This window comes from Ptychodera flava, chromosome 9 (genome assembly GCF_041260155.1).
Source record: "Ptychodera flava strain L36383 chromosome 9, AS_Pfla_20210202, whole genome shotgun sequence".
Lineage (NCBI taxonomy): Eukaryota > Metazoa > Hemichordata > Enteropneusta > Ptychoderidae > Ptychodera > Ptychodera flava.
In genome coordinates this window covers 31,544,178-31,605,466 of record NC_091936.1, presented here as the reverse complement: position 1 = coordinate 31,605,466, position 61,289 = coordinate 31,544,178, and the positions used below count along the sequence as shown (strand labels likewise).

General features: G+C 37.4%; 4 protein-coding genes across 6 annotated transcripts in view; 1 reads left to right on the top strand and 3 right to left on the bottom strand.

Annotated features, from left to right (window-relative positions):
* Positions 1-3,187: 3,187 nt before the first annotated feature.
* LOC139140666 (probable ubiquitin carboxyl-terminal hydrolase MINDY-4) lies at positions 3,188-23,340 on the top strand. Of its 2 annotated transcripts, none has more exons than XM_070710044.1 (15): positions 3,188-3,385; positions 7,749-7,868; positions 8,437-8,638; positions 10,332-10,615; positions 10,920-11,203; positions 12,635-12,809; positions 13,489-13,605; positions 14,089-14,276; positions 14,527-14,590; positions 14,970-15,106; positions 15,978-16,041; positions 16,973-17,134; positions 18,908-19,088; positions 20,110-20,182; positions 20,635-23,340. In XM_070710044.1, the coding sequence occupies exons 1-15, from the start codon at positions 3,323-3,325 to the stop codon at positions 20,681-20,683; spliced, it is 2,163 nt and encodes a 720-aa protein (XP_070566145.1). In that variant the 5' UTR covers positions 3,188-3,322; the 3' UTR covers positions 20,684-23,340. The 2 variants fall into 2 exon arrangements, with proteins under 2 accessions (XP_070566145.1, XP_070566144.1); XM_070710043.1 differs by having other exon boundaries at positions 12,632-12,809.
* Positions 23,341-24,011: 671 nt separating this feature from the next.
* On the bottom strand, positions 24,012-35,429 carry LOC139140667 (polyunsaturated fatty acid 5-lipoxygenase-like). Its single transcript, XM_070710045.1, has 12 exons — positions 34,667-35,429; positions 33,979-34,023; positions 33,242-33,367; positions 32,655-32,752; positions 31,861-31,993; positions 31,419-31,514; positions 30,410-30,624; positions 29,506-29,765; positions 26,941-27,029; positions 26,421-26,594; positions 25,240-25,403; positions 24,012-24,522 (listed from the first exon to the last, which is right to left on the bottom strand). The coding sequence occupies exons 1-12, from the start codon at positions 35,159-35,161 to the stop codon at positions 24,408-24,410; spliced, it is 2,010 nt and encodes a 669-aa protein (XP_070566146.1). The 5' UTR covers positions 35,162-35,429; the 3' UTR covers positions 24,012-24,407.
* A 1,954-nt stretch (positions 35,430-37,383) lies between these two features.
* On the bottom strand, positions 37,384-46,118 carry LOC139140665 (uncharacterized). Of its 2 annotated transcripts, XM_070710041.1 has the most exons (6): positions 45,983-46,118; positions 45,391-45,527; positions 41,602-42,239; positions 40,181-40,355; positions 39,671-39,812; positions 37,384-38,583 (listed from the first exon to the last, which is right to left on the bottom strand). In XM_070710041.1, the coding sequence occupies exons 1-6, from the start codon at positions 46,032-46,034 to the stop codon at positions 38,444-38,446; spliced, it is 1,284 nt and encodes a 427-aa protein (XP_070566142.1). In that variant the 5' UTR covers positions 46,035-46,118; the 3' UTR covers positions 37,384-38,443. The 2 variants fall into 2 exon arrangements, with proteins under 2 accessions (XP_070566142.1, XP_070566141.1); XM_070710040.1 differs by having other exon boundaries at positions 45,391-46,071.
* Positions 46,119-55,165: 9,047 nt separating this feature from the next.
* LOC139141274 (uncharacterized protein YqhO-like) overlaps positions 55,166-61,289 on the bottom strand; it is a 7,805-nt gene continuing 1,681 nt past the window's right edge. Inside the window, exons 2-9 of the mRNA XM_070710900.1 lie at positions 61,273-61,289; positions 60,443-60,590; positions 59,682-59,824; positions 58,550-58,685; positions 57,098-57,181; positions 56,396-56,526; positions 55,652-55,740; positions 55,166-55,232 (exon numbers count right to left, since the gene is read on the bottom strand). The exon at positions 61,273-61,289 is cut by the window's right edge and continues 143 nt beyond it. Of these exons, the coding sequence (XP_070567001.1) occupies positions 55,166-55,232; positions 55,652-55,740; positions 56,396-56,526; positions 57,098-57,181; positions 58,550-58,685; positions 59,682-59,824; positions 60,443-60,590; positions 61,273-61,289 (815 nt within the window). The remainder of the gene's footprint in view (positions 55,233-55,651; positions 55,741-56,395; positions 56,527-57,097; positions 57,182-58,549; positions 58,686-59,681; positions 59,825-60,442; positions 60,591-61,272) is intronic.

The window sequence follows — 61,289 nt, the reverse complement described above, 5'->3', positions numbered from 1 at the left end:
ACGGTTACTTACACAACTGTCTATTCTCACTGTCACTCTAAGAATACGCATCTACTTTAAAGCGGTCGGTCGGCAAATCGGTTTCTTCGAAACGAGATTATAAATTTAGAGACTTTGAATTTCACTCAAGGAAGCCGTCCGTTTGATGGAAAATTGTCGACGTACATGCTTGAGGTAAGATGACATATCGCTCGATGGGTGTTAAACGTGAAAAGGTTCATGTTGTACATCATATAGAAAAACTACGCACATTGTAAACCTCGACGTAAACTGATCACTTTATGAAAATAAAAGTTAAAAATACGGATTTCACCTCAATGCCGGACGCAAATTACAGTTTTTGTGAGACAGTGGTTATAACGGCATTTATGATGACAACGCCTGTACAACGAAGCAAAGTCAAAGTCATGACAGTACCTATCGTTTTCTCTCCTGCACTTTTTCTTCAGGGAAAGTCTGTCGAATTTGGTTGCTTCAACATGTTCCCTAGGCAATGGAATTTACCACAGCAATTCAACAAAAACTGGCAAAAGCAATGTAACTTTACTTGTAAAGTTAATCCTTTAATGTACCATCGTTCACGCTATATGAACGGCTTCTGCAATAGTGTTTTGTCTAGGGGACACCGCATACGCACCCCGCAGTGTTTTCGATAAACAAACTGCAAGATGATCTGGTGCACTAGCAATACTGTTGGCTAATTAATTTGCGATATAGGGATATTCGCAGCGGTTTCCTTAAGTATATTGGGGCTTGGGTGTACCAACAATTATCGCGATGGCAATAATTATTGTCAGTGTTTTGTTCGTCTAGCAAGGAGGCTAGAATACTTATGTTTGGGTCAGTTTGTTGTGTTTCATTGTGTTCGGTCGTTCTCTAAGATTGTGTACTTGTGCATTTATGAGTGTGTCGCCAATTTTTGGATTTCTTTTGTAAGGGATGATCGGTTTCATCGTGAATAAATTATTTAGTGTTTGGTCTTTTTCTATTTCTTCCCAGTTCTTCAGGAGTGCTTGTTTGATGTCTTTTGTTTTGATGTGTGGACTATATTTGGTAGCAAATATCAATTTATTTGTGTTGTTGTTGTGCGTTTGTTTGTGATTTAAATGTGTTCTTCGTGTAGCGTAATTTGTTTCCGCATTGATGTTTGATATTTCTTGTTGTGGATATTCTCGCAGTAATAGCTTTTCATTAAATGTTTTGACTTTGTTGTTGAAGTCTTCTTCATTGTTACATGTCCTCATGTACCTTATGTTTCGCCTTTCGGATTAGGCCCTTGAAGGTTGATTTTGGATGACATGATTTTCTATGAAGGAACTGGAATGTATCTGATGAATGTATTTTGACCTGTATAAGGTCAACGGTCGGCTAGCCACTACCAAATGATCTAGGCTAGGACAGCGTTGAACGTAATGTGAACGCGGACAAAAGATTAGCTTATCTTCTCACATTCTGCCGGATTAGTTCTGGCCGGCCCTGGGCCTAGATGTGAACCCCATAAATGAAAAAGTAACCATTCCTATCTTTCGCAATGTTGACCAACCTGTAAAAATCCCTGATAAGTCCACGGATTAGCATAATTAGTTGTGTTGACTAATTAATTACAGCATGTGTGTATGAGAGATATACGTCCTTGTAATGGAGTGTAAAACAAATAAAGAGTCACAGAGGCTAGGTTAGGTTATATAACCATTTATTTTATTTACTCCGATCAGTCAGAGCATGAAGAAAGGAGAGAAAATGATAGAGAAAACAGTGTGAAAATCTCAGTAATACTTTTTGGGTCGCCTGTGATGAGAGTTAACCCTTTGAATGCTGTGATTTTTCCCACCAAGATTTAAATGCAATATTTTGCCAATTTTTATGAAGTTTTGTTAGTTTGATAATTTTGGACCAAATGAACATCACATTTCATTGGCTACAGTTTTTTATCAACATTGTGGCAAAAACTTGAAAAATTTGACAAGGGTATATTTTATAAGAAGGTGACTAAAACTGACTTTGGTGCTAAGAGGGTTCATAGAAGAGAGATCGGTCTTGGTCTTCTTGAAATTTGAAACTAGACTGTCAGCAAAGACTTACATGTGGTCAGAGTTGGAGTAAAATCCCTAGGATAAACAACATTACATCGTGTATGTACAATACCCAGTCTATTATATGCTGACGTGGTGTATTAATTGTACATGTATGATCATTTATTGGCCATAGGTATTGCTCAGTATAACCGATACTACATGCAGACTTTATTATTATACATTGTAATAAAAGTAAACGCTTATCGATGACAATTTCATCGCTTTCATCAACACTATTGTGATGAAAATAATCAGAGTCATTGACTATCTGAAAATAATTGGTGCATTTGGCAGGCATTGATATGATTTCTGTGCCATTTAAGAGAACATGTTTGTTTACCAACTGATTGACAGAGAATCTAAGGAGGTAAATAGAAACAAAGACAGCACTAACTGGAAAGGGGATTTGCTCTGTTTATAATGGATGTAGTTTAATTTTATAAAATCTGATATAGAGATGGCGAAGTTTTTCACATTTGTGAGATACAGTGCTGTTCTTGTTCTGTGACTGCTATCAGCTAACGAGAACGGCAAAACACAAGTAAACATGGAAACATCACCATCTCTTTATCTGATTTAATACTTTGAAGGTAATCATTTGATTTTTGGTTGGAGGAGGAGTTTTGACAAAAAGAGTTTATCGGCAGGTGAAGGATAAAAAAAAATAATTTGATCCTGTTTTGGCTTGAGAAAAAAAATATTCTTGCAGATGTACATTGCTTCTGCATACGGAAACAGTAATTTGATGCAAGACTTACAACAGAAAAAATTGCCTACATGGTGCCGGAAGTGATTGCTGCTAGACCCGTTTCCTCCGTCCTACGTCCACCCCCGAAATCAAATGGTTCTCCCCTTATGCCCCTTATCCTGTGTCCTCGCCGTTAGTACGCCCTCAACGACAACTAGCTCACTTTTTCTTCGAAATAGCTTTATTGCTAGTATTTCAATCATCCACCTCCTTCTTATCCACCAAATACTCATCGAAATAACTGGGGTAACTAGCAGTCAATTTAAATACCAAGAACAGGTAAAGGATTGAGTAAAACGATCAACTTGAGCAGTGATAAAACACTGTCAAGTTAAGGTCATTGAACCTTGTAGTTTCCCACAATGCCCTTCGCTTTGCAATATGGCGGCGTCCACATTTTTGCGGAGCGTCTGTTGACATGACAGCCGTTGTTTTAAAATTGATGAAACCTACGTTGAAGAAGAAGTGTCGTGAAGAAGGGTAATACGGCAAAAGAAAGATGGATCCAACATACATAGAGAGTCTGACGGCGTCACTTGTCCGGGAGTACTTAGCGAGGAAGGTAAAATTGCTGCTTTCCAAAACATGTCAGTCAGTGGTGTCACTCACTCAGCATCAGCGACTCCTGATCACGCTGAAAGATAATACAGTGTCTGTAGATATTCCCGTTTCTGGCCATCGTCGTCATTTCAAATAATATTAGCAAGAGGATAACGACGGGTGTCTACACCTTTCACAGCCAAGACGTCACTACACAAAACACTAAAATTAAAAATTCACACAAGACGCACATGATGATGAACATTACTTTAGGTAGGGTGACCGGACAATTTTTAAAACTGAATTTTTTGCCAAAATCTTGATGGCACCTGTTGAAAGTGTTGGTACAAAGTCCAAATCTGTAAAAATAATTTGGCTTATTAGCATGATCACAATTTGGCAGCCTCTGGAAAATCAAAGTTTCCAAATTCTTTCCCTGAGAATATTGTAATGAGGAATAATGAGACAATATGACCAAAAATCGGATCAAGTATTGTTAAAATGGCTCAAAGATGACTAACTGTACAATAATGAGTCTCGTGAAAGGTGCATTGATAGTTTCCAAATTATTTCTGTGAGAATATTGTATGGGTTGATGAGTCTCAGTGAAAGAAAATGGAAAATTGTCCTCACGCTGACCTTTGTGTTTACAGTATCATGGATACAAGCCATTGTTTCTGGTCAGAGACAGGTGCGCACTGGTGAAAAAGCATGTTGTTCAAGTACGGCACTATTGCGAACTTTACTTCCTGCTTTGGAAAACCCGTGGGCGCTAATTTGCGCTGCATAGCTGAGCTATTTTAGGGCACAAAACAAGTAGAAAAATATCTAAGGTACAATTTGCCCGCATGGCCATACCTTCCCTCCTGGAAAATTATGCCAAAAGTCATAGCCGTTTCAAAGTAAAAATTTCGTCAGCAGTTTGTCGGAAGAAAAAAAACCTTTTTAGGAAATTTTTGCACTCATCTTGACTTCCTAGTCTTCACAACATTCACTGTGAAATGCAATTGTTTCCGTTCACGCGATCTCTCATAGTGACCATTCGCGTGCGAGTAGACGACTTCCAAGATGGCGTCCTCTCTGACGTTTGTTGACAAAATGTGTTCATAAACTTCAAGATTTTCACGTCATTACCTTGTTCATAGACGTAAATGTGCACAACTGCTGCATACTTATGGTGAATTTGTACAATTTATCACTACCTGGGTCCCCCTTTATGCCTTCGATTTCGAGCATTCACTCTCAGAAAACTTGTGTCAGCCCCATTGTAGGGAATAGGAGGGCCTCTCGTCCGGTCACCCTACTTTAGGCCGCGTTCAAAAAAAATGGTGAGGGGGGGGGGGCTGGAGGAATCGCGATTGAAATCTTATTTTTTTTCAGATCCCCCCCCCCCTCAATACCCTCAAAAATTTTCAAGTCCCCCCCCTCAATACCCTCAAAAATTTTCAAGTCCCCCCCCCAATTACCATATAGCCGCTTATTTATTAGGAATGCACGCAGAGTAAAAAAAACATGTAATGTGCGGTTCTGCACGCAAATGTTCAACACTACCTCTTATCAGCAGGTTGTAGAGCCATATACCTAGGGCAAGTTCTCAAATTGATTCATTTTTAAATGCATCAGTGAACTTTTTGGATTTCTCAGTCTAATCCGACTTGAGTTTATCCAACTGTGGCCAGTTCAATGGCACCAGCTGAAAAGCACACAAAATGACAATCATGAGAGAGTATGAAAATTGTGTATTCCTAGCTACGTTTAACCAATTGTGAAAATATGAGCACAGTGACCTACCCACATTTTTCCATTTAAATTAGAGTCTTTACTGTTCAAAGTTGTACTTTTGTGTTATCGGTACAATGAGATGTGAAAATTTCATTCACTGCATGAACTTGAAATGAATGGTTTTATATATTGATTTTAAGTGATTTTAGAAAAACGGACTTTTCATCGTACATTTGTATAAGATCAAGGATGGTGACCCCATCTTTTTTCTCTAATATTTGATTGTTCTCATATGCCAGAATTCAAAAATCCATGGTAACTGTTAGTTCCCTAGTCTTCTATGTGTTGCTCTCTGGCTGAATCCTGTGTACAAGTAGATGTATGTTTCACTGTCGATTGAGTGTACTATGACCGAAACTCTTCTTAAACTACATCAGAGTCAGAGCTACATGTATCACTGTCACTGCCAGTATGTAGTAGCAGGGCAGTAGTTGTATTAACTTATTATTTTAACAATATTTTTGTTCAGTTTATACAATTGTGTTCTTGCCCAGCTATCCAGTATTCATCTTGCCAACACAGCCTACGTGTACCGTGCATTTGCATCATTCAATTATCACCAATATTTAGACAAACGGGCTTTGTTGACAAACTGAACATTGTCTTTTTCAGCAGCATGCTGTAGAGAGACACCAAGAAACTGTGTTTGATACATTGCATAGAAATATTGAAAAATTATCAACAGTTGTAGCTCCTGCCCCATTACAAGGCCAACTTGTTCTACGAAAATTTAATGGCATTCATACATTTTTAGACTTTTTCGAGATTAAAGACATAAAATATGACAAAACGGTTCTAGATTTTGTTTAATTATTACTAACATTAGAACCATTGGACAACATCCAAATGTTGGGAGTCAAAATATTTTTAGGTCCCCCCCCTATAGGCAGAGCAAAACTTTCAAGTCCCCCCCCTCGACTACCCCAAAAATTTTCGAATCCCCCCCTGAATTCCTCCACCCCCCCCCCCCCCCTCACCACTTTTTTTGAACGCGGCCTTAGATGGAACTTTGCAGTCCTACTATTACTAATTACTTCCCGTGACTACCCGTAGCTGCCTGAGGACTGCCCGAGAACTGCCCGATGAAAAAGTGGGCCAAATTTCGCCCATTTTAACACTAGGCCAATAGGTTCAGTTTATATCATGCCCAGCCAACCAAAAATATCATTGATTTCGCGTTAAGCTGATGTTTTCTCCGGCGGATTTGGAATACGGAATCCAGAAGACACCGGGCTTCAAGGACGTCGCCAGCTTGATATTGAGATCATACCATTCAGTCCGAGAGATGGTACAATAACCTCGCGGAGCCCGTGCAGTTTGACAGCCTACAACCCCATGCACCGAATGGTATGATCCCACAATCAAGATGGGGACGTCTTTCTAGTCGAAAGCCTGGCGTCTTTCGGGTTCTAAAACCATTACAGAAAAACACCAAATCAATGATATTTTTGGTTAGCCAGGCATAATATAAGTTCAAGCTATTATCTTAGTGTTAAAATTGGCGAAAATTTGGCCTACTTGCTCCTCGGGCAGTCCTCAGGCAGCTACAGTCGCGGGCAGTAAAGTAGGACCTGAAATTTGGAGTGGATTTCTCAAAGCAATTTGTTCACATCTCTAGTTTGAATAACCACTTTATCTGACGCAGATTCAGTGGCCTGCCCCGCTTATATTAAATGGTACGATCTTATATTCTAGATTATGGTGACAACCTCATGCAAGAAACTTAGCATCTTCTTGGCATATTGGTTTTGAAAACACAGCTGTTGAACTGAAATAAAAACTTTACAATATATATATATATATACATATATATATATATATATATATATATATATATATATATATATATATATATATATATATATATATATATATATATATATAATATATATATATAATATATGATGTGGTGATGCTGTTTTTGTTGAATTTCCTTGACAAATGATGTGGTGATGCTGTTTTTGTTGAATTTTTTAGCTCAGAATATCCAACTAACTTCTATGACATGAATAAAGAGCAAAATGTAACTTCCAACTCATTGTAGGTCAGGAAGACCTTACTCTTTCTTTTCAGCTTTCTTGAATAGCCACTCAGGATTTGTAGTCGGTGTTGCCACAAGGCTGAGTTGTGGTCAACTTCACCATGAAGTACTGCAGCCAGCTATATGATAATCACCCATGTTAACCACATATACAGGTGTATACTACAATCACAAGTCAAAGTCCAGTTGGCTAGGTATCCTGTTGATTGGTTTCCCTAAATTGACTACATGTAGAGTTTATTTGTCCAGTCAGGAAGGGGTACTATTGATTAGATTCTGAATGTGAAATTACCCAATGGTACTACCATCATCCAGTGTCAACCATCACTGAACAGGTATCACAAGTTACTATCTACATGTACGTGACAACTATTTTTGACAGCACTTTATTCAGCATGTCACAGTATGTTGATATGTTTGTCCATTCATGCTCGTATAGCTCCACAAAGACTCCCAGTGAACATGTGTAGAACACATTCAATAATTTCTAATACTAGAACCTACCATTCTAACTTTTCAATCACAGAGTTAACAGAGCTCAAATTTTCTGATCCCCCCCCAGGGTTTCAAGAGTACACTTGAGACTATGGACACAGAGTTTCCCCGCACAAAGGCCAGCATCAGCAACAGGGTACAGCTGGCGAAAGAACTCAACATTGAAAAACTTTTGAAAAGAAACAAAGTGAGTATACACACATCAACTACTTCAGTGTATCAAGTCAACCAGTAAAGAGTGTATTAGCATTGTCAAGTTTTGCAAAAGGAAAGGAGACATACATGTGTTTAACAACAGTGTACATGTGTATGTAGCATGTTCATAAATTAGTGCAGAAATGCTTGAAACATAGGAAGGTGATCAAATAAATGAAATAAAGTGCAAAAGCAACCATATATTACAATCACTTTTTTCAGTTTTGTTTTTTTGTAGGTACATAAAATAATTTTGTCAAAGTGAAGTGGAAAACAAAATGCAATACCAAGCAAAATGAAAAATTTTGAAAATTAATTGAAATGAAAATAATATTGCATTGAATTGATAGAGACACCAACACTGATTAAGTTGTCAGAGTGTGTCCAGTTTTACCTAGTGTGAACATGGTAAGAGTGCATGTGTATGCTAATAGAAAAGGCACTGAAATTAAATTTATCTCGCATCATACAGTACTCATCAAAATTTTACATCACTAACACATTTGTACTGTCTTGTATGTGAAAGAAAAAAAGTGACCAAATTTTTCGTTTTTACAAAGGAACATGAAACACCATTCAGAACCATGTTGGAAGTCATCACTAAATACCTCCTTGACAAACTGGCAAACAAGAATGCCAGTTTATCAAGTGCATCAGAAACTTCTCTGACAAAGGAGAGGCCTTCCACAAGCAAGAGTAACAGGCAAGAGAAAGCAAGCAGGACAGGGACTTGGGACTTGGAAGCTGACATGGAAGTTGTTGGTAAGTTCCAATGAACTCCGATGCATTTTGCATGTTAGGTGTTTTGTCCCCTAGTTTTCCCCTGCATCGGTACAGGCTTATTGTTGGTAACAATGGATTCCATCACTACAAATGGATGGAAAGGGGCAGCCAATCTTCTTATGAATCTGAAAGACATGAAAACAAGCTCACCATTGCGGCAGTCCTCTGTTCATTGCTAATGTTTCACTAAATGTATTGTACCAAGGTGAATTGTGCTAAAATTGACAAATTTTGCATGAAAAGATTGACGTTCTCTCAGACTTTTTTTCTGCCATAATAACACTTGCATTTAAAGATGAAAATTAAAAAAGAAAGGAAGGATGTTGCCTTCTGTCTGAAAATTAATCCCTTACCCTATCAGACAGTATCACTTCTCCAACTGCGAACCCAGAAAAAAAAACAGTATTGAGCCAATATGTCTACATATTTCACCTACTTGACATGGTATGCTATAACAGGTCTGTGGGTAAAGATTAGTTTTATAGTATCTATGGTATATTTTCTGGAGCCTTCAAATGTTCAAGTCTATGTTGATATGCAACATATGGGACATGTTATGCCTCGCTGCTTTCAACCAACTCAGTCTGATGGTGAAATATTAAGGGGCATACATTCAACACAAAAAAGCTATTGTGAAATTGAAATTTGTGAATTTTCGCAATTATTTAATCAGATAATAAATATGCAAATTCCTCTAGCTATTTTCTCACGATCTTGGAATAAAATGGCTCAAAACATTCCCGTCAAAACATAAGTGAAAATTAAATGATTCATACCTATTATCAAGGTTATTACAATATTACCAAGCATCAGTTCATGTACAATGTAGCATTTTGATGTCCTTGATATAACTTCGCAGAAAATACGGATTCCGCATAAAAGTGATTATTTATTCACTGATGCGCACATACTTTGTTAAGCCCACTTGCAGCAATTTAATTACACGCATCACATCACCATGGATACCATCCATACAATTTATATGCATTCTTGACTCTTTGAAACCATTGGCCTGGAACTCATCAAAGCTAATTATCAGAGTACTTTGATCACAACAATGTGTGGTGAGACACGTAAATGTTTTATATTTATTATAAGTCTCTGTCATGGTAATGGTACTTGTATATGAGCTTCTATTGAAGTATTAAGGGGTTGTGTTTATGTACCTGGTCCATAGCAACATATTCATGTATGAAAACAATTTGCATTTGGTGCCATCATGGGAAATGGATGACCTGTATTTCTTCCATTATTTCATCATCTCAAGACGAGTACAAATTTGTGTTCGATTTGTCAACTACTACATGTACCGTGCATGTACATGTCTGTGCAGAACATTTCTCAACTTTGTGAACATCTCTCAGCTTTGTTCCACGAGAATTCATCTGATGTTTGCAGTGCAACAATGATATTTATCTATAGGTGCAAAGTGCATTTATTACAGTAATGGATTGGTATGAATAATTAATGACAATGGCTCACATCGGAAATTGACTTATTATTAATCATGAAGTTTTCACTATATTCAAATACAAGGTAGATTGATTTGAAATTTAAAACTTCTAAAATACCAGAGCAACAATGCAGGTCATTACTAATGCTGTTAGGATAATCATGTTATTTCAAAGACCATAAAGCTTGAATTTCCAATGATGAATGAAATTCTCCTCAGATCTTGGTGGTTTGCCACAAGCCGACTTGGGACCAACACACCGGACGACAACAATTAAGAAATCCACGACAACGAGGCCGGCACCCAGACTGGAACCAGAACCTGATCCTGTCCCAGCTAGGACAGATTTCCACAAACCGTCTCCGCTCTTGGAAGATTTCAAGTCACCTACATTCGAGGAGAACAAATTCAAGGAAGACAAATCACCGAGTAGAGCCAGCAGACCGATATCTGCTAGTCAGCGTAATCGAGGGATGTCTGGTCTGATCGTCAGCAGTACTGATGTGAGTCAGTTCCTTCAGTTTAGATACTGCATGGGTGCTGCATGCAGGACTAGTTTTATGGAATATGAGATCTTGATTCAAAAGTATCATCACAGTGGAATTTATCATTGAATTTATCATGTATCATTTCAATCCCAAACTTGTCAAGTTGTAAATAGTTCCGTTTCACTTTCACTCAACTGATGATTATGTGGTTTGCAACATCATCAACAAATTACCATTGCATCGTATGGGGTGTGTGACATTCTGTATACGAGACATTTGAAAATCTGTTTTTTCTGACTGATACATCTTTCCTCTGTAGGATCACGGAAAGAGACGGGCAAAGAAAACAAGTAATTTTACACCATCTACACTCGGTTCAAAATTAGACTTTTACCTTGGCAATGAAAATCCTATAGACAGCTCCAGTGATAAAATTGTCGAAGACAAAACAGACTCAGTACTTGAGAGGCCGACTGCATCAAAATCAAGACAAAACGCAAACAAAGGGAGTACAAAGAACAAAGACAATGTTATCACAAAAATTTTAGATCAAAACCATGAGAGTACACTTCTTAAAGAAGACAAGATAATGGAAGAAAAGAAGTAAGAAATGTATTTTTTTTACAAAGCAAATGTCACACTGATTCTTAATCTGTTTTGGAAGTTGGTATTCCACAGCGTTAGTTTAACCTGTTCGCCCCCTGTTTACTGTACACAGGTCCATTCTCACTATTGAAGGCAAGATATTTGGGCAAAACCATTGAGATGAAAGGGTTAAGGATCTCAGGCTCTTGTACAGTAGATAGCATGGCCATGCTTAATAATTCCCTCGTTCCAGAACTTTTTAAAACCGCCTTCACAAACATATTAAAAGTATCTGTGCTGATTATATGGCGATATTTGCTGATGTGCACTAAAGAATTACTTCAGACCACCACTACTCCAGCACAGAGAAAAGATAATTAATTTTGGGTCAGTCATGGCCAATTTTGTCCGTCTTGAAGCAATGAGATAGAGAATTAGATTTTTGGAGCTAAGTTTGGCATTTGTAATCAGGTTTGCAGATACATGTATTTTACTGTTCAGTGTTAGTCATCCATCAACCTTAAAGCAAGGTCCTGTCTACAGAAATCATTTTGAAAATTCAACATTAAAATGGTTCATTATTTCTACAGAATTTTACAACACACTCTGTAAAGTATGCAGTAATGAAATATAAGATCAATTTTGCAATATCTACCCATAGCTGAATTGACGATGCTAATATCATGACACTGCTGACATATTTGGACCCATTCAACAATGTAATGAATATTGTTCAAATGTAGCGAATTAAAACGAACAGTTTTTCTAAAAAATACCTTTGTTATGGTTAGAGAAAACTTCCATTATTTCATCATCTTGGACAAGTAATAAATGCTGTAATAAATGCACTTTGCATTGATAAATATCATTGTTGCACTGCAAGCATCAGATGAGTTGTTGTGGAACATAGTTGAGATCATGTTCTGCACATACATGAATATGCGTGGTATGCATAGTACTTGACAAATTGAGCACAAATTTGTACTTGTCCGAGATGATGAAATAACGGAAGTTTTCTCTAACCATCTCAAAGGTATTGAACACCCCAGTATTGTTATGCACATCATTTTGATTTCATGCATGGCTTTACCATGTACTTGAACCTGAGAGAGATTTCTGTCAAGTAATGTTTAACCTCAACTGAAAGCAAAAATCGATGAAAAATTGGACACAGGAGAAAGTTGATGACAGTGACTATGGATGGCTAATCTTTGCAAGACTCGAAGTATGAGTACCCGGTATTTGAAATCACAAAATATAGCTGCGGCTGATTTAACTTCTGGTTTTTAGAGTAAAGGTTTTACCTTGAGTAGTCAAATTGTCAAAGAAAACACTGCTGTTTGTACCACTTACAGAAACTATACAGCTTAGCTTTTCGATTTCATGATAACCCGCTTTCCTGAATAACATACAGTACACTCAGAAACATCGTGATTCTTTTCCCAGCAGGAAGACAAAATCCGGGTCCATTTCAGAGAAACCGGCACCTACATTTGGAGACGTGGAATTTGGAGATGTTGATGAGGTGGAGACTGATTTTGGTGATCTGAAGCTCGGGCTGGTACAAAAGACACAGTTGAAAAATATCGTGGATGCAAAGCCTATCACGTTACAGCAAGCCATGGTGAGTGTTATAGCAAGGGTTTGTGATGGGCGTATCAGTAGTGAAATACAGACCATGGGTTGATGAGTAAAGCAAAATCAGGCACTGTCAGTGTTCTGCACACTACATGTATACATAATAGTACTTAATTTGTACATTTTTTTTGCTGTGAAAACAAAATTCTTTTGTAGTTTTATGAACATACGATGGATAACTGCTTGAAAAACACAGGCACAACATACCCCTCGATATCCCCGTGTTGGAAACCTTGATATTTAGTGACTTACAAAATCTGTAACGTCAGTAGCAAAATACCACAAGTTTCCTTATCAGCTGTGTAAAATTTATTCCAGTTATGTTGTACTGTTCAAAAGCTGTCCTCTTAATTTCAAATTTTCTGAGCAGTACCTGATACCCATGCCCCAAATAAATCATAATTATGCTATGTATTTCGACTGTCAATGAAATTTCTCTATTTACATGCAAAAGATGAGTGGTTTCCAAGTGATCAAGAATGTTTTGAAACCAAAACAGAAATGCTATATTCAATAGGTTGAATACCCTTAGGGGGTTCGGAGAGATATAGAGATAATTGGATGCAGATAAATAATTATACCGTATAATTACCGGTACAAAGATGTAGGCAGCAAGGCAAGTGTGTTTGGATGTATTAATTTCTTTTCTGTTTTCCTTTCTTCAGGAGCTGAAAAATTTGGTGTTCGGATCACCATCTGCTGTCTTTAATTCAGAATGGAGAAATCAAGGTTTTGAGTTCTGTGACAAGCAAAGACTAGAGTTTGGTTTTGTGCAACACAAGGTATGACAATCAGAAAAGGGATATTGGAACACTCATCCCCTAACATCTGTTGCCAAGACTTTTCCCATGCACCAGTTAGGGCCAGTTTTAGTGATGGGGTTTGGATAAGTGCCCAGTTGGCAAATATTAAAGCAATAATGCACCCCCTCCCAGCCTATAATGCACTCAAGCAAACTTTGCAGTCTATGATGTATTCGGCTTCGCCTCATACATTATGTCATGCAAAGTTTGCTTTCATCCATCATGGGCCAGGAGAAGGCAAATTATTGCTATTGTTTTATAGTTTGGGCAATGCCAGTGAAAATCTCTAGAAGTAGAAAGCAAATATAAAAGAAAATGCAAACTGAGTTTGAAGCCAATGAACATCGTCTTGCATGATCAGTCGTGAATCTGAATAACATATACATACCCCTCACTGCACTGTAGACTCACTTTCATCACATGCTTTTTTCATCTGCCTGCTTGTCTGTTTCTACTCCACAGGGTGGTCCCTGTGGGGTCTTGGCATCAGTACAGGCGTGCATGCTACAACATTTACTGTTCGGAAAGGACAAAGTGGCATCCATAGTCAGTCTGGAACCGACCATGGAGGAGAGATCGCAGGCTTTGGGAGAGGCAATAGCTGATATACTCTGGAGAGCTGGGGAAAAGAAACAAGCTGTAATAGCACTGTACGTAACTGTTATCTGATTTATGACCCCTTGACCCCAGCAGTAGTTGACCTTTGACATTTCTCTTTCTCGATTTGTTTTGCAGGAATTTTTGAAATATTTTATCAGATTTTTTGAATATCATATAGATAGAAGGAACTTTAAGATATTTTAATTGCTGTTTTCACATATTCTGGCTGTGTAAGAATGTGAAAGAAAATTGGAAGTAATGTCTAAGTATAATTTACAGCAAATATTTTTGTCTTTTCAGGCCATCAGGAAGGTCAATATTTTCTGGTGGAGGTCGATACAAACCAGATCAACTTACTGAGACAGTGAGTGTTCTTAGGTGAAATTTTTGAGTGTTGCAGAGGCATTGGTTCCATTTTATATAATATATGTACCTGTATGTCATCTTCACTGTGGACAAATGCAAAATCTACCAATTTGAAACCAAGTCTCTTCATATCCCAAGGTGTCACAATACAGCTTGTTATTTCTAACATTTTTACACCCTTTCCATTCTGCACGTATGTTGATTCATGGTTTTATGAACAGCTGATAGTGTAAATACACTTATGCTCAAATCATGATGCTTTGACCCATTGAAATATTCCTTGAAGACTTTTAATCAAAGTTACTGTTAAATTATCATATTTTACATTGAACTAGTCATGGTAGACTAAATATATCTTTTTAATAGCATTTTTACAGCTGGTTTTGAATTCATTTACCAAGCTTGATGAGCTCTTGGACTTCACCAAAGCCAATGTCAGGGTATTTGAAAGTGCCAACTGTGGTGGCGTTATTTTACTTCTGTACTCTGTCATACTGTCCAGAACTATCGACAAGTAAGTGCACACTTACTGGATCCCAAGGTCATGAAGGTCACATGGGAAAAATGATAGAGGGTGAATTCTGAACCATGAGAATGCATGATTAGAATCTGTTATAGAAAAGCTATATTGCTGAATTTGTATGTAGCAACAGAAAAAGTTGCCTTTTATGATTTCCTATGATATCAAAAGCCTTTCAAACTTTCCTCTATGTGTTATTGTAAAATCATAAATTATGCAAATATGTATGAAAATGTGCAAGCCACTCCCACCAAAAACTATTAAGTTCTTGCCATTCCTGAACAGAATCTATGTACCAGATTTGATTCAGACCTGCTCAGCCGTTCTTGAGATATCATGTCCACAGACCAACAGACACACAGACAGACATGTATGAGCTAATAATGGGGCAGGGGTCATCACTCAAATTTTAGTGCTATTGAAACAAATTGCCTTAAATTTACCATTTATTTGAAATTGAAAATTGCTGCAGTGCCTTCGTGAACTCTATGGGGCAAAAAAAACGTGATTTTCATGAAAAGTTAGTTACTCTACGAGCTTCAAAATGAACCTCCACAAGCCGGAAAAGTATGATCATAAGAGTTTGAGGGTCCAAATATCTGTGCTGAGACGCATTGTACAGTAAAATACATGTATCTTTTGGGCAAATTATTGTGTACCTCGTCTTGAAATTTGAATGTTTGAGCACAAAAAAGTTTCATTATGACTAATACCTTCATTTTGTCTCTCATCAATACTGCTATGATATATTTCATGTTACACATGTATTTTGAGACAGCAAATTGATATTCACCGTGTGTCAAATTCTGTAATGCATTGCATGATGTTGTGGTTCTTCATGAGACTTTCCCTGTATTTTTTCCAGTGTCATAGGAGACATGGATGAACCAACAAACAAACTAATGGGTCAGCATGGTTACTGCACTCAGGTATACCTTCCTTTAATACAGGACACATACATGTAATAAATATTACAATTCAGCTGCTTGATGGAAGTTTTCTGCAATATAAAGTTAGAACTGTGTTCATAATATTTTCAGTGGGAAGCAAATACAGTGGTCTGAGATGTGCAGAACTATCAATATTTCAGCAGACTCTTTAGTCACTCCACCTCCCTCTCAGACCGGTGGATGCTAATGCACTTTTATCTATCTATCTAGAAAATTTGTATAGCGCCTAATATCCAAAGTTAAACAATGCTCAGTGGCGCTTAGAGTTAATGCACTTTTACAGTAGTTTGCGTTGAAGCGTCGGCAATTTGGGAGTTTGATATACTGTCTAGAGAGAGGAGTTACCAACACTGTCATTTGTAATATTGTCAAAGCGGTAATATCATTCAATAACATAGAAATCAACTCTGCAAAAGTTGAAACATTGTCTGGAAGGAGGTCAAAACAACATCACTCATCCACACACATCCTGCTAACTGTCCAGAATGCATCATTTGCAAGTGTTGTTTGTGCGATTCTGGTGGTGTTGTGTTGACTACGTCTAACCTCTTTCACACTGTGTTTTAACCTTCGCAGTGTTGATTTCATTTTATTCGACTGGTATTACCTGGTATTGCCATGCCTGACAATAGTTATACCTTACAGTGTTGACAACTCCTCAGTTTAGTTTGTCTAGTTCCCGCATTGCCTACGGTTATTAAAATGGAAACCACTGTAACAAAAAGTGCATGAATGACCATCCTGCAGAACCACTAGACCAGCATAGATAGTAGTCCCCTGACCACCAAACACCGAATGGATTTGCTCAGCCGTACACCCGGCAGGAGTAAACCTTAAACAGTTGCCATAGCATTTATTTACCTTGACAACCAGTGATGGATTGAAAAGTTGAATTTCTGGTTCATTTCAGGAAATGGTCAACCTCATAACGACTGGTGCAGCAGTGTCCAATGTGTTCAATGATGTTATTGAGTTGGATTCTGGCGGTACAGACGTACAGATACTAAAAGGCATCAAATCAAGGAGTGATGTTGGTCTGCTGTCCCTGTTTGAACACTATGGTTCTTGTGAGGTAAACTAATCTTCTGAAATTTCACAGTATTAAATGAAGTATTCTACTGATATGGCGTACAAAATGTAAGCAGTGGGTAGCAGTAGTCAGGTTCCGTATGTAAATGTACACCATAATTATTCAACTATATGATTGGTTAATAATATAAAACTACAAACTGTAAAATGCTTTGTTAGTAGTGTCTGTTTTATGAAAGAGATCACCATGTAGGACTTTGAGGTTGTAATTGACAAAGAAATTATTTAAATCTGTTCCTATTGAAGTTGAAATGAAATACACAATATTTTGTCAACCTCCAAAAATTTGTGCACAGATCCCACTGAATACAAGCCGATAGAAATTTAACTATTTAGTTGCACATATCATTTTTTGCTCACGTGTTGACGCACGTGAGCATATGTTGCAGCGATGTCTGTCTGTCTGTCTGTCTGTCTGTGTGCTCAATATCTCAAAAACGGCTCATCAGATCAGAATCAAATCTGGTACATAGATTCAGTTTGCAAATGGCAAGAACTGATTAGTTTTTGGTGGGTGTGGCTTGTTTACTTTTTGCTCATTTGCATAATTAATGATTTTAGAAAAAAAACCAGATATATATTGATAACGACTGCACACAATTTGATGAGATTTGCTACAAATGTTGATCACACCAAGATATATCAGCTGTGAAAGATATTAAGGGGTGACCTAAAAGGTAACGGATAATTTGCATATTTAATGAACTTTCCTAATTAGGGGTATATATCTGATTTGACTTGATCAAAATTGACTAAACTTGGTATGTATATTGAAGATACTATGATTTAACATTATTAAAAGTCATTAAAGCATTTTTACTTCATCAAACTCTTAATTTGCATATTTAATGAACTTTTGAAGTTAGGGATATTTATTTGAATTGACTTGACCAAAAGTGATGAAACTTGCTATGTACATTAAAGATACTATGATGTAACATTGTTGAAAGTCATTAAACATTTATACTTCAGCCACTTCCTTATTTGCATATTTAATAAATTTTCCTAATTAGATATATATATATCTGAATTGACTTGACCAAAGTTGATGAAACTCGCTGTGTACATTGAAGATACTATGATATAACATTATTGAAAGTCATTAAGCATTTTTACTTCAGCCAATTCCTTATTTACATATTTAATGAACTTCACTAATTAGGGATGTATATCTGAATTGACTCGACCGAAGTTGATGAATCTTGCTACATATATTGAAGATACTATAAAACAACATTATTGAAAGTCATTAAACTTTTTTACTTCAGCCAATTCCTAATTTGCATATATAATGAACTTTCCTAATTAGGGATATTTATCTTTATTGACTAGACCAAATTTGATAAAACTTGCTATGTACATTAAAGATACTATCATACAACATTGAAAGTCATTAAGCATTTTTACTTTTATAGCCCATTCCTAGTTTGCATATTTAATAAGAACATTTCAGTCAATTCCTTATTTGCATATTTTGATGAACTTTCCTGATTTGGATTTAGAATAAATCTGTGGTGAATGTTATTTGTTATGTTGATCATAACACTTTCAATGAAGTTGCAAACATGTGGCAAAGGTTCAATCTGCACATAACTGCAATATATGATGGAACACGTGAGCATTTACTCAGTTCATATCTGGTGATGTGGCAGGGTACTATAGCTCTTCAGTGAATGACCACGTGTGAGCATTTACTCAAAACATGCATTTTCAAACTACCGTCTTCTCTAATTAGAGTATGTATTGTGTATTTCAGGTTGGTAGTAATTTGAAGACACCGCGGTTTCCGATCTGGGTAATATGCAGCGAGAGCCACTTCAGCGTGCTCTTCTGCATCAAAAAGATTCTGCTGAGTGACTGGAGAGCTGAGAGAAGGTTTGATTTGTACTACTACGACGGTCTTGCCAGACAAGAGGAAGAAATCAAATTGACCGTGGGTGAGTTCCCAGGCAGTGTGTCTTAAAGTTTTAGCACAGTATTTCTGATGTATTTGTGGTGGTGATTTGTGTGTGAAAGAGTATTGACAAACATTGTGACCTCACATTGGGTCATTTACCAGTCATGTTTAGGGATGGTGATTTGGCTCGGTGGTTTTGTCTGTTGTCTCACAGTGTGCTAATGGAGTGTGTTCCAGGTCTGAGACTTGAGTACTGAAGTACCTTGAGTACCTTGCAAATTTACATGGTGTCACGCTGCAGTGAGAAATCACGGCTAGTTTTCAATTGGATTCGAACCCACAACATACGGCATCAGTCGCCTAGCTGAGAGGCCACAGAGAGAACCACTCGGCTAAATCTCCACTCCCAAAAAAGAGTGGTTCAATAGCCGGCTAAGTTGTTACATTTTTCTGACTGAGACCACTCAACATGTTGTAGAGTTCGTGAAGCACTCACGCACGCATGCTCACTATCATACATCAAACATACACACTTTTATCGAAGCGAAGAAACGAATTTCATCGCTTTAACTGGGCGAACGATAACCTCGGGGACAATTCTGTCCACCAGCAGTGTTACCAACCAAGGGTAGAAAATACGGCTAGTTTTCAATCGGATTCGAACCCACAACATACGGCATCAGTCGCCTAGCTGAGAGGCCACAGAGAGAACCGCTCGGCTAAATCTCCACTCCCAAAAAAGAGTGGTTCAATAGCCGGCTAAGTTGTTACATTTTTCTGACTGAGACCACTCAACATGTTGTAGAGTTCGTGAAGCACTCACGCACGCATGCTCACTATCATACATCAAACATACACACTTTTATCGAAGCGAAGAAACGAATTTCATCGCTTTAACTGGGCGAACGATAACCTCGGGGACAATTCTGTCCACCAGCAGTGTTACCAACCCAGGGTAGAAAATGTGTCACACCATCTGATGGCATGGGGCCAAGCGCATTTTTTTTTGTTTGGTTTCTGTGGATAAAACTAATGGTTGTTATCATTGTGGTTTGCCGCAGATACGACTTTGAACTTTGTACCACCTCCAGAAGAAGAATTGATACCTCCCATTGACCACTGCATAAGAACCAAGTAAGTCTATTATTTTCATCCCGTGCCTTGTGCTTGCACCATGAGAAATGGTGAGAAATCATTTGCTCTGTAGCATTTATCATGTGACTGTCACCTGATGCATGATAAACAACCTTTGATAAACTTCACATACAAAACAACTGTAACAGTACGCGTGTACAGTTTCATAAATATATGAGTCAGTTTTCCCCCTCTCCATGACCGGACCAAATTTATTCAAACTTGCACAAGTACAACGACTTCTCCTGTGCAGATGTTACTTTGAAAACACCTCAGAAAATGGAAGTGTCAAAAAATATTGTTTGAATCAGAAAACCTGTCCTACTCCTTTCTTTTACTCTGCAATTATCGATTGATGACATGCTACAACATGACATCATTATCTTGTCATCAGGCCATGAAATTGATTTCCTTATCAATTTGGTTTGAATCTTGTTTCACCCCAATCACAGGTGGAAGGGAGCTGTTGTGGACTGGAATGGAACAGAACCATTGCTTTGAAAAAACTTTGAAAGAAAAGAATTGCCACAGATCAGGATAAATCTCTAGCATCCCAACACCCCCCTGCTTTATTGGATTGGTCCAACTGAAAGCATTGAATACAGTCAGGGCACACCAAGGCTTTGATGGGGAAAGGGTTGGGTATGAACATTTTGAGAGGGAGGGAAAAAAAATTCTTGTAACAGTTTCAAAGATCCTTGATAACTCAATATTTATATTTACTTTTGAATTTCTGCATCTTTTTAGTGAAAACAGTAACTTTTAGCTTTTATGATGGTGTATTGTCAAAACTTTCATTTTTTATCCTCCCAAAAATGGACCGTTAATTCACTTTTAATGTACTTCCATGTACAGTAAAAATTTGTAAAGCTTTATATTCTATGATGTAAATATTTCCTGTAGTGCTGAGTTACAATGGCGATGTAAATTTGAAATAAAATTCACTCTGTAATGGATGAAAGAAAGCAAGCATGCAGGCATGAATTATCACTGAAGTTGTGACATTTACAGGTGTTGGAATGTGAATTGTGAAATCATGATAAAATGTTCTCTTAACTTGGATTTGATTCGTTCCCACAGAATGCATAGTTCAAAGAAACGTTCTGCAGTTTGATAAAACAGAAGATGTAGACATTTTGGTTTTTTGTCAGCTCTTGTCATACACTTTAAGAAGCTATGACAACAGTTTGAGGTACTTGCTTTCTGAGTCAACTCAGGATTGCAAGTAAAATGGAAAAAAATCATCATCTTTTGCTATCGTTTCTTCAGTAAAATATCATGTCAAACTGACATCTATGGTGTACAGTGTACCATTTGTAATCCTACTTAAAATGATGAACTCCATCATTGGTAAATTGACAAAAAAGCAGATGTACTCATTGTATATTGACAAGATTATTGTAATCACGGTCACCATGAAGTTGTCTCCTCAAAGTAGATCTTTGCCCCACATGCTGAACCTCTTCTGGGATTATGCACATACACATTAATTAAATGTACTGTGGGTTGTCCATACAATCTGCATGGAAAATTGTGAATACTTCTTGCCACCAGTTTTTGCCTTTACCAACTTTATTTTACCCACATCTGGTTAACGATACATGACAGAGTGTAAACATTACAATGCAACAGAGAAGAAGACAACGTCACATTTCATTATCTTAGTATCAGAGTCTTGGAATAATCAATGCTTCAACTACATCAATGTATCTTTCTCTCTCTTTTAATTACACACATACACAGCTCTGTAATTTTCTAGCTATTCTATGCATGTACATTTCAATAACTGATTCAATTTGTCATTTTTTATGCTGCCTGACAAGTTAAGTTTTGCCATTAGAAGTATACAAAGAATTTGCCCATGCTTCTGAAACTTATTTCTTCAAGAGATTTTTTTATGTTTGATTTTCTGTGCCAAGTTGATCATGATTTTTTTAGTTTTGTTGTAACAAATTATTTACATTTGAAATATCCCAAATATCACCTTGTACTTTGCAGGAATACTTTTGAGATGTACTGGATTTTAATTAAGGAATAGAGGGGGGAGTCATGGAATTAGATTTTTATGAGCATATTTGATATGGAGTTGTAATTCTGTCATTATCGATACTTAGTTGATATCAAGATATGTGTCTTTTTTTGATTTTGAGCGGCATTTAACAAAAATTCAATCACAGAGGGACTTGTAGCTTGTACAGTGTTTGTCCTCATGTACAGAGCCATTTCTCATTCCATTGTTTTCATGTTTTAAGCCTTCGCTCTGATATGCTTTACCGAAACCAAGTCTGTTCAAACATTCATGTAGTACAGTTCCACTTTGCATGTGAGTGTGTTTCAAGGTACAATCCAACGTGGCCAACAAGAGTTAAGCTTACTCAAGTTTTTCGGTCAAATCTGTTGGCTGACGGAACAGTTCCCACAATTCAAGCCTGTCAGAATTTCTTATTGTTTTTGTTTTACACCTTGCTAAAACCTACATTTAATTTTCATTTAGTATCATTTTTATTTATGATGTAACTAGGTAGCTGTTGTTTTAACTTCCTTTTGTCCAGTAGCATTACAGTGATATTTTTACCACTTTCCAAAGTTGGTAAAAGAGCAAAAGATGATCGACATAAACTAACACGTCAGTTTGTTTTGTGATACAATCCAATACGTCCATCTCGTTTACAATTTTCCAGCTTCAGACCAGCTTATATCATACCAAATTTTGTCTATTTTACTTCAAAAGGTATTTTTAATTCAGGAGATGGTGACAGCTCAGATGGGCAAGACTGAAGAACGCTTGGCCCAAAATTAGCAATTTTGCAAATCACTGTAATAGTCGAGGTGCCATTTTGAGTGCCTCATGGAAAAACCTCATTGTTTTCATTGTGAGGGTCACGTGTAAATGAGGGTTTGGCACCGTGCTCCTAAAATACGCCGACAAGTTCTATAGCAAAGCTAACTTTGTGTGCAAATGGTGTCTTTGGTGTGTTAGAGCGCCCTCTTTAGGCAGCTTGTACTTGATAAGAAGTGTGTGAAAGGTAGTCTTGTTTCTTCAGTTGAAAGGTACTAGGTATGTGAACTTCCCATTCAAAGCTACTCAAAGCTTGCTTTAAGTGAATGTTGTGCCTTTATTTGGCTAATTTATGAAAATAAAATGTGATTTGTTTCGACATATGCGTCAAACTTTGGAGCATGATTATATAATTTCTACAGAGAATACTTTGGGATCATGAGGTCAGTAGTCACTGTATCATCAATGTGGGACACAATGCTTGACAGTCACTCCTGTTTACAACAATGACATAACCAGTGCTGTATGTATACATCAGGCTGGCATTTGAAATGGTAAGATGAAATTGTCGTTTTTTGGGTTTTTGTTTTTTGTTTCAAATTTCAGATCTCCGTGAAATCGAAAAAGGCAGATATTCCAATTTGCATAAGTACCAGTACAATGTACCATTTTTTCCGAAAGCTTACAAGATTTTTAGTCCTTTGGACCAAAGGTTCGACGGACTGATGCCATGGCTTCATCATGGTAGACAGACATTCCCAAAATTGTAGAATAATTAGCAATAATGTATCCCCTTCCTGCCAAGAACGGACTCCAGCAAACTGCGCACTCCATGTTGTACTCGTCTTCACCTTGTACCTCATGTCGTGCTAAGTCTTCTTTCGTTCATTATGGGCCGGGAAGCTGTACATTATTGCTTAAATAATGGTGTATTTAACGAATATATTTGATTTTCTCGGTATAACTAATAACAAGGTAAGTGTGCATGCAGTAAGAATTTGAAACTTTTTGTTTAAAGTGCCTCAGAAATCATTAGAGAAGAAAAGTAAATTCTATTTAAGCAATCATCGGCGAGAGCTTTATTTCAAATTAGAAACTTAGAAAGTGTGATTATACATACTTGTAAATAAAGTGTACAAAATGAGAAATCGGTAAGAAGTCACGCAAATTCTAGAATACAACATACCAAGTGATATTTTATATACAATTGAATTGTCTCGCCCCCCTCCCCCCACGAAATAGGAAATCTTGATATGCACAGTAAATAATTTACGCCAAATTTACAAATTTTGTAATTGCTGTTCACTGATTGTCTGGTTGCAAAATTACACGGGAAAACATGCGAGGTACACTCAAGGTACGAATCATTATATTGCATTGATTGATGGCCATATAGGTCACAAAAGTCACGCATTTGTGATAACCCCCGGCCGGGTCGGTGATATCCTAAATACTGATAGCGTTTGGAACTTCGCGCGGGTCCAAGTAAGGGTATGGCGTGGCGCGCGTCTTGTTCCGCGATGTGATTATGCCCTCTATAGTCTTCAATTCTTTCTTGAAGCTGCAGAAGAGACAGAGAAGGAAATTTATTGAACTCTTTGACCACACTATGAAGACGTTCTACAGGTTTGTGTGCAGAATGAAGCCGCCACTCAGATCACTAGTACAACCATGGACGTCTGCGGTACGTCCATGGTACAACTATTCACTGTCATTATTTGTGGGCGAATGACATCATCAGCTTTCTCCAAGTGGATTTGAATTCAGTATAAGTTTATATAGAGAAAAGAAGATATAATAAATGCATTATCGATATTTCCTGCCCAAGACCTCCAACTATATGACTTGTGAAGTTATGATTGTAGTTTGTTATCGATCCCTGTGCAATAATGTTGAATGAAAGGTGGCCATGGTTTCTGCTGTAGGACATTATCTGTTCTTCTTATCATTTTAAGGGCCAGGTTTTTCATCAGTTTTATCTCCTAGCAAATTGACAAATCGTGCACAAAGTCCAAAGGAGAACTAAGGACGAAAATTACATAAACAGCCAATATCAACAACCACTAGTGCGAGACCTAAGGATTGAAGACTGTCCCTTTAAAGAACTCGTACGTATAAACCATGGAAATAAAGCTAACAGAGGAGTTAGATTTAGTCACACTGACACTTAAACACAGTGTCGCAGACTGATAAGACACACACGCATGTATAGTTGACCAAAAACAGTATATATGTGCTGCACGTTCAGTGTTAAACACAGACGACTATAACTGCTTACTCTTTTACGGCATTTTCTCCGATTGGGTCATATTGGTATTTGACCTCAAAGTCTGTCAGAGCATTGGTCCCTCTATCACTCAATATCATGGTAACCAGCATGACATCGAGGGTTTGCTCCTTATTGGGCAGCTGATCCAAGATGGCTTTTTCGGAGACCGGTTCCTTTCAAATACAAAAAAAAATTACAAAACGTATGATGTATAAATACATATAAAAACATGAAACAACTATATTGAACGAAAAGTTGGTTTCTGGTTTTGCGTGTTTTGTTCTCCGAAATAGGGCTTTACGACATGATATACCAAAGTGACTGTATCACAACATTTATTGTACCTATTTCAACCTCCCCGTGTACGTCCGGGCCATACTTGTGTACTTTAATAGCAAAGAGCCAGACACTCTGAAAGCAACAACGTCACCGTTCATTTTGGCATTTCATCTACTTTGAAAGCTTCGATAATACATGGATTGCAGCGCTGCCTGCATATCCTCGTGTGTTCTAAGGGTACTTCTATCACATATTGTTAGTGTCAAGCAAAATTTATGCAATTTAAGTATACTCTTATCAGAACATTTGCGCATAATTCATTCGCGCATAACCAGTGACGTCGATTGGGCATCTTTCCATCAGCTTAGTAAAGCAGCTTAACCCATGAATGAAAGGGCCCTCGAAAGACGATCGCAGCTTTTTTTAATTGAAAAGACCCACTTTTTGTTTTTTCATAAGGTCATTATATAACTAAAGGACAAAATGTGGCATTAATGGTAAAAAACAAAACAAAACAAAACAAAAAACAAGCGGTGAAAATTGTCGGAGGATAGCTTTCTTGAAGTTTGTAGGCCCATTATTTACCTTCAAGTTCAGAGACAGAAATTTAATGGTTTACTCATCCTTAGCCTGTGACATACCTATCTCCGTTTGTGACTGACGTTCTTATGTCCTGTCCGGTATATTTAAACGTACTCTAACGAGCCCTCACATATACTGTCGGCTAAGCTAGCATACTTTTCGACCGCTAGTTATTATAGTGCAGCGAAGCATTCTGCATAATAGTTGATCGACGTCTATCCTGTTTGAACGTCATCAAGAATTGTGGACAACGGATTGTTAAAAAAGAAAACCTGTCAGTTTCGTCCTCATTAAAATCCCCCACGTTACTCACTCAAGTCATGACATACCTTTGACGTTGGTGGGTCGCCTCGGAGCATTCCCGGGTAGTTTGGGGGGAATCCGTATTCATCATATTGGGAAAAGTTCGAGGCAGCGTGGCCGACACTGCTGATGAATATTATTGAAGTCATCGTCTGAATAATCTCATCCACAGTCGTGAAACTCCCATTTCCAGGGACGCCCTGGAAAATACCATTTTTGGAATTGAATACAACGTTAAAATGTCCCATTGTTATTAAATGTCACCAAAGTTAGAATGACAACTGAATCGCTTTAACTATTTGGTGATATTATAAATGTTACTTTTGTTATAAAATAAAGAAACACGTGTTGTTATCCTTGCTGCAAGCACCGGTATATGTCGCAATTATTCAATTACCCTTGCATGACACAGCGGACTTTCCTTCTCTACTCGACATCATCCCTTTCGCAGTGCTCTCTCTCTCTCTCTCTCTCTCTCTCTCTCTCCAAATATCTACAAGTATACTGAGGGACAACACGAAACCACGGACAGCAAAAGCACACTACCTGAAAACCAAATCCTTCTGGTATGGGCGTTGTCAGTTCTTTAGCCCAGGCTTGTAGTTCCCCGTCTGTTGTGATTTTATCAGAATTATCTGGGTATAAAGTTACAGAGTACCATGTATTTATTGTATCAAGGACGAAATGACAAGTATAATCGATGTGGTCATAACTTCATCAATACTTTTGATAAATTTTACTTAAATATATCGGACGCGCCGTAGACTGTAGCTACTATGTCAAGTATAATTCATACACGTTCAGTCTTTTTTCAAGTATTACAGAGCATAAAGGAAGCGCAACCCTGGTGTAATCCATAACGATTTATTGATAATATGACATTAAACTGGTCCAATAATCATTTTCATTCAAGGTAATACATTACCAGGTCCATGGGACATTTGAGATTTACAAATTTAAGTAGGACCATCCTGAACCACTGATAGTTAGTGGTGGTACCAGGTGTCCGGAATGGGTAAGCGTACCCTGCTAGCATGCTACATCCGTCAGGATTGGTCCCAAAATTGTCTAATATTGTATAAAGTGATACAGTATATGAATCACTGTTATAAGTCAAAGCCGGGAATGCTGTCGCTAATCATTTGAGTGACCGAGGTGTCATATTTGGCCACAATGTCATTATATCGACCGTAGAACTTTTGAAAGTCCTCTCGAGTCTTTTGGATGTATATCCCTGTCTCACTAGTTTTGATACTAATAAGCTGTGTCTCATTTGAAAATCCGCGTAGGAATCACAAGCCCTACAATATCTGAGAAGTTGAGACACGTACACACCATAAGCAGGTGCAGATGGAATATTACTTGATAAGTGGGGATAATTTATGATTTCGAAATCAAAATCATCCCTTTTGTCATACAGCTTGGTGTGTAGCCCATTAGTACCCACTTGCAGGAACAGATCAAGATATGAAGCTGAGTTTCTACTCTCAGTTGTTTCTTTGATTTCCAATTCATCAGGGTATATATGATGTAAGGGGCGACGTCAAAAGTTCAATGTAGGATAAAAAACTTAATTCCCTTAGTTTCCCCCCAAACCCCCCACCCCCCTTAGAAACTTAATTGACTTATATTGAACCTGTTGCCAGGCTCTTTCTATGTAAAGCGAAGCTAAGGATCAGTCAATTTAGGGGTGAAATAAAGTAATGCATCGTTAAGGCCCCACTAGCTGTAACTCTTGAAATTTGTTGACGTCAAATTATCTACCTATTCTTTCCTCTCTGAAATCTACCCTCTGAAGAGATATGAGCTTTTACTGCATTAGGAAACCATTCCTTTCAGAAACATTTGACATGTAAATTAACATTTTATTAACGGTCATTTTGATTTCCTGGCATTTTCAAAAATTGGTAAAGGAATCAGAATATACAATGTCATAGTTGAAAACATTCACCCCTATGCATTACATTGGACTACTCTGTGCAGTTTATACGAAGATTTAAATGCAGATATGCATAGTATCAAGGGTTTTAGCTTTTCTGCATGGGGCTGTGATTTAATGTTTGGGCGAACATTTAATCGCAGTGTAATCTTTATCTTGTTCAAAATTGCATATATAGCCCCAGCAGTGTGTACACAGACCTAAATGACTACATTGTCACAAACTTATTTTAGTTTGAAAGTAAAATCATAAAAATAATGCTAAAAGATACAGCTAGTGGGGCTTAAGATTGGGAACACGCTTTGTGTTTCATCCAATGTAAATACAACATACTAACAACAAACTTGAAGTTTATCAATGAATGAACAAGAACAACAACAATAAAGTCCAGGTTTCTCCTCCCAGAGGCATAAAAACTATCTCATCTGTCCTGGTGGTTGTAACAACTCAGTTCACACTGCTCCATTCAGGCGGACTACACATGCACGAGAAATGTAGCAAGATATAATTAAAAATAAATTCCGAGTGCAACCAGAAACAGTAGAGAAACCACCGTCTATGGTGCAACAGAAGCAAACAGCCTGCATTGTTTACACTAACTAGGCCAGGTGCAGCTCTGCACTGTGTTAAAACAACTCCCTCCGCTGGATTCAACACGAAAGTGTGCATTTCTGCTCTATTTTTTCAAAATATTCATTCCCCTGGCAATTTTTACCTTAAATCGATTTGTAGGATAGAAACTTTTTTAGGTCAAAACCCCCCCACCCCCAAACTAAAAGAATTAAGTTTTTTATCCTTCATTGAACTTTTGACGTTGCCCCTAAGTAATTTGATATGTCTGGATTGTTTAGACTAATCAGATCATCAATATATCTGTGCGTGTTGTTAAAACGCCTTGCAAGTTTTTTAGACCCTGCTTTGTAGAGAGATTGTAGGAACTCTGCTTCATATGAATAGAGAAATAAGTCAGCAAGAAGTGGTGCACAATTTGTACCCATTGGTATGCCGATAGATTGTTGAAAGGTCATACCACCAAACTTAACAAATATGTTGTCGATTAAGAAATTAGGCATGTTAATAATTTCTTCATCTGTGTAATATGACATTAAAAATATTTCTTGGACTTTTCACACCTAGTGGAACAGCAAGTTCGAAAAGTTAAGCTTAGTTACCGTAGTGGGACGTCACCACTGCCGTGACGTATTTCTTGGTAGCTTCATAGAGCAACAATGCGTCATCTCTGTAGTGGTAGTTGGGCAAAGCCTCGGGATCGGACACGCCTCTCTGTGATAGGTCTGCCGGTAGGGTTCCCTGCACGTCTAGCCGCCACTTTGTAAACATCCGCGCCATTATACCGAACATCCCTGTGCGTCCTACAGTCATGCATTTGTCGACCCAACCACCTGGGGCTACTAATTTGGCAAGAGCTAGGCTGAACGTTCGAGAAGAGAGAAGAGATGGACAATTGCAGTAAGAGAGTAGAAGGGGGTGGGTATATGGGAGCATATGTTCGAATGACGAAATCATATTTTTGTGTTTCAGTTAAAATGAGGATTCTTGCTCCCTTCTCATTTGAAATTTCTCTTCTTTGTCATCGTATGACTAGTTCAGAACCTGGTTCAATGCTTCCAAAGTTTTAACATTGGTTCAAACAACCTTCAGCGCCTTCAGCACAGTGCGATATAATGCCTCAAGTCACATGTCTTCACATTGTAAACTTTTGTACTTGCAAGACATATCCATGAAATTAAAGGGCATGCCCGTCACTTTTAAGATTATTCAACGACGCAGTGTTGAGGAAGGTCCTGGCCTGGTCCTGGTATCTCTAAGAAGTGAACACATTTGATTTATTGAGGATTCTTTGACTTTTGGAAAGTTAAGTATCTTCAAGAGTAACACGCCGAATACTCAATCTCTCAATCACTATGTCATTTCTTTCACACGACTTGAAATATGATGTTGGCTACTTGAACGATAGCATGCTGTTCGGACACACCCATTCCACATTATGGAGCTCCCCCCCCCCAAAAAAAAGATAATAATAATAATAAAATAAAATAGGGAAACCTTACCCACCTGTTGATTGCAATCAGGTAAAGAAAGTGGGGCGCCAGCAGGCGGAAAAGCGGATGCGAAGGCGAAAGATTCCTGTTGGTGCAGACGGCGACGGACTCCATAACCAGATGAGTGAACCCGAGGTGTGTACACGACTGATGAACAGACGCATCGGCGTTGTTGAAGTGCATTTTGGCCAACATCCAGGTGTACTCGGGATCAGACGGTAAAAATACCTAGACGCAGTTGAGAACCACGGATAAAAAAACCACACATCACTTATTATATCATAGCTTTGTCAATACCAGTGAATTTTGTGACGTCACCCACCAGCTTATTACTTATAATGCACCTAATTATCAAGCATTAACTAGCATTGCCAAAATTATAAAATAATTGCATTAAATTACCCCTCCCGGCCCATAATAGACTCAAGCAAACTTTGCACTCAATAACATACTCGCCTCGTACATTATATCGTCCATTATTGGCCGGTAGGGGGTACATTATTGCTTAAATATCCGCAATTTAAACGTGTGTACGCTCATGGCGCTCTACTGTCAGGTCAGATGCACTATGATTACACATATTAAAGTATTAAACGTTACCTTTATGTGTACTTCCACACCTTTATGTGTGCGGCCATTTGTAGCACATTTTGCATACTATGAACCCAACAGGCAGGCATACAAGTGCAAATTTCGTTGAAGTTTTAAGTGTGACGTGTGCATGATAAGATTTTTGTTCGGTGCGATTTGACGACCGACTAATATTCAAAACCAAGTCGCTAAAACTAAAATGTTCATTTCAATGCGACAATTCTACCAATTTAAAAGTGACGTTATAAAGAGTGGTAACTGAAAGGGATAAACAGATTTATGTTGGAATTGACATTATAGTTATACACGCATTCCTATGATATAGTTCAGGTTTATTCTATGCCATCAAATTGAAATAATCCCATTAAAAAACGATGCAAGTTTGTAACATCTAACAATACGGCCTAATCTAGCATCTATTTGTAACCTACCGGATTACTGTCACTCTTATCCTGGAACAATTGAATCGCGACTGGCAGAAACTCCTTTTCACTGTTCACAAAGAAGAGAGCTATCGGGGCACAAATCTGCGGAAATGAACATTGTGATTATTATGTAATATAACAACGCAATTGACATGAGCAGTCTCAGATGTTGTTTTTAAAATGAGTTGTACATCATTGTGAGAAGATTCAACGTTTTCATATATTTTTTGTAGTTTCAGTATCGTGAAGACAAAACTGTCCGACATGGTCAATTCTCGATTCCGAACATTGAGATTTCTTTTAAACTTTTGATTATTGCATCATCAGTCTTTCTTTTCATGCTAACGCTAGCAATTATCTCCCTGGGATCTATGAACGCAACTTTGAAATTTGGTTTTCAAATTTACCAAATTACCGACTCAGTGCACTTTGATCAAAGCGCCCTCACCTTTCTGTCCTCAGTGCATTGTAAGTCTTGTAATACTTCGTAATTTATTATGTACAGTCGTTTCTGATTGATGGCGTCTTCAAGAGACAGATCTTCGAGAAGTGGCTGTAACATTTCGTCAGTCACACCTAGACTGTGTAGGTATAAAATATTTACCGTATAAAACAGGTATTTCACATAATGTCTTAGCGAGAACCAAGACACATAGTCACGTTGTTATTGTTGCCATTCATAACGACGTCGGCGGCGACGACGACGACGACGACGATGATGATAACGATATCAACATCGTCGTCGTCATCATCATTATCACCACAATTATCACCATCACCACCACCACCACCACCACCACCACCACCATCATCATCATCATCATCATCATCATCATCATCATCATCATCATCATCATTACTGTCATCATCACCAACACCGTAATGACAACCATCGCCATCATAACCATCATGACATTGACGATGATATCGTCATCACCACAATCTTCACAATCATCATTACACTCTTCATCTTCTTTATCATCAATATCATCACCATCACCAACATCATCACCACAACAACCACAGCAGCCACAATGACGCTGATATGAATGTTATCTAAGCAGATATATTACCTCTGACAATATCAATTCCAGCTAAGAAACAAACAGACGAAAGGCCAAATTTTGAATACGCCCGAACATCACCCTTACAGTTTAATTTCACAGGCAACAGTTTAATAACTCATTTGTCGGTAAACTTCATTGAAACAACAATGGTTTCGTAGATAATCATTAGACTTACTTTTCGGGAATCTCCGTGCATAATCGGATCACAGTCGGGTTGCAACCAGTCAAGCGCTGCATGCCGAATTCAATGTCTTTCTTCCAGTTGGAGACTCCCTGTAATTATTTGTAAGCAGTTAGCATATGTGAACCTGACTCATTGCCAGACTTTAATGTTGCATTAAATAATGATTGGAGATACAATCACATCCGAAAGAAGCCCAGCTATGAAGAGTTTCACCCCTTTTACAGTTTCTCTTTGTGTGTTGGACGTATCCTGAAATTTGTGGTTGCATGTTGTCGATTGCTCGTAATTGTTATAAAGTTGTAGAATCATGTTATTGTACTTTGAAAGATATGACAAGTTTTTCTCTGTGAACAACAATTTCTTTAAGTAAGCAAAACATGGTATATACGTGCTGTAACGTAACTTTTAAATCTCAAAATAATTGCGTATACGTGTCACAGAGAGTGTGTAATGCGATGGGAAATATGGCTAATTATTGATTTGACGTCATAGCAACTGTAGCTGGACGATGTCATGGCAGGGAACGATGACATCATCGATTCCGAATACAACGTCTACGAGCGACAGAAATAACTTACAGCAGGTCTTGGCATATTGCTCCCGTACACATTGATCAGGTCGTCTAGACTATCCCAGTGTGCGGTTGTCATGGCCGTAATTTTACTCTGGAGCAGTAATTTTGACTTCTTGGTGACTATGTCCCACTAAAATGAAAAACGCAACATCACAACACTGCAAAGTGAAACATGTCTGATACTGAACTCCGCTTCCATGGGCCTTAATCGCCTACGAAAAGACTGTTGTCTGCATATATAGTATAGCCGTCTTCCTGAGCTGATCGATATCAATATCGCACGTGACGCTTTCAGTATATTGTCGTCATAGGACGCTAACGCAATTCCAATGACTATGGTTGATATGATAAAGTAAAGAAACTGCGTATAGAATATCTTCCTCATCAATTTAAAGGGCAGGCTTTTATCAGCTTTACCTCTGGGCAAATTGACTAAGTGTGTACAAATTTCACAGGAGAACAAAGGATTAAAATCACATCAACAGTCAATGTCTACAACTACTAATGCGAGAACCAGAGATTGAATGCTGCCCCTTTAAGGAGTAAATTTAGGAGGATGTGAGGTAGATCTATGTCATATTGTCAACAATGGAGTGCTGCTTGGTACGGACAGATGATTACCATGAGAAATGGAAATGCAACCATCCATACAATGGTCTCAACAGAGCAGCGACTAACACAATTATCGCACTATAATGGAAACTTCCTCGGTGTCACAAACATTCTTTAAACGTACATTACCTTATAGTCGTCCGAAAATTGTTGATCACGAGGGCATTCTTTAATCTGACAGAGAAGAAAATATGGACACACTCAAATGATTGTCGTAATTCTTTTTACCAATAGACTAACCTCTTTGCCCAGCAATCCTAGCATCATTTCTGTCCCTTGTTACGTTGGTTACTTTTCAATATCGCATAGATCTGTCTGTCTGTCTGTCTGTCTGTCTTTCCGTCTTTCTGTCTGTCTGTCTGTCTGTCTGTCTGTCTGTCTGTCTGTTTAGCAAATTTGCTATTAACGACAATCTTGAATGATACCTGTCCCTTAAATATTTCTCTGTTATAGAACAATTTATTCTTCTTTACTGGTTTATGGCACTCTTCAATCCAATATAAATTTCCAGCAGAATTATGCACAACAATTGTAATGCTCTGAGCTACAATGGATTGTATAAATTTAGAGCAGAACGAAAAAGTTAAAAATGTACCACGTACCCAGTTAATTTTGGTGATCTTATAATTTATCAGTACAAGTTCCTCATCGGTATTGTAAATAGAGCTCTTTACATAAGGTTTTGGTGAGCGATCCTAGCGGTTTGTAGTCCGACGCTGCTAGCAAACTCATTAGTTTACATGTAAAGGTACCAATTGTAATACAACATTATGCTCAAGAAACCAAACCGTTACGTTGATTACCTAATCATACGCACCTGCGCAGGCAATCCTTTGCTTTTGCTTTCAAAACAATACAGCTCTTTCTTTCTGTCCAACTCTTCTAGGCGTTGCTCGAGGTGTGGATCGTCTGGCGGTAAAAGAGAATCGAATTCTTGAAGCAACAGGTGTTTGCTCGTGACCCATCGTTGAACTGGAAAGAAGTATCTCTTCTTTGTGCTTGTGTTTACGACTTCCACTACATCGACGTACCAGTCGGACTCCGTGATCCCCGACTCGTCTCGCCATATTTCTATCTTCTTGACCGCACCAAAGTTGGCGAGATTCGAGATGGGAAAGCGGTCGACCCTGCCCCGCTCGAAGTCGTCTTTCCAGGTACTGTCCAGTTGCAAGTCTCTCGATCTCACACCGTCGCCATTGTGAAAGGCAATGAAGACATTTGCATCCGTGCCAGAACCTTTGTGATCTCCTGTCGTGACGTAAACCATGTAGTCTGACGGTGGAGTAGAGTTTTTCGTACACGAGTTGCCCATCTTAGGAAGTTTGTCGTAGCTCGTCGACACCTGCCTACGAACACCGTCTCGATGTCACTCCGATGAGTAACTTTTTCTGCTGTGCGAAACCTGGGAATTTCCTCAACGTTACAGTACTTAATTGTTACAACTCAAGAACATGTTATCAAAGACCAGTAAGGCACTTGGACATTTATCGGATTAGAACGATCCATTGCTTTTTAGGGTGTAAAAGGAAATTCCCGATCGCTTAACATGTATGCCTGGGTACTTTTGACGCGTGAATCCATCAATTAGCAAAGCTAAATTCTTTCTTAGCATTTACACGTTTAGCATTCCGGGTAATCTTTGCTCTCGTTCGCCGCAATCATTTGCATTTGTGAATCCGGCATAAACGTATGGCTAAGCAACGCCTTTCACTGTGTATGGTTGGGTCCATCTTCAATCGAATTGTCTAGAACAATTGTAAGCTATACAATAACACCTGATTTGGGGTTATTGTTCTCCCCTAATGGGGTCTCGCTATAGCAACTGATCCCTCAATAAAAAGCACGCCTGTGTTAATATTCCTCGTGGTTCAAGACTGCCATCGTATCCAAGAACTCACTTTTCGTATGTAAGTTGGTATGTTGCCACGCATAGTTGGAATAATTGTCAGGAAAAACTATTGCATGTACAACAAAACAACACAATTGGACACCGCGTAAACACCCAACGGTATGAACTGCGATTTTTTTGCATCGGTATTTCCGTTTCCATATTTCCAAACGAATGCACGCATTTACGCAGTCATACGACCACAATAGTACGGCATAATGTAAATTGAAATATTCCTTTTTGTCAGAAGTATATGCAGCCCTTGTGAGTATCATCACGCCATCGATATCAACGATAATGAATGGTATCATCAACTATGTCATACCAGTATATTGATAGCGCAAATACTGCGATCTGATTGGTCGAGATGTGAAAATAACCGTACTGTAATCGCAATATAGTATAGTTGGAACAGGCACGAGCACTCAGCTAGAGAAAAATTCCCTTTTTGACGATTCACGCCAGAATTTCAATGTAATATTATGATATTGTAACAATAAGCCACTTTAGCAACGGGTATACCACTCGATTTTGACCCATTCACTCCATTTATGCACTCGTTATATCGCACTAACTGACATCTTATTTTGGCAAAATAATATCATTGCCAAAATACGTTACAAGTACAAAAACAGAAACGGAAAGTGAAGACGTTTAACATGCAAGGTTAAGAGTATGTTTTACGATTTTATGATATCCGCTATTTCCTTCAGTTGAGAACTTTCCTAAACCTTAAGTGAATTAATAAAAAATACCATAAATGTGCACGGTTTTAATGTTCATGAAACAGTTTACACGGATGCTTACGGAAAGACATGATCGGTTCATTATCAGTGAGTGTGACCTAATCATAAATGAAATGACTTTGGCAAATTTATTGATATGTGATGAAAATCTCTAGCACTTCACATGTAAAATACAAATTTTGAAATAATGTATGGTTGAACCTGGTCGGCCTATAGGAAAATTTAACATATTTCGCCTTTAACATTCTGTTTTTAATTGTCGTTGATAGTGAAAAGTAAATAATGATATTAATAATTATACAATACCTTTGCAGTGGTCTCTTCATGGTTTAATTGAACCCTTTGAATTTTAAAAAATGGTGTTTACAAACTTGCACATTTCTCACAAGTATCCATTTCCTCTACACAGCTATGTTATCAGGTGTACACAGCAAAACATCTACTTCGGTAAAACTAATCATCAATACCTGTCAAACTTTGTTCTTCTGTTCCTATCGAAAGCTTATTCGTATTATCCGTCCAAATTCTGATAAAATTCGAGCATGTAATAACAAAATATTAAAACAGCTTTTCTCAGTTTGGGAAAAATACCCCAAAACATGTGTTTCAATCTACATTTATCAGTGTATTCGTCAATATCTGCACGTCGATTCTTTCTTTCTTTCCTTTTTTATGTACAATGTATTTGGCGAGCTCACTAACGAAAAACAGAGAAACTTTGGAGGACCAGACTGCACTTTGCAATGCTAAATTCAATGAAAGCACACACTGCGCAAGCTCTGGACTGAAACATTGAACCTCATACACAGAAATATATAACACTGATACAGCTTGATAGCAACTATTATTCATGTTGTAGCTCATGAATATTTATTATTGAAGCAATAAAAATTTAAGACATTAAAGCGAACATAATACATGGTCAAATAAAAGAATTTGTCAGCCTCCACACAATGTAAGTTTTTGTCATCCAAAATGAACTGGTCCCTCATCTGATTGAAAATGTACAGCTCAGACAAGGTAGAGAGCATCTTTTGTACCCTGTCACAGTAATTTCTCTCGGTCCTACTGTAGTCACTGCAATCTTGTATTTTCTTAAGGTTCTTATCTACTCTACATCATCACAATCAAATAGATTTCACAACACTCTCATTAACTCATATAAGATCATGAACTGCTTCGCGATGGATAGCTTCCTGCAGGTGGTGACCAGCTGTTAGGCTCATAGATCCCTCTTCGGGTATCGTAGTTGAACACTGCACCTTAAAATACAACGCCTGGTCTGTATCATCGTTAGCTGACTCCGACTACAATTACATCTGTCAACAATAAAGATGCACCTATCATATATACAGTCTGTGCTGACAGGCAAAGACTTTGCTATTCGAAAGAACACAATCAGTCGTCATATATTACATAAAAACTGAAGACATATATGTTAAGAATACCAGCTTCTGTGTCTTTGACAGTAAGGCTTGTTGTTTTAAGGTAGTAGTAGTAGTATGCGCCTCGAAAATGAAAGACTTAAACTTTTCTCAAGGAATCTTTCAACCATTCTTTTTCAAAATCAAGAATAGAAATCGAGGGTCACTTCACAAATTTGGTAGTAGAGAAACAAATTACCCAAAATTTACCGATGTTTGCAATTCAGAATGACCGCCAAATGCATCCCTGTGTTAATCTATGGTAAAAATTAAATTATCGATTTTTCGAAAATCTAAGACGGTGAATTGTTTACACCACGAGCCTTTAAATGACCCCCCACAAGTGATAGATTAGAAAAGAATTATAAAAGTTTGAGAGTCCAAATACATGTATCTGTCCTCGGGACGCATTCTATCCTTACGGAAGTATATGCTGCATCTGCTCGGATAAAGATCACTGATACAAATTCACTTCTGATAGCTCTATCTATAGAGTGAAGTCGGGTACTATGACAACCTACGTTGACTCATTCACACTATCGACGGCGGCTAAAGAGTTCGCCCGTGTCATCTAAAAAGTGTTTGATGGTGAGGGATTTCGCTATATTTACTGCTCTTCTTTCGCGTACTCTCTGCGACCAAGTACTGTTGTAATGTCCTATAAATATGTCAGCGTCTGAGAACGAAAGAAACTGCAGAATTAGCTCATTATTCTTTCTCATTTTATAAGTAACACGATTGGAACTAATTTTGGATCATTGGATGGTGAAGTAATGTCGATTTAATCTGCTAATGTAATCTCATCTGTTTTTTTCTTTTTTTCTTTTAACTTACTTGTTTTTATGAGTTGAAGAAAATTCTTTGTTGCCGTCCATGGACTTTTGAAAAAAACAAACAAACACAGACAGAAAACACGAGTGTATTAACATAAGCCCATCTTTATTAAGTTTTGTTTTTATTATATTTTTTATTTTGTCATAGTGTTAACATAGTGTTTGTTTTCTCAATTTCTCTGAAAAGCAACCGGCACGCTGACTGCAAACAAAGAATTTTATTTAAAGCGCCTAATTTGTAATATTGCAACATTCAGCCATAGAGGACCTAACACTTTTGAGAAATATGAAAAATATGAAGGTCCAATTATCAAAAAATTAGTTCCAATCGTGTTAAGCAGAAGCAATGAACGAAGGATCTTGGAGCACCCCTGTTCATGTATGTTAGCATCATTATGTTTTTGTTTGCTCTAAAAACATGTATAGGCCTAATCAAGTTTTGAAGAATACAAATCAGTTTGCCTGGTATTCATTTTCACCAAAAAGCATTTGACCGGTCACACTGAAAAGTAAACATATTGATCAAGAAAGATTTTCTTGTCTTTGAAAATGCAGTATGCGCTAGTACGGCAATATATAGGAATACTTTTTTCACGTATATGATTTTCTGAAAGGACTAATAACGTCTCTGCCATTGTGCCACATTATAGTAGAGCCGAACCGAACAAAAGCATACAGCTAACCGTCGATATTACTCTTATCCTAAGTTTTACTTCCAATATTGCCTGTATATCACTTTTTATTGATTGGCGACCAAAATGGAAAGAAATCGTCATAAATTAAATGGGTGATGGATTGATCGTCAATCTTAGCGTTTGAATAAATTGTGATCGTGCCTTAAATTGTCGTCGATAAAATGCATAGTTCATTAAAGAGATTGCATATACCACAATGCAAAGTTGATCTTGACATACATGTACGTGAACTTACCGATACAGATTTGTTGTTCCACAAGAGACCACAGGTACGGGTCGTTCTTTTCGTCATCAATTGAAGCTACGACATCACCCGTGATATTTCTAGCTGAGAAGACGTTTGGAACTGCAAAGCTTCTTAGCTCACCCACGAAATTCTATAAAACAGAAATCCTATTGACTATTTTGACGAATGAATCGTCCGACTAAGTAAATTTACATGCGTTGTCGAGGAACTCGTAATGGTATCTTGTAAGTATTGCATTTGCAAAATAGCATATAGCATTTCTTGTAAAATTGGCTCAAGAATTTAAGCATAGTTACTGAGATTCCAGGGAGTTATGGGATCGTTTGATGGCATATTGATCACTAAATATTATAATGTATGTCAGCCATGACATAAAAAATAACATAATAATTCTCTGCTAGTGGTCGAATTGATCGAAGGAAGAAAAGTTGAACATCAGGTCCGTCAAAATAAAATCATACCAAAGTGTTGACAGATTATAGAATTTCGACAACTTACCGTTGAAATAGGCGGACTAGCTACGTATATCTGGGTAAAGTTTCTGTTTTTCATGAACTTCTGAAGAGACTTTGCTAAATGAACTGATATTTCATTCATACGTTCAACGTCCCGTTTGTAGTAGTCACATGGCGGATTTTCATCATTGCCCAGAAATTTACAAAACGCTGTGTATCTACAGTACAGAATGATAAAAAGTAAATGTTTTTATGCAGAAAATTAGTGTGATGCCTCAAGGACAGACAAGGTGAGTTGATCCTAAAAGTCACCTGTTCAACTCTTACAAATTTTTAGTTATTTATTTGGAAATCCCATGAAGTGACCTCAAATACTCCCTCTTAGCTTTCACTATTCGTTTATGAAAAAAAACATATTCAGCCTATTTCTTGAAAACCCCTCATGCTATATGAATTTCAAAAAGCAGAACTCTGAGGTTGTTTGGTAGCAAGATAGTTTACTTGAACAATGAAGGTGTACATATTTGGGGTAGAAAAACTCAGATTTGGTAGTAATGATAACATTAATTTACGGCCAAAACTTGACGGTAGCTCATGACATTTAATATCTCAATGGAAACTATAATATATGTAGCAAAAACGACAATTTTGCATTATCCAGTTTCATTCTTAAACTGCAGGGGTTGAAAGACTGACATTAAAAAGTGATTAAAGTAATGGGAAGCAAAATTGAAGTGACTCTTATTCAAAATGTAAGAATTATTACTGCCAAACAATAAAAATCGTTTTGTATATAATGTGAAAAATCCACTAAATTCGAAAAAGCTAGAGTGGAGGTGAAATATTAGAGAGAAAAAAGAAGCCAGGAAATCGGGTGACTTGCATAAATTTGCTTACATTTACACTACTTTCTCACCAATCTTACGACTGCTTGTCATAAAAAGTAAGTCCAACAAATACTTTACGAAAATTGAATGAATAGTTGCAAAAAGTTTATTTTGAGCAATATATGCTTTGTTATGTGCAAATCACCTTTAATCTTGCTTTTCTCAAAATGCTTATCGCGATTTTTTTAGAGAAATCAGAATTTGGTACAAAAAATGTCGTCTAGTGTGCAGCATCTCGGAAGCTGTTATCCAATGGTTTGCTAGACTTCTTAAGTTGCTGTGAATAGTGAAAAATCGACCAATCAGATATAACCTTTCGAGCCACCTGCACATCAGCAGAAAAATGTTATTGAAGATATCTGACGGCAATCTCACTCAAACAATTGCCAATTATCCGAAAAATGAGTAGAAATTTTGTTATTTTTCCACATTGATTTGCCAATTCATACGACTTATCTATGTTAAAAAAACTACGAGACATCCATAAAGCCATTTGCCTTTTAAGTTGTCGTGCTGTAATGTTCCTTTTCCTTTACGTTTTTAGTCAATGTATGAGGATGTACGTTAACTTACTTACATTTCCTGTGGCTTGTTCCTCCAGTGAATCGCAATGTATGGCTTTCCCTTCAAGACGTTTTGACGAATGCTTCCTGCAGTCTTTCGGATATCTGGTGAGAGTTCCATGTGCTTGATGATCTTGTCATGAACGGCTGGAGAAAAATCGCCTTTGTGGTCTCTGTGAACCCAAAGACCGACGCATTTCATCGAAGACACTGCCTGTAGTTGGTCTGCTAGCGGATCTTCTGTTTCAGGTAGATTTTGATACTCTGGAAGAGCTATCCCGAAAGCCGAACGATATAGTTTTGCAGACCTTGAAAACGAGTTTGTCATATTTGCTCCTCCCGAAGGATCTGCCACGATAGCCGCAACTGTATGGTTGCATTTCTCGTTGAATTCTTGGACGGTAACAATATTTACGATCTCTTTCATCATTTTGGTGTCAAATGTCTCTTCTAAGCTTTTCGTGTCTTTGATTTTGCTATGTTTGTTGAACATGTCGTGTTCCATAAACAAAACTGCGTTCACCAAGGACCGATTTTGACTGAGGGAGTATTTTAGAGCGGATGTAAAGTAACCATATTGGCAGTTTGGTCCACCAAAGCCAAACGCATTGATATACAGCAGAAGGCGTGCTGACGAACTTGTTTTGTCGACCTACCGACGGGAGAAAGATAATCGAAATATTTAGTAAAACATTCAAGTCAATTGTTCACATACTAAAACATACTCTCTTACAGGTACACATTAGCCGAATCAAGGGCCAGTATGCACATCATCCAAACACACACGCAAATGGCTCACAAAGACTCTGCTGTCCCTCTAGCGCCATTTCCCATGTGCACCTACATGCATACACACAAGTTGATATTGGCTTTTAATCATCGAATATAGTCTGCAAAAGAGGAGAAACATACAGGCGGTAAACGACTGCTGATAAAGCGAGACTTGAAATTCAGCGATCGAGTCACCGGTTAGGGGTACGCATCTCATGCTCTGCCGTCGCTACGTATAGACATTCAAAGGTAAGGGAGCTTTCAGTAATTACACGGGGGTGGGCCGGGGGAATTGGGGGGGAGGGTCACTTTTTAGTTCAAAGGGGAGGGTCACTTTTTATAAACCCATCTTGGAGGGGAGGGTCACTTTTGACAGAAGCTGATTTTATGGCCAAAATTTTGATTGTCCATGTGATATTTCCTGAATAGGAAATCACCAACAAAATACGTACACATTATAGACCGCCATGCATAGTAAATTGACATTTCAGTGAAATTCCAAAATCAAGTTTCTTACACAACCATGGACTTGTAACCACTCTAGTCTAATCAAGAACAATAATGTGAATAATCAAGCATACATAAATGCACAGATTTATCTAATTTTGTACTGAAAAACAATTACTCATAGTTTCATCATAGACCGCAATGCATAGTTAATCGACATTTCGGTGAAATTCCAAAATCAAATTTCTTGCACAACCATAGACTTGTAACAACTCTAGTCTAATCAAAAAAATTAATATCAATGATGAAGAGTACACAAATGCAAAGATTTACCTATTTTTGTATTGGAAAAAAACTATTCATAATTTCATCATTGACACAAAGGATTGTGAACCAACTTTTCCTCTAGTAGATGAAATTCAGAAATCAAATGCACATTTTACTTCCCTATTCAAGCAAAGTACAATTAAATACATTATCAAACATATATAAAATACAGATAAAGTATTTTTTGTGGGCGTAAATTGTCAATAATTTGCCTGATAGACTCCATGTATTATGATTTGATATTTTTGGATGAAGCACTAAATCAGCAACATCTTGCCTTCTTATAGTTGCAGAAAATATGGTGACCCTCCCTCAAATGTATAAAATACCATATCTCTTCAAAAATTATTGTGTGATAAATTGCGACTGTCCCTCCAAAAACACCAGCCCTCCCCTCTGTAATTTGTCCCTAACATAACAATTGAACCAATTGTTATGTAAATTAGCTGATACTGTTTTAGTTATTCCCGGGGAGAATACCGCAGTGGTTGGGGGGGGGGGGTCAAGTTTTAGAATGTCGGACAAGGGGGAAGGTCACATTTTAGACAGGAGGATAGGGGAGGGTCACATTTTACGGTACTACAGGTGTGCGCGAAATTCCCCCGGCCCACCCCCCTGTAATTACTGAAAGCTCCCTAACAGTATTAAGGACCAGATGCAGGTTCTGCAAAACTTATTTCAAGACAATTTTGTATGCAGAAATTCAAGTAAAACCTCGTGACCATTAATCTCGAAGAGGAATAGCATTGGCTAACTTAAAATTGCAGAAGAATTTTGTGAAATTATAGTTTTTTTTTTTTTTTTTTTTTTTTTTTTACCAAATAGCCTGAATGCTGACAGGTGCAACATGGCCATCTTGCTTTGACTAACACTGACGACAACCTTGAAGTGCTTTGATCCACAAATGTTTGACTTTTAGTAACAGCTGCCTTGCAATCGATACATGCGCTTCATTTCAATGAGTAATCACCGGACATGACTCATCAGTTTGATTACATAATGTTTCAGTGATGGATGGCGGATAGCTAGCAAGAGGAGTCACAGTACCATCTTTCCGTTCATCCCTTTTGTACGAACACGTAGCAAATTATAAAATGCCACGGCTTGTGCTGTTGTACAATATGTGTAGACTCGGAGAGAGACGCATGCACTTGTTGAGTACATGCGGTCATAATTGTCGTCGTATTTACATCTGAGGTACTGACTTCCATCACCGAAAATCAGTCCGCTCGGATGTTGTTTCCAGACATTGTAAAGAATTCACAGTCTACGAAGTACATGCGCAGGTGCCGCCAACTGGTAAATTTCATCAATTTCGCAAAATTATCACAGAAAATGTCGAAGGCTGATATACCGATTTTACTAATTTTTGATTTTGACCTAAAATTTGGAGGGGAAAGTATAACTGTTCGTAACTGCCCTCCCACTGGCGTATACGGAAAATATACCCTCCCACTGAATTTTAATGCCCACTGCCCTCCAGTGTCTATGATCTGCCAGCTCACTGCCCTCTCTCAGATACTGAAAGTCCCATTGCCCACTAGATGCCCACTAGGCAACCCAGATCAACGCAAAACCGTGCGAGTAGCATACTAGTATCTTTGAACATTGCTCCCCTCTAAGTTACAGTTAAAAATTAAATTTCTTCCCCACCAACAGTAAATATAGATTTTTTTCTCCCCGCCCGCTAATTAGTTTTGAAATTTGCCCGCCCGCTCAAAAACTGCGCACGAACACCTTTTTGCACGAACAGCTTAGTTGGCGGCACCTGATGCGGTACCTGCTGTCATTTGGGTTTAACAGCTACCACGTTGTAAATAATTAAACTCTATTAAACGAGGTATTTGACAAAGAATAACCTCTTTGACCAAATCGTTGCTCTCATTTCAGTCATTTGGGTCAGCTAATTGGCAGCCATCTGTACCAGCATCCATGCATCTGCTTCCATCGGTCAACAGTGAAACCCTCTCATACTCCAATCGTTAAATGCAACCATTTAGTGCGACACTGACATTTAAAACTTTGCGAATAAGGCGGGGGCTTCATTTATCTCCAACGAAACTTGAAGCTACAAGAAAGTGTCTCTAAAATACCCATCGCTATCAAATTGCATGTAGGCCTTCGCTCAGTAAACTATTTGATGATGAGACAGCACCCCAAACCGGAAGTACAGTCTAAGATAAAAATCAGATAATGTGTTATCAACCTACTCGGTAAAGAAACACAAGAACAAACGTACAGCTATTGCATATACTCACAGATTTGACTCCTGCCCTTTGAGTAGAAACTGTCGCCGTTGATACCACATTACTCCTTTTTTCTATGAAAAGGCTTCTGTCTACCCCTCCTCCTCCTCCCGTCGTCTTGTTCTCCTCCTGCCGCGGGTAATCGTCGACTGTTGTAGAATCACCATATTTAGTTTGGAGCCACAACATTGTACACATATAGATAGCGATCGATAATGTCAGTATTACGACGAAGCCCCTAAGCATCATGGTGTTGGTTACTTATTCGCGACTGACCTTGTCAATGCCTGTTGAAATTCCAGGTCAAAACGATGTGGCCACCAATTTAAATGCATTTCTCATTAACATTTTACAAAAGGTTTGAAATTTTAAATCGTCCTTTCATTCATAATGCATCTGTTTAACACATCTTATAATAACAAATATCAATAAAAGAATGTCGGGAAATTTAAAAAATGTTATACCCTTTGCCCCTAATCATACCAACTGTGCAAGTCCCGGGTAACTAACATACTTCCTCTTTGTGTGTTAGTTGATCAGAAATCCGCATTTGAACACTGTAGCAGCTGTGGTATGTCTTCCCCACCTTATTCATTAATTGTACCTTCAGTGCTTCTGTCGGCTGCAGCACGCCGATACCCAGTAAGGGTCGTCATGCCCCATGTTAGCAATGCCAGCTGTGGATGCCTTCTTGTCTTAATAATCACTGCATCACGACACACGTCGAGCGCTGATATTCAACAAGGTTATTCACATCAAACCCATGTATCACTGTATTTATGGGCACGTATCATCAAATGCGTCATAGCATATGTTTAGTTTGTATTTTATCCGAAATGCATCCTCAACATCTTTGCAAACAACAAAATCCGCCGGCTGATTAACAATTCTTTGAATTTTGGGTAACAAGTGCGTCATTTCCAAGCAGCCATTGATACAGAATGCTGAATCACTCCATGTGTTTGAACACTGTGACAGCAGTTTGTTCCTTCATCCTTTTGCAGCTTATAAACGGCTTGCCTGTTAATACTTCCACGTGGAGCCGTAGACCATTAATGGTCTACATCAATCTATACCAGGTCGTATCTCCTCATTACTGCCCCAGATTCAGAAAACGTATGCTTGTCTGAATCTGTGGAGTTGTGTTCTTCTAAATTAGACCTTACCTTCTTCCCACTGTCACCTCTCTGCTACTCTATTTGCTTAATGTTGTTGCTTGAGATTTTTCAGTTCTGCGGTCATGCATTCAAGTCACCTATAAAAACTCAAACCTCTCGAAGGGAATAACAATATGCTCTGTTTTTTAATTCTCCACCACACAAATATGAATGGTGTTCGTTTTCGAATCTAGAAGTTAGATCTCCGCTTCGTGCTCGGAAATACACTTTCCCCGTCATTTCTATCTGTAAGACGAATATTAATCATCGCCTTTGATTCTAACAAAATCTAATTCACATTGCAAGCAGTCGACTGTATGACTACATGGCTAACTTCCTTCAGGAATGGACTAACAGAAGACACAACGACCATCTATGTTAAAGTTTACCGCCCTTTTCTTGCTAATTTTTCTAGCTCTCTGCCTACTCTCATTAAAAGCTGTACCAAAACATTCATCATTTATCAGTCCTGAGACTTAAACTGAATATGTTAAGTGACACTTTGTGGCAGGTGTCCATACTCAGATAAGCAACGATATCTAGACTGAGAGATACGTAAGTTTTACATCTAGATGTTGTCAAAGGGTTTGATTTTAAGAGTGTGTGTCCATGTACGTTCCCTTGTCCGTACATACGGGCATGTAGAAGGGACAACTGTATTTGATGAAGTGTCGTGGCTTTATACAATATAGCCGTCTGAAATTTTAACTGTTGCGGTTGTGCCATCCATTTAATTTAATTTTGGACCAGCGTGATTCCAAATATTTCAGATTCTACTACCAGGGCAATTTTTTCACGTCTCACGCCGTGTATTTCGTGTATGTAGTTGTCATATAAAGTCGATAGCAGGGGTTACGGAAAAAATGGACCGCCGAACGGGATGTGTGCTTGCCATAAGCAAAATCTAGAAAGTCTCCAGACTTTTTTGTAACAGCAACTCATACGTAGACACTGTATACTCAATTCATTTGGTGCCCAAACTGTTTACTCCCACCCCATGGGTATGAATCCCGGTAGCTTCGTCACACACGAAGATGTACAGGTGCAGATCGTTGATGGCGTACATCATACAAACTACGACATCATCAATTGACGACACGTTAAGTCACTGATTAATTTTCTTTATTTGCCTTCTTCTTCTTGTCTTCGTGCAGAATTCAAAGATTCATTGCAAAAGCTTCACGACAATGCGTGAAAAATTACGGAATACAGAATTTGTCATCAATTGCCAATAGCCAATACCAATAGCCCTTAATCGACAGGGCGGTGCTTAATTCAAGCAAAAATAGCCACTACTTAATTTTATTCGGTAGGTCTTTGAGATCGAAATTGTTATAATCTGATCGGTGAAATCTGATCGGTGAAATTTTACATGAAGTCTTCATGATACAGATGCTCACTCGTCCAATGTTGTGCTTGTTTTCAGAACAAGTGTCTTCATATAACTGAAAACCTTTGGTTGTACATTTTGAAGCACTGTTTGACAACATCAATTAGTAAAAGATGCCGAAGACACCAGCGAGGAAGCATGAAACTACCAAACTGAGTCAAAGTAGAGACCACAGTCCCGTGCCAAAGCAAATCAAGATGGCCGACATTTTGATGACTGTCTTGATTTGCTTAATGTATTACACCACAATTTTCCCGTAATTGCTTGTCAAACGCAATAACTACTTTGGTGAGTCGGCTTTCATTGGCGGATCGTGTTTGGTGACGTATTTTCTTAAAAAACACTTCGCTGCGGCGGCTCCTTGCTATTGGAGAAAGACAAAGTAAAAGAAAAAGACAATGTTATGTCTTTGACACTTGTTACGCTAGCGGTCAGTCTTTAGGCGTCGATGTAGTAAAAAAAGCAGTAGCTTCATATGTCACTGGGCTGACGAGTTTAAAGGATAATAAGCGTATTTAAAATTCAGGCAAATAATAAAATTTGCTGAAAAAGGTGCTTTATGATATTACATAGACATATGATGATTTATGTTTGAAGTAATTCTGAAGTGGACAAAAATATATATTAATATCGTCGAAAAGAAGTATGCAATTATTTGTATGGAAACTTAATTTTTACATCATTAATTTTTAGCTCACGTGTGTGAACACTAATGTCATAGCGATGTCTGTCTGTCTGTCCGTGTGTGTGTGTGTGTGTGTGTCTGTGTGTGTCTGTCTGTGTGTGTGTGTGTCTGTCTGTCTGTCTGTCTGTCTGTTGACACGATAACTCAAAAACGCCTGAATAGATTCAGGTCAGATTTGGTACACAGGTACCATATGCTACTTGCAAGAACTGATTAGATTTTGGTTAGTGTGGCTTGCATATTAATGAAGTTATGCAATATTGTTTTTTCCATACAATGGTTTCCCTATGGAGACAGTAATGACAGTGTAGACATATATCAAGAAATACTGCACAAAATTTCATAAAACTTTTCACAGATGACAATTCAGAACATGATCATGATACTGTGAGTGCCATGTCAATTATTGCTCATTTGCATATTTATCATCTTCTCATTTGCATATTTAATGAACTTTTGTTTTGTTATTAGTGAGATAACTCTGAAATTCCTGCACCGAACTTGATGATACCTGCAACAAATATTGATCAAATATTGATCTGATATATATCAAATTATACTTAGAAGCTAGAAGCATCGGGCAGTGTCAAGTTAATAAATAGCTCATTTGCATGTTTTATAGATTTTTGCTCTCGTGTTCACACACGTGGGTATATATCGCAGCGATGTCTGTCTGTCTGTGTGTCTGTCTGTCTGTCTGTCTGTTGGTCGGATATCTCAAAAACGGCTGATCAGATCAGAATCAAATCTGGTACATAGATTCAGTTAGCAAATAGCAAGAATTGATTAGTTTTTGGTGGGTGTGGCTTGCATACTTTTTGCTCATTTGCATATTTATTTATTTTAGAAAAAAAACCGGATATACATTAAAAACAAATGCACACAATTTGATGAGATTTGCTACAAATGTTGATCACACCAAGATATATCAGCAGTGGGAACCATTAAGGGGTGACATGAAAGATAGTTGCTAATTTGCATATTCTATGAACTTTCCTTATTAGGGATATATATCTGCTTTGACACGATCAAAATTGACCAACCTTGCTACATGTATCGAAGATAGTGTGATACAATATTATTGAAAGTCATTTAGCATTTTTTCTTCAGCCCATTCCTAATTTGCATATTTAATAAACTTTCCTAATTAGGGATATATATCTGAATTGACTTGACCAAAGTTGACAAAACTTGCTACATGTATTGGAGATATTATGATACAACATTATTGAAAATCATTCCTAATTTTATATTTGATGAACTCTGCTAATTAGGGACATATATCTGAAGTGACAGGACCAAAATTTGTGAAACTTGCTATGTACATTAAAGACACTATAATACAATATTATTGAAAGTCATTACGCATTTTCTCTTCAGCAAATCCCTAATTTGCATATTTAATGAACTTTCCTAATTAGGGATATATATCTGGATTGACAGGACCAAAGTTGATGAAACTTGCTATATACATTAAAGATACTACGATACAACCTTATTGAAAGTCATTAAGCATTTTTCTACAGCCAATTCTTAATTTGCATTTTTAATGATCTTTTCTAATTAGGGACATATATCTGAAGTGACAGGACCAAAATTTATGAAACTTGCTATATACATTAAAGATACTATGATACAACATCATTGAAAATCATTTAACAGTTTTACTTCAGCCAATTCCGAATTTGCATATTTAATGAACTTTCCTAATTAGGAATATATATCTGAATTTGATTGTAGTAGTTGAAACTTGCTGTATGCATAAAAGATACTGTGATATAATATTATTGAAAGTCAAAAGACATTTTTACTTCAGCTAATTCCTAATTTACATATTTAATGAACTTTGCTAATTAGGGATATATATCTGAATTGACTGGACCAAAGTTCAAGAAACTTGCTATATACATTAAAGATACTACGATACAACATTATTGAAAGTCATTAAGCATTTTTTCTTCAGCCAATTCCTAATTTGCATTTTTAATGATCTTTTCTAATTAGGGATATATACTGGGATTTACTTGATCAAAGTTGGCAAAACATGCTGTGTACATTGATGATTATACAGGTGAAAACAATATTGAAAGTCATTTCACATTTTCATGTCAGCTAATTTATAATTTGCATATCTAATGAGCTTTCACAGTTTGGTATATATGGCTTCAAGGACTTGGCTAAAGGTAATTACACTTGCTATATAAAGTGGTGGTACAATGACAGCAGTCAAAGAAGGTATTTTTATTCTAGCTAATTACGTATTTGTATACTTCATGATCTTTTAGAGTTTATCGGAGGTGAATGTTGTTCATTATGTGATCATAATACTTTCAATGAAATTGCAAACATGTGCAAAAGGTTCAAATTTACACATAACTGCAATAATAATGAAATACGTGAGAATTTTCAGTTCATATCTGGTGTAATTAGTCATATAACTCCAATATAACAGCACCAAACTTGATGAAATCTGCTGCAGATACTGATCCGACTGACATCTAACTGTGGTGTTAAGCATTTAGTAGCGTGAAGTTAATTAAGGGTTCATTTGCATATTTAATGAACTTTGTAATTAGGTATATAACTCTGAAATTACGGCACCCAAGTCAGTGAAATCGGGTACAGATATTGTTCTGATAAATATTTAATTGTACTGAGAAGCTTTGGGAATGTAAAATTAATAATTAACTCATTTACATATTAAATAAAGTTTTGTAATTAGTGATTAACTCTGAGAGTACTGTGCGAAAGTTGATGAAACCTGCTACATCTAATGATATAACAGATATCTGATTGTTCTTATTACACGGCTAACACGGGTGTCGATTATATTGGTATGAATTTGGTTTATCATCAGGAATATTGAAAAACGTAATACAATAAATCCTCGTCAGAGATAGTTACTCAGGCAGTAGACCGTATACAAGTCTAGTCTTATCAGAAGTCTGTTTTCCACTCCGCGTTGTGTGCTCAATTAAACTGCTATCAGAATATAGGATGTCTGTCTTTATTCTTGGGTTTTGGTTAGTGATTATCCTGAGGTGTGCAAATGTTGCGTAACATCTCCTTGCTTGTTGTTCTGTCACTTTAAAATGAAACAGGTCAAAGGTACAATTGTTTAACACAACTTCAAAACAGTCAAAAAGTATGCAGTGGTTCATGTCATACTGTATTATTTCATGCATCTAGTAGTGTTTGATAAATGTCAATACATGTCGAGTCATCAGCAGTCAATTTCAATGCTTCATAAGTAAGTTTGTAATTTTGTCAAACTAAAAGTCCTTCCATTTCAGGGGTCACATTAGCAGGTCAAATTGTTCTGTCGAGTTTATAATGCTAAAATTAAAATTTCTAGTCTGTTTATTGGATATCCAACATTCTGTGACGCGTACTACTATTAATGAACCTGTTGTAAAACACGTGAGCATATTCAGTTCATATCTGGTTACTTCATGATGTTGATGAAACTGACCTTTACAGCGAATAATTTATCCTCTTCCTCCATATCAAAATCCAAAGCGCTGAGATAATCGACGTCAACAGGCACTGTTCGGTCGATATCCCGATGCTGTGAGTAAAAAAATTAATATTGGCATTGATATTTGTAAATCTCTCAGTTTTTACCCCGTGCTTTCAAAATGCATGAAGTTGGGAAACAGTTTCGCCGCGAACAACAGTATACGTGCATAGCCTGCGTGTTATACAATAGCCAGTTGTCTCGCCCCTTCCCCTTGTCTATGGTTATAAGTCACCTGCGATGGATTACAGTGTGTCTTAGCTTATTTATATATATATATATATATATATATATATATATATATATATATATATATATATATATATATATATATATATATATATATATATATATATATATATATATATATCTGTTTCTCTTGCATACCTTCATGGTAAGAATACGTGACTACAAATCATAGTTCAGCTATAAAGGAACACCTTTCTTGATAAACTCCCTTAACAAAATTTTAAACTTGCGTTAATTACATGCACATTGTACACTAGATGGTAAGTTAGTCAAAGATATTATATTTAGATGTGGAGCGTGTACGGTAAGCGTTTACATTGCTTTTGAAGGTGTTCAAAGTGCAATGGTATAGCAGGGGCATTTTTGACACATATCCCGACCTACCGTTATGTACAGATGTTAAGGTTGATAAAAATAGTCCCTATGAGCGTATCCAGGAATGCACCCAAAGCATTGATGTTTTTACGATCGTAGCCGATAAACTTACTCTGGAGGTCGATCCCCTTCTTTTCGGCAAATCTCATGAGTTCTTTGAAACTGATCTGTAAAAGTACGAATGACGTCTTCTGCTGTAATGATATATTTTACCAACATTTGCATGTACAAATTCAACGGAATCATTCAAGGCCCTGCTCTATGAGTTAAACTCTACATCGGATCGCTATCATATTCACCCTATGAGGTTGGTTTGAGCCGAAACCAAAGAAAATATGACACGAATAATAAAAAGGCATTTCTGACATTGTACCGTGATCATAAACTAGATATGAACTGAAAATGTCCACGTGTTTCATTATATGTTGCAGTTGTGTGTAAATTTAAACTTTTGCCACATATTTTGAACTTCTTTGAAAGTGTTATGATCAACATCATGAACAATATTCACCACAGATTAATTATAAAAGTCACTAAATTATACAAATATGTAGTTAGCCGAATTACAAATGCTAAATTTCTTTGACTGCTGTCATTGTATCACCACTTTATATAGCAAGTGTAATTGCCTTTGGTCAAGTTCTTCAAGCTAAATATGCCAAACTGTGAAGGCTCATTAGATATGCAAATTATAAATTAGCTGACGTGAAAATGCGAAATGACTTCAATATTGTTTTAACCTGGTATCATCAATGTACATAGCATGTTTTGCCAACTTTGATCAAGTAAATCCTGGTATATATCCCTAATTAGGAAAGTTCATTAGATATGCAAATTAGGCATTGGCTGACATGAAAATGCGAAATGACTTTCAATATTGTTATATCGAGGTATTTTTAATGTACATAGCAAGTTTCGTCAACGTTGGTCAAGTCAATCAGGATATATATCCTTTATTAGGAAAGTCATTATATATGCAAATTAGGAATTTGCTGAAGTAAAAATGTTTTATGACTTTCAATAATGTTGTATCAAAGTATCTTCAATGTACATAGCGAGTTTCGTTAACTTCGGTCGAGTCAGTTCAGATTAATATCCCTAATTAGGAAAGTTCATAAAAAATGGAAATTAGGAATTTGCTAAAGTAAATATGCTAAATGACTTTCAATAATGTTAAATCATAGTGTCTTCAATATACAACCAAGTATCGTCAATTTTGATTGTGTCCATTCAGATATATATCCCTAATAAGAAAAGTTCATTGAATATGCAAATTAGCAATTATCTTTTATGTCAGCCCTTGATACCTTTCATGGCTGATATATCTTGGTGTGATCAATATTTGTAGCAAATCTCATCAAATTGTGTGTAGTCGTTCTCAATGTATATCCGGTTTTTTTCTAAAATCATTAATTATGCAAATGAGCAAAAAGTAAGAAAATTACACCCTACAAAAACCAGTCAGTTCTTGCCATTTGCAAACTCAATCTATGTACCAGATTTGACTCTGATCTGAATATCTGTTTTTGAGATATTGGGCCCACAGATAGACAGACACACACACAGAGACACACAGACAAACAGACAAACAGACATCGTGTGTGAACATGTGAGCTAAAAACGAGAGATAAGGGCAGATGCAGACCTGAGTGATATTGATAATGACCGAAGAGGATTGTTATGACGAAAGAAAAAATGGCGAATTCAAAGTAATAATATACCTGTCCATCGTCATTTATGTCCAGTTTATCGAAAACATCATTGACGCCACTGATATCACCAAAGAGCGTCTTGGCGTGATCGGTTGTGAACTCAGTGGTCTGGGAACGAGAAAGAACAGTCCAGTTATTATAGAAATGCTTAAACATACTGGAAAATATCACCCTCTGTCAGTACTCTGTCAACGTTATTGTTATTTATGCACGTTTTAGGGCCGGGCTGTCTAATCTCGGTATAGATCTTCAAACTTAAAATAGATTCTCGGTGAAAAATACATACAAATCCAATATTATTTTGTTGCTAACAACGTTAGCATTACTCAAAACACTAGTGATGGAAAGACTGAAGTTGTGGGTTTTTCCTCTCTTAAAGTCAAACCTTTGTTAGAAAAAACAAGCTTTGCATCTATAAATTATGTCTACACAGAACTGTTACTGACGGACCTCAAAAATTCAAATCCATTTCTCAGTGCAATAACAGCATGTTCCAGTTCCAGTCGGGGTCAGTGTATATATAGTCCAAACACATGCACGCCCATTTAGGATTGGTGTCACCTTACGTATGCAATGATTGAATTCTACCAACGTGAACGGTTACTCACGTTTTTGAAGGCTTCGGTCAGTTCTGCCTTGCTAATTCTACGGTTATGATCGAGGTTACTACTCGCCAACACAGACAGGAATTTACTCATTGCTTCAGAGATCGATGAGCGTATGTTTTTGGTCCAGTCCACCCCTTGTGTTATCTAATTCCCTTCTCTTCCTGGAGATAAAAGTTAACGTTTCATTTGATATTAGAACATGATTTTCATTTACTGGCTCACTCAAATTACCCGTGAAGTGGTATGCCATACTGCCCAATGTGTTGAAAATAATCATCAGAATTCTAACAGGCTCACCATTTGTTGGGGCGAATTCCTTTATTACAGGACTCGCCTTTTGTGGAGGCGCACCCCTGTTCGATACAGTTAGCTCCTGCTACACACGTCAGTGCAAGAAAGGTTTACGTGTAGTCGGACAAATAAGTGTTTTGTAAAAACTAATCAATTGTAACGAGATGCCTTGGCTAACTGCATTCCAGGCAAGTTCATCTCTGACAGTTAGAGTTGCATGGACGAACTTGAATCGAGACTTGGGTGGTACGGATAATACAACTGATTAAATTGGTGTGCCCCTGCCTACCTTGCTAACTTGGTGTCGGGCCTTGGAATCTTGGTGACTTCCTCGTCAATAATGTGTTCTTCAAAAACTTCAGGTTCGGATTTAGAACACTGAGGAATTACAAAGAAACAAGCATTAATCATTTGTTTTAAATCGTATTAGTCATATGATTCGGTGAATATGTAACAACCCTCTCATGCAGACGTATTAAAATAATTATTGAAAATTTTAACCATACAGTTTGAACATAATGGACGTAAAGTTCTTGTTTGTAGCTACACTGCAGATCTTGAACATGATTTGCACCGGGGAGAGATACTTTCGCAGGTAAGATGTAGGATATATTAAAGAGTACCCAGATCGAGTCGATAATTGTTTTTCAAAATTTGCCTGGAAGTTAATGTGATTATCTTGTCACACTCAGCTTTGATTTCCTTGGCAAACAGAAAAAGACGTCAAAAAATCCTCAGTTTACCGTATGGGCTACTTAGTTCAAAGAGTTGGTCCAATAGTACACTTTCAGCCCTAGGGGGACACTTACCTGCACAAAATATATTTCTGCCTTTATTTTTTGTCGATTTACCCTCGGAATCTGAATGAAAATTGTCTTTACATGCTCAAAATATACAATATGCAAGTAAGCCGTTTCATGCAGGAATAGTTTGCGTTTGCAGTTGACCCATATCAGTTACAAATAATGCAAACTCTCCTTCAGTTTACATTCGGAGTTGTTAATTAACTGATAGAATATCTCCATCTATTTACCAAAAGCACGCCGAGCGTCTTCTCGTTGAATTTATCGAATCTCCTCTTCTTGTTCCACATTTTATGAATGTCACTCAGGGGCTGCAGTCGGACAATGAAGCTGTCATCTGCATTCAGCGACAACCACCAACCTACCGGTAGAGGGCAGTGTTCATAACATGATCACGGACAAAAGCTGTACACTTATAAGTGGGATGCAATCCTGCAGTTTTAATGACACTTTTCATTTACTCTTTACTGACGGTGACTAACAATTTAGAGAAACATTTCAAAGACTTGCAATGTAAAGTATCAATAACATACGAATGTATGGTTGTAAAGAAGAAACAACAATCTTGCATATTGCATGATAGTGCTATCTTCTGGCAATTATGTTTTGAATGTGTAGTCCAGGTGTAAAATAATATCGTGAATTTCATCGAATGAACCTAAATATGTATCTCACAACATAGACATTGGTAAACGCGTTTATATCAGCGTTTATATCATTATATTTCATATGACTTTAAAAGTTGATGAAGAATTCTCTGCTATGTTATATTCTAACATTAGAATTTAATACCTTCCGAACATAATACCTGCTGGTTCGAAAGATTGTCGTTTTTTGTATTTAATATTAAATGCAGCAATTTTGTTCGGTCCTATTTGCAGTGACTTTTGGTAAGAAGCAAATTCAAAAATTGTGCCACTTAATCTACGTACCATCATAGCAATGGACTGGGTAGTTGACAAGCACGCCCCCATCCACATAGACACTTTCATTGGACTTTACTGCTTGATAAAATCCTGTAAAAAGTCAAGAAATACACTCAATGCGTACTTATGTGAAATGAAAACAGCATGGTGACTATTTCCTCGAACTGACATTGACGTAAAGTTGCTCAAATACTTGAATACGAAGCTAAGACCGGTATATTATCCGGTAATGCAGTCGAAAAATTGACCTCAATTCATTTCATCTGCCTAGAATGACAAATGAATTATTATTTAACAATCAGAGGAAAGTTAGTACAAGCTTACGCAATTTGTATTGACTGTTCAAAATGCAGTTTCATGGTCGCCAAAGAGTGTGTTTGTCATAGAGGCCATTTTTTCTGCGGCCTTATAGTAAGAAAGTCTAATAGCTTCTTTGGTGAAATTTATCTAAAAATCATCCTTCCGCACGAGCGCAATGAATAACATGTTTTCATCCAACCTATAGGTGAAAGTTAAGGTTTGCCGAGTTTTGTACACTTATCTGCGGAACAATGGCTATCACTTAAGGGTGATCGAGCCACTAAATTTTTTACTAACAATTTTCCTTTATTTTTCTCTAACAGTAAGATTTATATGTGAGGATGAGATTACGACAAAAAATCAATATGTCACCAGATTAATTTGGCAGCTAGAAGGATTTGAAATACACCCACTTTATCCCATTCGAATGACAGAAATTATGAATCTCCATTAAGCGTTGCCCAACCCGATATGTTTACCTTTAGTTCTTTTTTTGAAATGCTGCACTTGTTTTATTTACATGTGAACCATATTGAATAATAAATGAAAGTTTTAGCTTTTTTTCCACTAAAAATGTGCATAAGAATTTAAATTATCACTTCTCAGGCCGTACAAAACAACAGTTAAAGCTGTTGCAATCTTAAAAATAATGATCATGCCTTATCCATACTTTGTAGAATTATTTAGATTTCCAATCCAACAATTTTGTTTATTTTCTCATAAATTATTGTTCAGATATTGCACATCATTTGCATCAAATAAAAATATGAGGTCACCAACCTATTTACAACGCTACATCGCTTAACATCACGCCTTCCCCACAGGTGAAATGGGAAAAAGTCACAATTTGATGAGAAATACGTCCTTTTCAAATTAATTTGTTGGGATTTTTAAATACTTTGTAAATATACCGACATTCAAACATTTAAAACTTACAACTCGAAGATATTATAATGATCATTCAATCATCAATAACAACGTCCGCTTTCATGCTAAAAGCTCTGACAATAAGTTGTATCAAAACCACGGTGTAATTTTTACAGTGAGCACGGTCCCCGTACAGTGGACGCGCGCGTCGTAAAGTGCGCGTTTTGTTAGTAGTTATGTTGACGTAAAAGTGACTCGATCACCCTTAAACGTCGAGGACGCCCCACCTACCCGGTATTGACATTGACATCCTTACGGCAAGTCTTATAGGCATATCTGGTGTAGTCTTCACGTGACAGTATTCTGCATTCATTTGTGTGACGTTGCAAACAACAATACACAACTCTTTACCATACCGGTCGTAAAGCTAAAACAAAGAGAAATGTAAACTATTGATGATCATAATGCGCATACCTTAAAATCGGAATGAAAGCTTGACCTTGGGAAGCATTTGTGTTTTACAGGGAGGGGGTCAGGGGAGGTAGTTGACGTGTACAAAACCGTTTAAGGGGTAAAATTTTAAAGCCTAAGTTTTTACAAGAGTTTTTCACTTATTGACCTCTGAACGAAACAAAACACATATCATTGTTTTAATGTCCACAAGGCACTTTCGAAGATAGCGTTGTCGGTAAATTTCACATTATAGCCTGTTTCGACCAGGACCTGCAACTTCCGACATTTTTACTATTTTGGTCCAAACGAAAGTTAAAGCGGAACATACTCGAAAGAAACTTGATTGAGGGACACAGCCAGGTCTGCTCTAGTGTCTCATGATTTGCTGCTTCTAGTGCACTGAATGTCTACGTATTACATTCACCGAAACATTCCGTCCTTAACCGGAGTCAAGCAAACTTTGGTACACAGAAGTTGTTGTTCTTGATTATTATTTGTGCTCATTAGCTATCCATTCTGTCAGCGAAAGTACAAGCAATTTGTGAACTCTGTGGGTGCACCTTTACATGTACGTCACATTCGGTTTGTTTAATTGATCATGTATCTCTGTCTGTTCGTCCGTCCACCCGTATGTATGTATGTATGTATGTATGTATGTATGTATGTATGTATGTATGTATGTATGTATGTATGTATGTATGTATGTATGTATGTATGTATTTATGTATGTATGTATGTATGTATGTATGTATGTATGTATGTATGTATGTATGTATGTATGTATGTATGTATGTATGTATGTATGTATGTATGTGTGTATGTGTGTATGTGTGTATGTGTGTATGTATTTGTCTGTCCGTCACTGTCTATCTATCTATCTATCTACCGTCCTACCTGCCCATCTTTTAATCGTTTATCTTGAATGAATTCAGTACTGACGAGGCAAGAAATCTCTAGAAATACCACTTACTTCTTTAAATGTAATGTCCCTATTTCCAATCTCAGGCTTTTCAGCTAGTTTATCTCCGAACCAATCAAACAATTTCTTGCCTGGATTCCATCCGTAGTGTCTGATTAAGTTCGGAAGAAGACTCAGAATTCCGAAGGAGTGATCTACGGAAATCAAATCCAGATATCTTCCGTGAGACAGAAAATGTTTGTATGTGTAAATTGCAGAGAAATCTAATGTAAATTAAAGTGATGGGTATCTGTTCGCCTACATCTAATTGATAGAAAGCACAATGAAACAAGAAATGCTTGATCGAGTATTCCGGTATGGACTCGAGGAGAATATTGTAATCTGAGAAACAATGATTCCATTCAAATATTCATGTCATGTAACCATATCAAGGTATATCACAGATGTTCACTGCCTATATCATTCGCTCGTATAAGTTCTCACTGCTTGTGAGTATCAATCTTCATGGGCCCGGTGAGTTCGAAATCAACGGCATATCGTGTTGTTTTCAGAGCACTGGCGTAGACACAACTTTGTCTGGGATGGATCCGCAAACGTATTATTTGAGAAACGGAGTTAAGACACCGTTGAATATTTTCTCTGAGCTTCAGAATGAAATGGTTTCTTTATCTGCCAATGGAACGCCACAACTTGTGTAATGGACGGGGGTTGCGGATGTTTAAAAAAAAGACTTTCGAAAGTGAGATCGCGGAGATCGGTTGTTACTAGGTGCCGTTTCACATGTACAAAGTAAACGTCACTCCCCAACTCACCTACAGCTAAGGGACCGAGTTCTTTATCCATCATTTCAACCACTTCGTTAGGCGAATAGCCAACAGCTAGCATACAGGCAATCATGGCCCCAGCGCTGGTACCGCCAAAACGCTTGATGTTAGGCAATACTCCGACGTCATCCAACACCTGAAAAAGAACCCAGAAATGCGCAGTTTCGTCAGCACACTTTCTCTTTCACTGCGAATAAATAAGCTTACACAAATGCCCACAAAGGGTTCGAATGTATCAAAACCCAGTGATTAATGTTTAGGACAGTGCGCATTACCGAGAAAAATTTTTACTCAGTGGCGACCGCTATTACCTTATATTTTTATACTATCCTTGGTTCGTTGCCTCGCAAATTCATTAATACGTGCATGATAATTTTGTAAAAACCGATAACCAAATGTCATACAGAGTCTGGAGGCGACACATAAAAAAACTGATCACAAATGGAACTAATTTGGGATAATTGGATAGTGAAGTAATGTCTGTTTAATCTGCAGATGTAAGCTAATCTGCTTTTCTTTTCCAAGTTATACACTTGTTTTTCTGATCAATTTATAATATTGCAACATTCAGCTATAGGGCACCTCACATTTTTGAGAAATTTGAAAAATTATTCAATCAAATGAGTTCCAACTGTGTTATCATCTGTTGACCAGCCAGGCACAATGTTTAGAAAATGGTGTGAAAGTGAAGGGAGATAATGCCATCAAATTTGATTTTCAGTTCATAAATTTCCGGAAAGTATTAAGCCATTGTTTCAGTTTTACTATTATATAATATCATATTCATTTATTTATTTACATTTGCCGTGGACTCTTACCTTCATAACCCCAGCGT

Excerpts from the sequence above, each read along its gene's own strand:
- LOC139140666 (XM_070710043.1), top strand. The coding sequence starts at position 3,323 with ATGGATCCAACATACATAGAGAGTCTGACGGCGTCACTTGTCCGGGAG. Across the intron at positions 10,616-10,919 it reads TGATCGTCAGCAGTACTGAT|GATCACGGAAAGAGACGGGC; the intron begins GTGAGTCAGTTC and ends TTTCCTCTGTAG. Across the intron at positions 11,204-12,631 it reads AAGATAATGGAAGAAAAGAA|CAGGAAGACAAAATCCGGGT; the intron begins GTAAGAAATGTA and ends TTCTTTTCCCAG.
- LOC139140667 (XM_070710045.1), bottom strand. The coding sequence starts at position 35,161 with ATGGGCAACTCGTGTACGAAAAACTCTACTCCACCGTCAGACTACATG. Across the intron at positions 31,994-32,654 it reads TGCACGGAGATTCCCGAAAA|TCTAGGTGTGACTGACGAAA; the intron begins GTAAGTCTAATG and ends ATACCTACACAG. Across the intron at positions 24,523-25,239 it reads GGAGAAAATGCCGTAAAAGA|CTTCAAGAAAGAATTGAAGA; the intron begins GTAAGCAGTTAT and ends TCTCTTCTGCAG.
- LOC139140665 (XM_070710040.1), bottom strand. The coding sequence starts at position 45,627 with ATGATGCTTAGGGGCTTCGTCGTAATACTGACATTATCGATCGCTATC. Across the intron at positions 42,240-45,390 it reads AAAGGGCAGGAGTCAAATCT|GTCGACAAAACAAGTTCGTC; the intron begins GTGAGTATATGC and ends TCCCGTCGGTAG. Across the intron at positions 39,813-40,180 it reads CTAGTCCGCCTATTTCAACG|AATTTCGTGGGTGAGCTAAG; the intron begins GTAAGTTGTCGA and ends TCTGTTTTATAG.